The 59811-nt window shown below is 35.0% G+C and overlaps 2 protein-coding genes across 9 annotated transcripts in view; one reads left to right on the top strand and one right to left on the bottom strand.

Moving 5' to 3' along the window:
* Positions 1-6869, top strand: part of LOC128228809 (uncharacterized) — an 11918-nt gene extending 5049 nt beyond the window's left edge. Inside the window, exons 2-6 of the mRNA XM_052940310.1 lie at positions 64-153; positions 1238-1317; positions 2668-2750; positions 3743-3828; positions 4707-6869. Of these exons, the coding sequence (XP_052796270.1) occupies positions 98-153; positions 1238-1317; positions 2668-2750; positions 3743-3828; positions 4707-4863 (462 nt within the window). The 5' untranslated portion in view covers positions 64-97 and the 3' untranslated portion in view covers positions 4864-6869. The remainder of the gene's footprint in view (positions 1-63; positions 154-1237; positions 1318-2667; positions 2751-3742; positions 3829-4706) is intronic.
* A 6406-nt stretch (positions 6870-13275) lies between these two features.
* On the bottom strand, positions 13276-55500 carry LOC128225549 (sodium/potassium/calcium exchanger Nckx30C-like). Of its 8 annotated transcripts, none has more exons than XM_052935407.1 (9): positions 55395-55500; positions 34511-35537; positions 30796-30825; positions 25888-25941; positions 20718-20823; positions 19160-19545; positions 16817-16954; positions 16160-16416; positions 13276-15885 (listed from the first exon to the last, which is right to left on the bottom strand). In XM_052935407.1, exons 2-9 carry the CDS (start codon positions 35288-35290, stop codon positions 15642-15644), a joined length of 1995 nt encoding a protein of 664 aa, XP_052791367.1. In that variant the 5' UTR covers positions 35291-35537; positions 55395-55500; the 3' UTR covers positions 13276-15641. The 8 variants fall into 8 exon arrangements, with proteins under 8 accessions (XP_052791367.1, XP_052791366.1, XP_052791369.1 ...); XM_052935406.1 differs by lacking the exon at positions 55395-55500 and adding an exon at positions 46613-46699; XM_052935409.1 differs by lacking the exons at positions 30796-30825; positions 55395-55500 and adding exons at positions 31703-31720; positions 46087-46492.
* Between the last annotated feature and the right edge of the window lie 4311 nt (positions 55501-59811).

The following is a 59811-nucleotide window of genomic DNA, read 5'->3' as shown; positions in this document are numbered from 1 at the left end:
CAATGCTATTGTAAACTAGTATTCCATCAGAACCATGTGAACCACATTGTGTTTGTGTTTCAGATGTCCACCAACATAGAGGAGAACAATTATCAGTATGATTGAATTCTGCTCTAGGAAACGCATGGTTGTAGCCATTGTTGTGCTTCTGAGGTATGTATTTATGTTGTTTGAAAAAACAGCTTGTTTGAAGTATATATTACACTTGACCTCACAGAATAATTCCTACTTTACTGTATAATATATCAAAAGAGCTTGGTATTTAGCTCTCCTTTTTGAAGAATAAGGAGAGCTATTCTACTCATCATGACCATACCGTGGTGTGAAACCTGAGTAAGAGTTTTGCGTTCAAGTTACTATCAAGTCCATATCGCCTTAACCACAAGGTGTACCCTGGTATTCAAATTATTCTACTACAAGGCTTCCCAGTCATTGCACCTAGTTTTACAATCAAGTAATACAATTCTAGGTTGAATACAGTGCAATATTACCCTTGTTTGTCATAGAAATTCTGGTTATTTCTGCCTGCAAGTACAAAGCTTTCGAACCATCAAACCAACTAAAAAATCAATTTGACTGCTTTACCTTGCAAATAATGCAAATTATGGCCCTTGTTGAAATTCTATTTAAAGTTTTGCATATCTCCCCAACCATTCAATGTGTTTGACAGAAACTTAAAACATAGCTTCACAGTCAACAGACATACTAAATGAAGCAAGTTGTGTAGCTCTTGCATGATTTTATGCAAATTATTCCTCTTGTTCAACTTTTTCAATCTTGTTAAAAATTTAACAAAATTCAAGTCCAAAACTTGATCAAAAATAAATTAAGGAAGTTTTTTTTTTTAAGACATCACCTCTGAAACCAGTTGGCCAGTAGTCCTGAAACCTTACATGCAGGATCATGACATTCACTTTTTTGAATTTTGTTAAAAGTCATAAAACGTAGACCCAGATGAATATTTTATGGCCATCTTGGCCCTCTTGTTTACTTAGATCATCCTTTAAACTATGCTGTTTTGTTACGAAATATGATATGAACAGCTCTTTATTGTTTATAGGGAATTCAAGAGTAGATAGAGCTTTTTAAGTTGAAAAATAGTACACGGTTAGGAATACATGTATGTTTTCTTTGTTAAATATCATTTTAGAAAAATAATCATTATTTTATTATTTTAAAAGAATTGTTTCAAATCAGATTGAGTCATTGAAAGTAATGTGAGGTGGGTTTTTTTCAGTTTGACTGTTTTAACGTTATTTGTGGAAGGAAGATGGTCGACTGCCAAGCATAACCTTGTTGATGTGAACTCTGGGAGAGGCAAGTTATTTCTGTTGTTTATATTGCTGTTCAAAAGCAAATACTATTTACACTCTTGTTGCAAATTCTAAGATCAACATACAGTCTTTTAAATGTATTTATTTTCCAATGAATGCAAGCTTTGTTCATACTGCCAATGCTACTACATGTTATTTATAAAACTAAGCTTGTGATTGTGATTGATATTTGATGACCTTGAAGCCCTTGATAAAGAAAGTAACTGTACTATCATTGTCCAATAAAAATGGCATTTAAATGTATTTAAGGTCTATTTATTATACCCCTGACAAATTAAGTTTGAAGGAGGTATATAGAGTCACCCTGTTGTCTGTCAGTCTGATGCAATTTTCTATGTCCAGAGCAGAACTTCAGAACTACTGGATATAATTTAATCAAACTTCATACAATAGTAACTTTTAAACAAAACAACATGATAAGTGGAAATAAAGTGTACAAGAGCCTCAACTATCTAATTACATAGTTGCCTTTTGTTATTTTTCATTGTGTGCAGCATTATTTGAAAACTATTGGATGGAATTTGATGAAATTTCACACAATATGTAAAATTGCACTAGCTGCTTCTATTATGTAGCTACATCACATTTTTAAAAAAGACAATCCAAAAATGAAAAAAAATAGCATCCACCACAGCATTGTCATTTTTAGGTGGGATTTTTAAATAGTCCACTGCCATTTCCTATCAGGGTTGCGTTTGTGGGTATAAATCACATTCAGTGATAGCTCTAGTAGTCCCCTGATCAATTTTGCAAGTGTTTGACTATCATTGTTACCAATACCATCGAGTATGTCAGCAATGCTGTATGAAAACATTTCCTCCCTGCATGGTTACTCATGAAGTAATTCAGACTTCACAAACCATGAACTGACCAAATGTTTTCATAAACTGATGAACCACAAAACTCAAACATGCAGGCCTTAATTTAAATCAATGTAACTTTTTAAGATTCTTTTTGCTGTAGACAAATGCATTATTTTTGATTAAAGTTTATACTGTCAGGGTTCTCAATAACTTGGGGCTGAACCATCCGAAAAAGAAATGTTAATGACCAGTTTCGTTATGGTTTGATTTTTTTTTTAATGTTTAATTCTGACTGGCTATAAAAACAATTAAAACGTCTGTTTTGGCCGCCTGCCGGTTCTTATTCAGAATCCTGTACTGTGGTATAAGTTCATTGTTGTTTTTCTGAATTTGATGCAAGCAACAATACAGGAAAGTGGCTATCTGCTATCTAACTTGAATATCTCTTGTTTGTAAGTCTTCGTTGTACTAGTAGTTTTGTGCATATATAAGATATATGTTTATTTATATGTGTATATGCTGTGATGCAGACTCAGAGGAGAACAAGAGCCGTTGTGGTGCAGTGAAGGAAGTAATCATGGAAGAATGCAGGACCTGCAAACCCTGGGAGCAGGTACAGGGCCATCCCTTCACAAACTTTTCCTCAAAACTGAAAAAAGAACACAACATTTTCATGATACACTTGTGCAAATCTTATTTGCTGATAGCAAAGTCTACAAAAGATGTGTTCCTAGCCCTGAACATTATTTGTAGACCCAGAGCATTTTCCAGTCTGAGGGGACAGCTCTGTTGAAGGGAGTTTGACGTATCAAAATAATGCAAAAAAATACATACATGTGGCATAATATCTTGTGAATAATGGTAAAAGATGTCACATAAGATCAGGCAGCATGTGTGGTGACAATCATGATTTAAGTACAACTTAACCAAATATGAGAAAAAAACATTAATTTTGAAAAGGGGAATTTTTTGCTTAAATAAATATTTACGGCATAACCCTTCATAAGAACCTTGTGAAACACAGCAAACCTTTACATTATTGATGCAGCCATCTTAGATGTTACTAACAAATGAACAAACATGATGTGTCGGTAAAAAGCTATTCATAGCTTATGTTTCAAATATTACATATGGAATCCGACAATAAACAAATATTGACTTGATCAACATCATGCGTGGTGTCAAAGTCCACCATTTTTTAATGTCTTCAATTGTACTGTAATTTCTGTCACTAAAAAGAAGACAATGTAAAAGTTATAGACCTCTCAGTCAGTACCATAGAGGTCAGAAGAACTACAATTATATAAACACCTCTATCTACACCAGTCTGTACAATTACAGGGTGGTAGTTATCCTCACTTATGTTTACAAGAGGATCATGCTGTATGTACATGACTTGTAACCTACTAAGTTTGAAGCAATATAGTTATTAAACAGTTATGTCAGAATATTTCATATTAGCTATTAGAACTTTTGATCCTCTGACAACGATCCGTTTTGTATGACTGTGATTGTTCTATGAGTTAAGTACAAAAATCTTCTTGGTGGTAAATTTTTAAACAAAATCAGCATTTTGTGTAATGTGGAAATGACATGTATTTACAGGAGCAGGCCTTCTGCCAGAGGACAGGCTACCGAGAGAAGGTTGGTTGTGGCGAGAACAAGAGTGACTCCGATACATTCTTTAGAAGGTGATTAAACAAGGGCTTTTTTGCAGTACAATGATCTAAAGCTTCATGAGCTAAGAATGAGTCGTGTCATCCATCTGAGGACGCTATAGAATTAAAGTGTTAAAGATAAATATTATGGTCCATTCCACACAAATCCATGGTTCAATAAACTGATTTGTTGGTAAAATATTTGATAACAGTCTATTATCTGAAGTCGGAATATGACATTAAATATAGAACGTGCAGTTTCATTGACATTTTCTTGGTTCGGCCAATGTATGAGTATAAGTCATAAAATCTAAGATAAGAAGGTATTTTTCAGTATAGATATGAAGTTGAAAATTGTTAATGAAACTGCACGTTCTATATTTAATGTCATATTCCGACTTCAGATAATAGACTGTTTGATGAAGCTTGAGGAAGCATGGTTTGTCAGTCCATCAATGAATCTGTTTGTCAGTTTTTCTGCCCATCTCCATACCTGGTGGGGCCACATGTCAGGACCCTGGCTATTTCATACACACCATACCTGGTGGGGCCACATGTCAGGACCCGGGTATTTCATACACTTCATTTTAAGGGAAGTAAAAGTATTCTTTGTGTGTTCCTATCAAATTATTATTCTAAGGGTTATGGTCCTTCTGTTGTCCTATGTCTAGTGTACTAGAATGATGGATAAGGTTGGGGTACCATTCATGACTGTTGGTTTAGTTGCAAATGGAATTACATGTTTAGTCAGATGATATTTTACAGTCCCTTGATTTTATAGGTACTGTTTAGTTGAACACTGATTCTGTCTGTGTTATACCTTATCAGCCCTTGACATAAAAACTATAGATCACTTAACTAACCAGGTTTGGTCATTATTCCAGTATTTACAGCATTGTGTCACATTTCAGCTGCCATGTGGACCCCTGGGTTGAAGAACGGAAGTTCTGGCTAGTGGAGGCCCTCACCTGTCTGCTAGGGCTGGCATCATATGCCCTGGTCAAGTACCGACAGTCAATCCTTGACCAACAACTCCTAGACAAGGTCAACAGACAGATAGCTGCTTAGAACATTGTATCATCATTACAACAGCATCTCAGTTGATTCAGATAGCCACCGAAATTGGACATGGACACATCAATGTCCCGTGGATGACCACGTGTAACACTGTCTGTGCTGGTGTTGACAGTGGTCAGGCCTGCCAAATGGAACACACCCTCATACCATTTTGTGTTCACAAGCACTCTGTGATATGTTCATATGTTCTTTTTATGCCCCAAAGGGCGGTATATAGTAATCAGACCGTCTCTCCATGCATGCGTACATCAACTGTCAAGGTTGAGATGACCTTGAGCTGAAAATCCTTTTCCGATCAATTACTGAAGGTCGCTGGGACCCAGAGACATCAAGCTTGGTAGGAAGATTGGTCATGACTAGTATAGTACGCTCGATCAAACTATTTTCCTTTAAAGGTATCAAATGCTACTCAAGTTGCAAGGTATTTTTTTATACTATTTTTTCTGTTCTATCTTTTTCTTAAAAAAATAATATATAAGAAAAAGATATATATGTGGGCAAAAATTTCTCTAGCATTATGTAATACATGCATAATGTCCAACAATGTTATTTAAAAGATCACCAGACTCTAGTTGACAGGCACTCCTTGCAGTGCATCATCATGTTCATACTTTGCTCTTAAAAATATTAGAGATTAATACTTCCAATCTGCATGGGAAGGTCCGCATGAAAATATACATGACAACCCATACAACCATCACTTTAGCTCACATACAAAAACAATTCTTGGAAGGCTATCTGTCCATATAAGCCAAAATACTAATGGCAATCTTTTATGAGGCCTTGCGGGGGCACTTGTCACTTTGACAGTTATTGTTCTTACATGTGATGTTATCAAAGTAAGCCAAACCATTGGTCTGAAATCTCGAGGGCTTCGTTGATAACATGTACATGAATGTATATATAGATGTATATAATTTAGTATAATGTCACAACTTAAGTAAAACAGACTGTTGTGACTGTCTCTTCAGTTCCAACCATGCTTTGTTCAAGTGATTGATGAGCCTGTTTCACTAAATTTATTTGCAAACTTGACAGATGTGTGAGTGTGTGTCTGTCACATTGTATATGTGAACAATTTTTCTTCATGCCAGAATGCAAATAGACCTTATTGTGTTTTTTTTTCATTTATATTCAGCTTTAATAAATCTTCAGTCATTAATTTAGATATAGATGTATTATGAATAAAGTAGATGGCCTTATTTTAAGGCCGTAGATGGCCGTACTTTAAGGCCATGTCAGATAACCGGATTATCTACCTGTTCTGTAAGGCTTTTGTCAGCTACATTTTTAGAAGTGTTGGAAGGGCTTTGATGCTGAATACAAAGGTTGTAATTTCTATGACAAAGACTTTGTTTCTTTGTTCTTCAATGAATACCAGCAGATAGATTGATTTTATTGGCACCAAAGGCAAATAAAATTGGAACATCTCATTACCTAGATCAGATAGTTTTGAACATATAATCATGTGATTTTGACAGCGCTCCGTGCACATTCCCTGATAAGGATGCTAGAAAGGCGGCATTGTGACTGCCTCTAACTGGATGATAGTGGAACAAATTGCTACTAATGACTTATTGACCACCAAACCACTTGCAAATATCTGCAGGAAAACATGGCTTGGCATGATGAATGGTTACCTGGCCAATTAGTGTCAATTTGTTTTATGTGTACCGTACAAACAATCAAAGTAAACATGTTGGATAATTATCAGTTATTATTCACTAGATTTAATTTGTAATTGCGTTGTTGTTGATGTTTTTTGACAATATAGCGCACCAAACAAATCATAAAATGAGTTATTACATTGAATCAGAAAGGGAATAGTAAGTCTGCACAAGGACTAGATATGTAACCATTCATGCTTGAAAGTTTAACTGTAAATGCTTGGTGAAAGACTATGTTGCATTTTTTATAGCTTTTGAGAGGCAATTCTTTGATGTTAAATAATCGCTTTATCTTTGATTTGTACAGTAACGAATAAAAAGTTAAGAGCCGATTGTGTAAGTTTTCAACTGGAACCCTTCATATAAAACAGATTTATAGAATTGTTTTCATCACAAACTTTTCAAAGGGAGATTTTATTACCTTGATCCTTGCATGATACAAAAACTGAAGAGTTTATGAATAGTAGCTCTAAAAATTATAAAAAAAAAATCATTTGAATTGACTGTGCATGATGCATGCATTTGGAATATTTTTTTTGTGTTTTTTTCTTTATAAATTGCAGTGCTGTCCATGTGATGATATATTGCATGTTTCCAAGAGATGTGCTTGGAATTATAACATAGAAATGTGATATGAGAGAAAATTAAAGCATCCTTGAATATTTTTTTATTCACAATTCTATAATTGCGACATGAATACAAAATGCTACATTGTCTGTTTTATGATGCAGCATCATGCAATTGAAACAACAGAAATGATTACTTTTCAGATTTTTTCATTGTTTATGTCGCTGACAGCTTCAAGTTTTTAAGTAATCAAATATAACGCATTTCTGAAACTTAATCATTATAGGTGAAAATAAAAGAAATGGATTTATGAAATTAACTAAAACATTAAGAAAAAGAAAACAGTAGAAGAAATTCTCCGTCGACAAAAGGGTTCAAACTCACATCCTGTCTTAAGTCAAGAAAGAAATGGCTGCTCCACCAGCTGGTGTCCGTCCACATTTATTCTTAACTCTAAAACCATCTGATATACCGTTATCAACATTAAACTTTGTACTTTTGCTTACAGTAATAATACATTCATATATGTCAAGTAATAGAACTTGAGCTTTAATATTGTCAAATTTATGGCCCTTTGTAAACTTGTTCAAGTTCAGCAAATTAATTTATTAATTGTAGGAATTTAATAAACTTAAACCATCCATATATTGCGATGTGAAAATAAATGTAAATCAGATAATGGCAAATGTATGTACCCATTTGAAGAACCATACCTCTGTGATTCATAATTTCCAAACTTACCTCCCTTAATATTTGTTATCTTTTGAGAGCAGTACACTATGTTTGGGCATAATCAAAAAAATTCGACTGACATTACTTTCACTTGGAACAAAGATGGCAATAAGAACTTGTACACAGTGCAAGAACCATTATGGTACATAAATGTATGTTGATGATCATCACCATTTGGTTTATCACATCAAATTATGTTCATTTTATTGTATGTATAAGAACTTTGTGTATAAGTTGACTCAAAGTTAAAAGAAATCAGAGTTAGTGCATGGCCCATATTATACTATACCGGTAATACAGACAGACAGAAAATTTATTCAAGTCTCACTTTTATACATTCATGGGATAAATACAGATAAAACATGCAATAATAATGTATAAAACCACTCCTCATGGAGTTATGAGAGACTATTTGCTCAATAAAAAACAATAAAATATATCAACTTTAAAACATGCAATATACCGGTAACTTAAAATATTCAGTAATAAAGATAAGGTGAGAATAATCATTATTGTACAAAACATGCAATAAAACATACTAACACTAAATTACTTGTTATACAGATACTGACGTCGTCGGAGTTTTAGGATATCATGACAGGTTTTGGCACTGTGTTTAACGATAGTTTCATACTATACCGGTAATACAAGGCCCTTCTTACATCCTGTAGTCGCTGAAGTTCAACTTTTTCCGGAAAAAAAGTGCGAAACATGCTGTTTTTACTTGACAATAATAATAAAAATGTTAAAATAAAAAATCTGGCTTTAACATGGCCTTGCCACATTGGTGTCTTGTTGAGTAATGTCCATATTTAAACATTACTCTTGCAGGCAATAACCACTTGGAGGCTATCCCAATTTTCCAAGTAAGCTATAAAATGATTCCTTGTTAGTTATTACACAAGCAATAATGCGTGCAGAAGTACATTATTTCGTGATTTATTAGTCTCTAGAATATATATCAACTGGGTCCTGTTTCTGTTGCTAAGATATAATTCCAAGAAACATTGAATTACAGTTCCATTCCTATGATAGTAAATCAGCATATTCCTTCTTGAATACTGGTCAAGATATTGACATACCCTGGTGTGGCTGCACTTTGAATACAGGTCAAAATATTGACATACCCTGGTGAGGTTGCACTTTGAATACTGGTCAAGATATTGACATACCCTGCTGGGGTTGCACTTTGAATACTGATTAAGATATTGACATACCCTGGTGAGGTTGCACTTTGAATACTGGTAAAGATATTGACTGACACTGCTGAGGTTGCAGTCTGAATAGTGGTCAAGATATTGACTGAAACCGCTGAGGTTGCACTTTGAATAGTGGTCAAGATATTGACAGACACTGCTGAGGTTGCACTTTGAATACTGGTCAAGATATTGACTGACACTGCTGAGGTTGCACTTTGAATACTGGTCAAGATATTGACTGACACTGCTGAGGTTGCAGTCTGAATAGTGGTCAAGATATTGACTGAAACCACTGAGGTTGCACTTTGAATAGTGGTCAAGATATTGACTGACACTGCTGAGGTTGCATTTTGAATACTGGTCAAAATATTGACTGACACTGCTGAGGTTGCACTTTGAATACTGGTCAAGATATTGACTGACACTGCTGAGGTTGCCCTTTGAATATTGGTCAAGATATTGACTGACACTGCTGAGGTTGCAGTCTGAATAGTGGTCAAGATATTGACTGAAACCGCTGAGGTTGAACTTTGAATAGTGGTCAAGATATTTACTGACACTGCTGAGGTTTACTTTGAATAGTTTTTACTACTGTGGTTTTACTCTTAAAAAACTGGTCGAGATAAGACATTCACTGATGTTAGTGGACTTTGCCATTTGTCACTTTTGTAGAGCCAATTGCCCTTTTGTAACTGGATTCTGAGTTTGTTCTCTTGCCAACAGTCTCTCTGATATTTGCAGACTACTTGGAAAACCCCTGTTTTTAGTGGTTCAGTACTTGAGTGTCTTTGTGGGGCTCTTCCCATTTGATTAAGTGTTTGCCTTCATTGTTCAATCAGAAGAAGCCAATGTTTATTCGTGTAATTATCTCGTTTATTAACTGTACGGCAATATTTCAACCTTATGTACATTCAGAATCCTTGAATCAGAACAGTGGTCCCTGGAAATGCACAGGTCATACTGAAAAGATCATGATAGAAAATCTAGTTTTCTAAATCAAATTTATTTCAAAACATTTATTTACAAAATAAATAATTGTATTTCTCAAAGAAAACAATAACATAACAAGTACCAGGGTAAACAATTGACATAAAAATGTAACAAAATCAATGATATCACATGATTATTTATTTAAATACACATTATAACACAATCATGAATGTATGGAATATCAAATAGCATGGAATATTTCTAGAAATTACATACAGAAAAACACAACACAGCAAACGTCACAGTAACCAACCAGCAGGCCACCTGATACGAAAGAGTTGCATCAGGTCAGGAACTTTAAATCGTTATAGAAGTTTTGTTAATTTAACGTGTAATGTTGTAATTAAATATCAACATTGCATATACTAAAACTACAAATAGATGGAAATTTCACATTAAATTTGGAATACCGGTAAATATATATTATTAGAACAATATAATTCTTTTGCATAAATAAAGCCATCATAACCCATGTAGGGCATGTCTGCATCCATATAGCTGATTGTGATAGAACTCCAACCACTTTTTAAGAATAAAATTCAATAATCAACCAGCTATCAGTTCTAGCAAAGAACTACTTTTTCCGATTATCAGCAATTCTACTGATCATCATTTTCTTTACTGATCTTTCAAACAGTAATGATGACAATATATACGACAAATCCTGCCCTATAAACCATTCCAGTTTACGCCCTGAAATAACTGAATGACTTAATGCAAAAAATAAGCATTTAAAGACTTTTCAGGACTTGTAGGACATTACAGTTGCTATAACAGTCACTGTAACACTCAATCAGTGGTTTTAACTTGTCATCTCTGTATTGATGAAATCAAGTATCACTCTGCTCATCTGGCTTAGAATGCAGCAAGATAAAGGTTACATCATTATTTATCGGCAAAGCAATAAATCTTTACAAGGTTATGGTAGCTTCAGAATATAACAAGCCAATATTAATTGAAAGGTCATGGTAACGCATGTTTCTTCACCCTGTTTCATAGGAGTGTAGGATGATATCCCCCCCCGGATGATTGCCCCCCCAGACATTAGCCCCTAGGACCATATCCCCCCCCCCCCCCGGTTGATAGCCCTCCCAGACAATAGCCCCCCCAGACAATAGCCCCCCTGCATATATATAAATGACTTTACATATATACACTCTTTTAAATTTGCATATTCATAAAACTCATAAAACATAAAAAAAAATGCCATTTAGTGGTCCTTTTCTGGTTCTCTATACAGACTTGTGAATCAAGTGTTCAGCGAACAAAACCTATAGTTACAGTTCAAACAGTGCATACCCTGATAAGACAGATCATGTATGAGCCACCTGATCTTGGTCCACACTGTTTGCAAATGTCCCTATTACCATCAAACAGAATTGTAGTGTTGAAGGGTACAATGAAGAGTGGCCAATGTTGTGGGAATTAGTGTTACAAGTTCGATTTGACTTGTAAAAATAGTCCTCACAATTTCGAGTCATTGAGGTTTGAGAATATTATACAAATTTAGGAAACTAAGAAATAACAAGAGATGTTAGTGAAACATTTATGCCCCCTTGGGAGCCAAATTGTTAGTAGGATTTGGACACTTAAATAAAATATGGACAATCAGAAAACCTTTTTTCAGCTTACAGTCACACTGACCTTGACCTTTGACCCACTGACCTCAAAATCAATAGGGTTCATCTGCTGGTCATGACCAATAAGCCTACCTAGTATGAGGTCCCTGGGTCAAAGCGTTCTCAAGTTATTGATCGGAAACCGTTTTTCATGTTAAGGTCACACTGACCTTGACCTTTGACCCACTGACCTCAAAATCAATAGGGTTCATCTGCTGGTCATGACCAATACACCTACCAAGTATGAGGTTCCTGGGTCAAAGCGTTCTCAAGTTATTGATCGGAAACCGTTTTTCATGTAAAGGTCACACTGACCTTGACCTTTGACCCACTGACCTCAAAATCAATAGGGTTCATCTGCTGGTGATGACCAATACACATACCAAGTATGAGGTCCCTCGGTCAAAGCGTTCTCAAGTTATTGATCGGAAACCATTTGGTATTCCGACCGACCGACAGACAGACAGACCGACCGACATGTGCAAAACAATATACCCCACTTTTTTCAAAAGGGGGCATAAATATGGACAATCAGAAAACCTTTTTTCAGCTTACAGTCACACTGACCTTGACCTTTGACCCACTGACCTCAAAATCAATAGGGTTCATCTGCTGGTCATGACCAATAAGCCTACCTAGTATGAGGTCCCTGGGTCAAAGCGTTCTCAAGTTATTGATCGGAAACCGTTTTTCATGTTAAGGTCACACTGACCTTGACCTTTGACCCACTGACCTCAAAATCAATAGGGTTCATCTGCTGGTCATGACCAATACACCTACCAAGTATGAGGTTCCTGGGTCAAAGCGTTCTCAAGTTATTGATCGGAAACCGTTTTTCATGTAAAGGTCACACTGACCTTGACCTTTGACCCACTGACCTCAAAATCAATAGGGTTCATCTGCTGGTGATGACCAATACACATACCAAGTATGAGGTCCCTCGGTCAAAGCGTTCTCAAGTTATTGATCGGAAACCATTTGGTATTCCGACCGACCGACAGACAGACAGACCGACCGACCGACCGACCGACCGACCGACATGTGCAAAACAATATACCCCACTTTTTTCAAAAGGGGGCATAACAAATCAAACAGTAGTTGATTAACTTTTATATAAATACTGATATATATCTATCACGCAATGCAATGCTTGGAAGCATTAACCCTTTTCATTCAACAGCCTGTAGGGAAACCATATTATATTTATGTGATAAATATAACCCATATAGTCCATGATCACTTAGCACAATCATGCAAATGATAATTAAAGGTGAGAACTTACTGATCAAAAATTATTAAATAAGTGCTTAGTCAACAAATAACAATTAACTTTTAAAATAATAAATGTTTCATTGTAAGATCACTTGCTTTTTCCGTTTATTTTTCACTATTCATGATTTTTTTTTCATTGATTTATGCCTTTGGGTTGTTTCATTTTATAATAAAAATCATTGTTTTGCAAATTTGCTTAAATAAACTGGTTATAATATGCATTTTAATATTGAGGGGGATATCGTCCGTTTTTTCACTAAGATGTGGGGGCTATCTTCCGGGAGGGCTATGGTCCTAGGGGCTAATGTCTGGGGGGGGCAATCATCAATCATATCGGGGGGGGGGGGGGGGGGGGGGAATATTATCCGTACCTCGTTTCATAGCCAGCAGGCTCCATTTTCTAGTCCCTTACAGTATTAAGTTCATATATACATATCATGTATAATATGTGTAACCTTTACTTTGCAAACATTGAGACTTTAAATCCGAATTACTTTTATGGTATTAATTTTTTTATTTATTAATTATTCATTTATGAAAATCAAAGTCAGTATTGAAAAAAAGAAACTTAAGTTTAAAAACAGTTTTTTTTAAATAATGAGAGCTACACCACCTGTTCAAAAAGCAAGATGGCTCAACTTTTTCTTAAGGAAAACGCAGATATCACTTGTAAAAAGTGCCATCCAAAATATTTTCTTTTGCTACTGCAGGTTGTTACTGGAACATACTTCTCAGTGCACAAATAAGCCTGACATAGAATTTTACAGGTCATTAAATAGGAAATAGTTCTTTGAAAGTGACTGAAACATGATGAAATCTTTATTGGCATTTGGTTTAATCGATAGGTAGAAAGAGACTTTAATTGCATTCTGTTGTCAAATAATAAAGCAAAATGATGTCTGGTAGCCATAGGAACTGGGGGCAATATTTACTGACAGCCAGATGACAATCAAAGCTAATGAAATGATCAATGGAGGTCTGAGATTTACTGACCATATGAAAGACATTGCTTACCCTTTAAATGTATTTCCTTTACTCTGTAACACCTTGTACCTGTATACATGTAGTTCTGTTATTGAGTTGTTTGTGTAATAAAAGCTCTGCTTCAATAAAAGCAAGAGCTGTCACTGTAAGTGACAAATGTCCCTGATGTGCCAGACTGATCAATAGAACTTGTCTATATTCAGGAAGTGCTAACATAAACTATAAGCATATATGCAGGACCCCATTATTGTTGCCTTCAGTTGTTGGGAGCAATGAACTAAGAGGTAAGGACCTGGGACTTGCATCGTTGTCACCCAGAGATAAAATAAAAACCTAGGAGGTGCACCCGACATGTTGCCTTTATGTGCCAAACATCTGTGCCATGCTATTTTAAAATCCCCCATTTATGATAAATAAAAATCCTGGCCATGACCACATATACTCTACATGCATATATGCAGCATTCCATATTGATTAACCTTTAAGTGTGACAATGACCTTCAACGCAGGAAAGTGGGTCCTGCACAAGACACATCACCTTTGAGTGCCGATCATCTGTGCCTGGTTATTTCAAAATCGCAATGTACATGACAAAGTTACAGCCGAAGCACGATGAAAATGGACGGACCAACAGATCCGGGGACGGATGATGCAACTTTAACATGTCCACCTTCAGGGCCATAAAAAAGCCTGAAATTGACAGAATATTTGCTATTGCCAAAAAAGACTTTTTTACAAAATTTCAATAAATAATTATCAAAATTTCAATAAATAATTATTTGTATATATAAGTACACTGGATTATTTGGCTAAGTTCTATGTTGAAATCAATTGACTATTGAATAATTATTAACAAATCAGTAAGAATTTCTGTGGTCTACATACATATTTTACAGTTATTACACAAGGGGCAAATATACTCCGGTACTTGTTAATCCTGACAAATAAGAGATTATTTCCTCACAGACCACATAACATTGCCAATTATTGTTATAGTTAATATGTATGCCATTATCATAAGCAATGCCCTTAAGCACTGTAAAAATGTTGGTAATAATGAGGCTTATTATCCCATGATACCACATTTTGCAATGATCACAATTTCAGTCAATACCAATATGAAGTACATAATAGTTATTATAAACTATACCTGATTCTAACTCTTATTCATTATTACTGTTATTTAAGTATTATCGGTGTGTAATGTTTATACAAACAAAATGAGTATATGATACAAAGAGGTAGGAGCATACTTATCCATGTTTTAAGTAAATTAAATTACAGTCAAATGTTTTATTGCTTCAATATTTAAATACTGTTTGCCATATATCCAATATAAAGTGGGGAAGACCACTCAGGGGTGTTTTACAATACCAGTTATGGTGATAACTGTACAAACATATTTTTCCTTTTGGTAAGGGAACATTTCTGCTATATTTGCTAAACAAATATTTATGGTGGTTTAAACAGAACATAAACAAAAATATGTATAGTATGAATAATTAAACACTGCTTACTTGCATGTTGAATATAAAGAGAACATTACCAGGTCACAAACACACAGTTCTAAATTACAGTCACTCAACTGTATACAAAATATAACAATTAAAACGGATGTGATTTACTACAAGTGATAACTGCAGCATTCGACAGTTCACACATCCCAAATTCCAATCACTAACATGAAAAGAATAGAGCAGCACTATATTATGAGACAAGTATTCCCCGGTTGTCATGGGTTACAAGACACAATTGATAATGTCCAGTTCAAGCAGAACACTGAACACCAGAAACACTGCATAAAGAACCAACATGGCGCCTCCCATAATTTTGGTCATTCTCCACTTGGAGGCGGCTATCACTATGACAACAATAAGCAGCATGCCAAACAGGAGCAATATGGAGCATGCCAGCCCGTTGGAATTGACGTCCACTGTTTTGCCAACATACACTGCCGCGTACAGCAACCATGGAATTGGCAGTCTGGAAACAAAAAGTAAAACAGGAACTAAAATACCATGCCTATATAATATGTTTTTTTTTATATTTTTTAAAAGAAGCATGATTTTAGGTAAAGCTCATAAAACTAAAATTTTATAAAAAATTATTAAATGTGAACAATGCTTTAGTTTTGGTAAAAAGTTATGGTCTAAATTGTAAATGTCATTTCGAGGGAGATTATAAAGCATAGGGATGGAGTAAAAGAAATACACAGTTCATTAAACAATTACAGGTACAAACATAAGGCCACACTCACCCCACTGTGATATCAAATATATTACTGCCAACAGAGCTGGACACTGCCATATCTCCGAAACCCTTCTTAGCGACGATGACACTGGTAATAAGATCAGGAATACTGGTGCCTGCGGCCAGGATAGTGAGTCCCATGATCTCGTCCGGGATGCCGATTGTCTCACCCGTCTGGTTTGCCCACCATACCATCAAGTAGGAATAGATGAAGATGAACACAATACAGCCAAAGAACGAGACCAAATACCACTTCTTCTTCTCCTGAAATCAAATCAGAAATACAATTATGAACACACACACACAAGAATGTTCTTCAGAATGGTGTGTATTGCTTTTACCTGAATACAATTTGTACACATACAAGAATGTTACACAGAATGGTGTGTGTTACTTTTACCCTAAGCAATTACCAGGATGCAAAAGGGAGCCTCACTAAACCATGTCACTTTTTAGATGTTGTTTGTCAGAGGTCAAAGTAATTGATAGGATCTGGTCAATTCAATGGTTGAATAACAACAACACTGATTTATCAGTTACACAAATGTTTTTAAACATTTATTAAACAATTACATAACCTTAAATTGAAAGCTAATGCAACCATGATAATATCTGCCAAATAAGCATATTATTTGATCTGGTCGATAAAAATTGCTATACATACTGGTCTGCGTGTGTCGGGCAGTAAGATCCACATGGGAAAGATAAGGGGTGCAAGGAGGATGTAGGTGATGCGTTTTCGCCATGTTTTCGGCCAAGACATGTCCAGCGGCTCATCCCCATCATCAGGCATCTCATCTCCCTGGAATCACAAAGCGGGTAGGTTTTCAGATGTACAGAGAACAAACTAACATAGGAATACTGTCTCTCTGGAATCACCAGGCGGCTAGGTATACAGATGTACAGAGAACATACTAACATAGGAATACCGTCTCTCTGGAATCACAAGGCGGCTACGTATACAGATGTACAGAGAACATACTAACATAGGAATACCGTCTCCCTGGAATCACAAGGCAGCTAGGTATACAGATGTACAGAGAACATACTAACATAGGAATACCGTCTCCCTGGAATCACAAGGCGGCTAGGTATACAGATGTACAGAGAACATACTAACATAGGAATACCGACTCCCTGGAATCACAAGGCGGCTAGGTATACAGATGTACAGGGAACATACTAACATAGGAATACCGTCTCTCTGGAATCACAAGGAGGCTAGGTATACATGCAGATGTTCTAACATTATCTAAGGAATACTGTCTCCCTGGAATCACAAGGAGGCTAGGTATACAGATGTACAGAGAACATACTAACATAGGAATACCTGGAATCACAAGGCGGCTAGGTATACAGATGTACAGAGAACATACTAACATAGGAATACCGTCTCCCTGGAATCACAAGGCAGCTAGGTATACAGATGTACAGTCTCAGAACATACTAACATAGAAAAACCATCTCCCTGGAATCACAAGGCGGCTAAGGTATACAGATGTACAGAGAACATACTAACATAGGAATACCGTCTCCCTGGAATCACAAGGCGGCTAGGTTTACAGATGTACAGAGAACATACTAACATAGGAATAAAAAAAATCTCAGTAGTTATGTTTTCTTGTCTGATTTCCAAATTATTTTAAATGACGATTTGCCTCTCTAGATCACAGTTAAATGTCACTGGTATACTTATATGGAACACTGATTTGTATGCACACAAATATTATAGGGAAGGGCATAGGTTGAAGATTTAAGATATAAAGTGGCATTCAGCATGATATTAGATGTCTACTCAAAATCTTGCTGTCTCCAAGACCAATGCTCACATGCGCCATAGGACAAAAAACATGACCAATTATCTCTTATCTTCTTTTGAGTCTGTACTTGGAAATAACATTAGGCATAGAATGGTAAACAGGGCTTTATCTATTATCTGCATCCATATTGTGACCAGGCTCAGGAATAATGTCACCACAGAACTGATACATAGCAAACAGGCTTTATAGAAAAGTCGTCTAAGATATGAACAATCATTTCAATGATGGAACGATCAATATGGGAATATTCTCCCAATATGTGCATGTCAACAACATGTGATCCATCGAGTTTTTCTGTAAAATATAAATTATACCATACTGCAAGAAAATAAAATGTTAAATAAGGGTTGCCTTTGTGTAATAAAATTCTCTTAAGATAATAAAATGATGACTTGACATGATGGTATGCATTAAACATGTTACCAGGGAGATCCTTCTCATGTCAAGGTGCTCAATATTTGATTTCTACCTGGGCGCCATTCTCTTACCCACAATAACTGGACAACAGACACAATCTTAAAGTGTACCAACATATCGCTTTACTCTTTTAAATTAAACCCTCCTTCCTTCTGAAAGATTTTTAAAGATAAAATATTGAGTATCTGTGTTCATTAATGTACAGGAAGAACATGCATCGGGTTACATCTAATCCCAACGAAGAACAATGAAACAATTACACTCCAGTGCCCTTATGTAATGGGATCAAAACATAAAACAAATAACATGTGTGCTATGATGTCATACATTTGAACTGTATTAACATTATAACTATTTATTTGACTAGATCATAAAGGACATTGTCAATTTTGAAACCGGAGTGTTCCTGACCTACATAACAGACTGGTGAGTTGCATGACAGGCCACTGTTTGTTTTCCCCTTTTCTTTTTAAAAATGGCATGAGGAACACAAATGAAACAGAAAATATATCATTATGGAAAAATAGAAGCACAAATACCATAATAGGACCAAAATGTTATCTTAAATCTGTATTTAACTACAAAGGTTATTTAAAGAGGGAGATCACAGTATCACTTGTTGCAAAATGTCTTTTCCAAAAGAAGAAGAAAATGTTTTGAAAAAAAATAGGAAGATAATTATCTTTTTTTTTCTACAAGGTAAGAAGGAGGACCAGAACCAATTCTGGAACAGCATAATACTACAATGGTATAAGGGAAAAACAGGGTACCTCAGTATTGTTATTGCTATTTTCCGGGTCCTTGTGATGGTTATCCGGAGACATGATGGTGGTCTCCGTGTTATTGCTGTTCCGTGTCGATGAGCTCTGCATCTTGATTCCCTCATCCTCCAATGGAGAGCTGCTCGACTTGGCCGGGGAGAGCATTTGTGTCCCAGAATCCGGCGATTTAGAGTTATCAAATCCTGTATGTCCATTAGAGATTGCTTGCACTTGCATTCTTTTTTGGTTCTTATTTCTATCAGACACTGAACCATTTTGGGGGGTTCTGTCTGTACCATTATGAGAATGGATTAGAGAGTCATTTGAGCCTGTTCCATTTATCTGACTTAAACTTGCAACTGCATGTAACTGCATTGCCTTGTCCTGGACTTGCCCTGCAAACAGAAGTCATATGGTACAAGTAAAAACAGTTTTGACTCAGTAAAGCTAGTATATGTGTCCTAGATAAGGCAAAACACATTTCTAGAACATTGTTTCACATAGAACTATAAGTGGAGGCCAAAACTCTGTTTTCCTCAGTTGATCAAGTGGCAAAACTCAACCATTGTTATGGGCCTTCCTACACATACGTGTATTGACACAGGTAAGATGTGTTATAACCAAGGTAAAAAGTTTTGTGCAGAAATTACCATTTTTTAGGAACTTTTAAAAGGTTAAGATGGTGGTGTAATTACCAGCTTACTTCAATACATCTTACTGAAGTCAGCCTGGTCTTGAGAGAACACCTCAATCAATATGAAGCCCACAAAGACATCAGCTTCATTAGCAAGACCTTTATATTCACACAAATGGATTTACTTGAAAAACACTACATCAATTGATGCAGAACAGCTGTTATAATTATACTTATATTTAATTATCTTGTTCATACTGAATTTTTTCAATAAAAAAGCTACATCAATGTACACTGTATATTTCTTGTAAATCTGAGCCATATAGCAACATAATGAAGCAGGTTTCAAAGTGATTATCAGTTTCTGTTTTATTCAGTTAAGGCCGAAAAAACAATATCTGAGTTAAGGGCAACAGTACTAGGTAGGGTGGGGTGGGGACAAAGCTTTTGTTTTTTGTTTGTTTAAAGTCCAGTCAAAACAGAAAAGCAAGTCAAGAATGCTTGCCATGACATTTCTGTATATTATGTATAAGAAAATTAATACTTTATGTTTTTAATTATAATCAACACAAATGGTCAACAACAACTAAAAATCAGAAACTCAGATTTTTTAGGCCTAAATGAAAATAATCAAGAACCAAAAGTTTATTTATTACTATGTATTTATCAGAATAGAGCTCTGTACACAATCAGTGTAATAAAGTAATAACAAATTAAATTCTTTACTCTAGTGCAAAAACTCAGTTAGTGCATATAAACGGAAGCAGTTAATTATTGAGTTCTTCCAAATATGGTGGCATGCTGTGTTGACAATTGATTAAGGTAGGTGCTGTTCTGAGTGCTGTATAGGGTTGCATGTTGATGTTGACAATTGATTAAGGTAGGTGCTGTTCTGAGTGCTGTATAGGGTTGCATGTTGATGTTGTATGTTACCTTCTGAGATAGGGTCAATGGTGTGTATCATGAGCTGGAGCACGCCGTGCCGGAAGTGGCTCGTCCCTGAGTGTAGGATGGGGATACTGCAGCTCCTGTGGGCCTTCTGTAATACAACCATACACACGTGCTAAACACTTACATCTTATGAAAACATTCTAGTACTAGTATGTACTTTCAGCAAAAATCTTATATTAATATAAAAATATAATATAAATATATATTTGATTACTTATGTGTAATTATAGTAAACCATCTTTTCTCTTTTAAATTTATAGTCTGTTAAATGATGACAAAATTGCAATTGACATGATATTATTACAAAAAGAGCATTAACATAAGGAGGTAAAGTTTTCTGCTACTGACAAGTATGAGAATACAACATGACTTCTAACAGGTTTAATTTGATAAAGGTGGTTAGATTCACAACATAACTGCAATTTAAGATCCAAATATTAGTACAAAGAAAAGAACAAGTCTCTAAGTATTGCTAGCAAATTCAATAGTTCCCTTTCAGGTTTGTTGTCTTGAAAACAATTTTTTTAAATGATGTGAATAATTTCCATATTGGCCCCTAAAGTTTCACCATAATGTCAATAAAACCCATAAACCCTGGATGTTTGTGACAACAGACATACAGATAGAGCTTATTAACCTATTGCATCCTCCAGTCAAACCGATAGAGTTCTAAAAATCAACTGATATTATAAACAAATGGAATCATAACAAATGTTAACCTAATATGGTGGGAGCCCTGCAAGTCGATGACAATGCTCATTCAACAAGGGGCATAACTCAACAATTATTTTGGTGGGTCTTGCCAAACAGAAGCTTTTTTGGTTGTTTCATGTTATTATCTTTCAGCATTGTTTTCAATTATATTTAAGTGCTACTATTTTTACACAACATCACAGTTGTTGATGATAGCAACTGTGAAGCCTTAAGTCTTATGATGCCCAAATTGAATTTGTCCAATGAATCTCAGACCAATAACAAATTTAATCCTGCTCCCAGAATGAACTTAGTAAAGTAGATTATTATTTTGTAAATGTGCAAACAGCACTTATTTAAAAATAATTCTGTTTATGGTACTGCATTACAAGTTGACAATATTCAATACTTTAAAATCAGCTTTTCTTGAATTCTGAATGACGTTTGCCTTTAAATCAATACTTGCCAGCCAAATAGAGTGTTTTATAATCAAGCACAACTGGAGTTTCCTTGAAGACCAAATAACAACAGTAATTAATGTTGTATATCGGATCCAATTATGTTTTGTGTTCCAGTATGTTGATTTACAATGAAAAGATATCAGTGTGACAATGATTCCCTCCATAACAAATAAACTGTAAAAGGACAATGCCTTGGGATCCTATTTTACCATTTAATTTAAATAACTTCCTTAAAAGATTGATACATTAATTATGTTTTCAATTATTTAGTACAAAGGATAACCATTTTGATTTATTAATTTGTTGGGATCTACTGGATTTGAGGAACTGAGTCCAATGTAACTCCATTCTTTTTTTCTTGTTGTAAGGTTTTGAAGTAATGAACCGTCGGCATGCTTAAAATCCTAGAAAATTTATCAAAAGTGATCATCGCACATCAATAGACCTTGTGAAATAGGCATATAGATGTCACATGACATCAGTTGCTAAGACTGCGCTGAAACTAGCTTCCAAGATAATTGATTGCCCATTATAATGATTGTAATAACAATTGTAAATGCCAATACGGCCAGTGATTTCAAGGACATTACAAACCAATGGTATTTGTCACAAACCAATGGTATTTGTCAAAGAACATTTAATAAGGGGGCCCAAGTTACATAACAACGGTCACAAAATACTAACTCCTATACATCAGGACTACTTTTTTAAAACCCCCATCTCAACCAATATGCCATAGATTAAGTCTATTTGACACATGATATGTTATATTCTGTATTCATATTATTTTCATGGAAATAAGAGTAGACTGATGTAAGGAAGCCATACATTTACTGCTGTTATAATTATATACAACGGGTTAGCCACGTTTAATCATATGAACAAGCAAGTAATCTGAAAGTAAACCCAGAACATTCACATACTGATGCCGCTTAAAGGCCTTCAGGCAGATAAGGTGTAAGTAATGTATTGAACCTACTCCCACTGTCTTAGTAATGTATTGAACCTACTCCCACTGTCTTAGTAATGTATTGAACCTACTCCCACTGTCTTAGTAGTGTATTGAACCATGTGTTGAACCTACTCCTGCTGTCTTAGTAATGTATTGAACCTACTCCCACTGTCTTAGTAGTGTATTGAACCATGTATTGAACCTACTCCCACTGTCTTAGTAGTGTATTGAACCTACTCCCGCTGTAATAGTTATCAATGGAACCTACTCCCGCTGTCTTAGTTATCAATGGAACCTACTCCCGCTGTCTTAGTTATCAATGGAACCTACTCCCGCTGTCTTAGTTATCAATGGAACCTACTCACACTGTCTTAGTTATCAATGGAACCTACTCCCGCTGTCTTAGTTATCAATGGGACCTACTCCCGCTGTCTTAGTTATCAATGGAACCTACTCCTGCTGTCTAAGTCATCAATGGAACCTACTCACACTGTCTTAATCATCAATGGAACCTACTCAAACTGTCTTAGTTATCAATGGAACCTACTCCCACTGTCTTAGTCATCAATGGGACCTACTCCCGCTGTCTTAGTTATCAATGGGACCTACTCCCACTGTCTTAGTCATCAATGGAACCTACTCCCGCTGTCTTAGTTATAAATGGGACCTACTCCCGCTGTCTTAGTTATCAATGGAACCTACTCCCGCTGTCTTAGTTATCAATGGAACCTACTCCCGCTGTCTTAGATATCAATGGAACCTACTCCCGCTGTCTTAGTTATCAATGGAACCTACTCCCGCTGTCTTAGTTATCAATGGAACCTACTCCCGCTGTCTTAGTTATCAATGGAACCTACTCCCGCTGTCTTAGTTATCAATGGAACCTACTCCCGCTTTCTTAGTTATCAATGGAACCTACTCCCGCTGTCTTAGTTATCAATGGAACCTACTCCCGCTGTCTTAGTTATCAATGGAACCTACTCCCGTTGTCTTAGTTATCAATGGAACCTACTCCCGCTGTCTTAATCATCAATGGAACCTACTCAAACTGTCTTAGTTATCAATGGAACCTACTCAAACTGTCTTAGTTATCAATGGAACCTACTCCCGCTGTCTTAATCATCAATGGAACCTACTCACACTGTCTTAATCATCAATGGAACCTACTCAAACTGTCTTAGTTATCAATGGAACCTACTCAAACTGTCTTAGTTATCAATGGAACCTACTCCCGCTGTCTTAATCATCAATGGAACCTACTCAAACTGTCTTAGTTATCAATGGAACCTACTCCCGCTTTCTTAGTTATCAATGGAACCTACTTCCGCTGTCTAAGTCATCAATGGAACCTACTCCCGCTGTCTTAGTTATCAATGGAACCTACTCCCGCTGTCTTAGTTATCAATGGAACCTACTCCCGCTGTCTTAGTTATCAATGGAACCTATTCCCGCTGTCTTAGTTATCAATGGAACCTACTCCCGCTGTCTTAGTTATCAATGGAACCTACTCCCGCTGTCTTAGTTAACAATGGAACCTACTCCCGCTGTCTTAGTTATCAATGGAACCTACTCCCGCTGTCTTAGTTATCAATGGAACCTACTCACACTGTCTTAGTTATCAATGGAACCTACTCACACTGTCTTAGTTATCAATGGAACCTACTCCCGCTGCCTTAGTTATCAATGGAACCTACTCACACCGTCTTAGTTATCAATGGAACCTAATCCCGCTGTCTTAGTTATCAATGGAACCTACTCACACTGTCTTAGTTATCAATGGAACCTACTCCCGCTGTCTTAGTTATACATTCCTCATCGGTCTTCCCACAAAATAATAAACAAAAAAAATATGTGATATTATCAAGGAAATGAAATGGAGAATAATCAAAACAAAAATGTTTGAACTAGAATTTAAAGAGAATAAACATGGTAAATTACACTTTATACAACAATTATATAAAGCTGATCAAGGCATAACAATTATATAAAGCTGATCAAGGCATCAGTTGCAGTAACTCAAAATAAACTGATCTGATAGAGAATATTGATGAAATAAACCATTACTGCAGAGACCACATCCCATGAAGCCAAGTTTACCACTTCTGGGTAATTGGAAGGTATAATCATAAGTGAACAGTAAAAGCAATATTGAGCAAAGCTAAAATGTCATTTTTTTATACTGAACATGGTCAGCATCAAAATAACACCACCCACCCACATTTTTAACACCATTGCCATCTTGTTGTATTTCCATAGAATTAAGTATGTGTGTTGCCATTGGCAACTTCGTACACACAAATAAGGTGCACAGTATCTATCGCAAATCAAACCATATAATTTAGATGTGTTACCAAGACAACAAACAATTGTTACATGAAAATACAAACCAATCCTCTGTTCGTTACCATTAACAACTGTTAAACAACAGAGTCATTATGCTAGAAAAATCCATCCACCAAAATGTTTTTGGTAGGTTTCTATACATGGTGCAAAGTTTGGGTGTCATGCAGTGTTAAAAAGGACCTGAAACTGTAGTTTAGTTACACAAAAAGAAGATGAATAAAACATCCAGACGTTAATAAAAGAATTACAGATATTTAGTAAGTTAAGCAAAAGCCAAACAATTCAACATGACAAAATGACTTCCACATCATTATTTCATTGCTTTTTTTTTCACAATATATGACTGATTCTTTCTCATGATCGAGGGAGACAAAATAGGATGCCTTCCTTGATTTAATTAAGAAAATGTTAACAAAAATATGTATATTTTCAATTTGTGTTTTTTTTTTAAATCTATTAAAATAAGAACAGACAACTTCAAAATTAATATTTTTTTGGCCTGTATTCTTTTTCTTTTTTTTATGAAAATTGCAAAAAAGGCAAAAAAAATGCCAATTGATACTTGCCTGTGCTAATTATCTAATAATCTAATGATGCAAAGGACAAAATTACATTCTATATGTTTAAAGTGTCATGTTGCCATCTTAATATTTGTAAGTAATAAATATCATTTCTAGTAAAGAAGTCTTTAGCGTTTGCAAACCTCATGATACATGTTTGTGCAACATTTATTATGGAAGCGCACTATTTTTCCTTTCTGAAAAGTAAAAATAATGATACAAGGATAAATAAAAAGTGTATAACTTGGTTATATCAAGCAAATGTACGCCATGACAGTGAAGTGAAAAGATACGAAAGAACTAATGGTGCCAAAAAGTGACTGTGACATTAATTGACATTACCAAAATCAAACTGCATATAATAGTATAATAGTAAATAATTTTATAATGATTTAAACACTGTCAGTGGCTGTAATTGTGTTGATAGCATATAAGATGCTGGATCAGAGACTCTTTGGTTAAATCTCAACTTGGAGCTCTGTCAATGATTGGTACTGATCATTTTTCCCACGAACAATTATTGACTGAAATAAATTGAGTGATAGTGTTGCGCAAGCAAAGACAGTTGACGGCTTCAACTCAGCCGTATTCCATTTGGACTAACTCCTCTATCCCATTGCTTATATGCTGAAAGGCCCTGCAACGTACCATCCAGATCCAGACTGATGATAACCTCCCAGTAGTGGTTAGAGTTAAGTCAATGAATGGTACTGGTTATCACCCAAGAATAGTTGGACCAAGTCAATGATTTGGACTGATGCTAACCAGAGTGTAGTCTTTGATTGGTATTAGTTACCAACCAGGAATTGTTTGGGCTCAGTCAATATTTGGTACTAGTCACCACCTCTAAATGGTAGGAGTGCAGTCAATGATTGTGGTACTGATGATAACCACCCAGGAATGGTAAGAGTTAATTCAATGATTGGTACTGGTTATCACCCAGGAATGGTTGGACCAAGTCAATGATTGGTACTGGTCACCACCAAGGAATAGTTGGACCAAGTCGGTGATTTGTACTGGTCACCTACCAGGAATGGTTGGAGTGCAATCAGTGTTTGGTACTGGTTGCCAATCAAGAATTGTTTGGGCACAGTGAACGATTGGTACTAGTCATCACTCCAGAATGGTTGGAGTGCAATCAGTGATTGGTATTGGTCATCAACAAGATGGAGTTGGGGAACAGTAGTGAATGGTATTGGTCATCACCAAGAAAGAGTTGGGGAACAGTAATGAATGGTACTGGTCATCACGCGGGAGCAGTTGGGGAACAGTAATGAATGGTACTGGTCATCACCGGGAGCAGTTGGGGAAAAGTAATTAATAGTTCTGGTCATCACCCGGTAACAGATGGGGAATAGAAATTAATGGTACTGGTCATCACCGGGAGTAGTTGAGGAAAAGTAATTAATAGTTCTGGTCATCACCCGGGAACAGATGGGGAACAGTAATGAATGGTACTGGTCATCACCCGGGAACAGTTGGGGAACAGTAATGAATGGTATTGGTCATCACAAAGAAAGAGTTGGGGAACAGTAATGAATGTTACTGGTCATCACGCGGGAACAGTTGGGGAACAGTAATGAATGGTTCTGGTCATCACCAAGGAATAGTTGGGGAACAGTAATGAATGGTACTGGTCATCACCCGGGAACAGTTGGGGAACAGTAATGAATGGTACTGGTCATCACCCGGGAACAGTTGGGGAACAGTAATGAATGGTATTGGTCATCACCGGGAGCAGTTGGGGAAAAGTAATTAATAATTCTGGTCATCACCCGGGAACAGATGGGGAATAGAAATTAATGGTACTGGTCATCACCAATGAACAGTTAGGGAACAACAATGAATGGTGCTGCAGGTCATCACCATGGAATGGTTGGAGTGCATTTAGTGATTGATATTGGTTATCCTCTAGGAGTTTATAAGGTTTTAATCCCATGCACATGTATACAGCTGATTTTACCGATAATCATCTTCAATGCATTAGCTGCCATGAAAAGGTCTTCAGAGCTTATTATTATGTTTCTTGGTCTTTTAAAATGCAGCACCAACATAGTCTTACACTGAGCAGTTTCCAGAGCAATGTACGTAGGGAGTAATTCACTACTGATCGGACAACATACTTGACCAAGATGGCCCTACATCGCTAACCTGATTGGACAAAGGGTTCTAAAATTACTGATTGGACAACATACTTGATGCTTCCCGCCTGTACGCCGCAGGTGAAGCTATAATACGCCCCATTTTAAACGGGCTTATGAATTAATGAAACTTATATATTTGTTATTAAAGGGTCACATATGGAACATTTTTGTGAAACTATTTTGTAATTAGACCAACAATGGTGTCTGAAGAGAAGTTTTTCAAAGTTTTCCATATAGACATATAGGGGAAACTGCCACTGTCCCTGGAGGCCATGTTTTTTTTTAATCACAATTGGGAGAAACATTTTTGTGATTTTTTTTTAAATCAGGCAAATGATTTCTGAAGAGAAGATTTTCGAAGTTTTCCATACAGACATATAATGAAAAGTAACCTGGCCCCTCGCTGCAATGTTTTTTTTGTGAATCAACATGGGGTGAAGAAATTTAATTAAGGGTCACCTATGGAACACTTTTGTAAAATTATTTAAAAATCAGGCCAGCAGTTTATGAGAAGGTTTTCAAAGTTTTTCACTTTTGTGGAAGAATTTTGGAGTCCTGAGAAGTTTGGATAAAATTGTCTCACTGGTTTAGGAGAGGTTGTTTTCTGATAGACAGACGAACGACAGACAATCACTCCATCACAACAGCTCACGCTGAGCAAAAAGTGCTCAGGTGAGTGCTTAAAACTCAAATGTGTCATGCAGTTAATTGACAATAAACATAACATAACAGTTACAAAAAAGTCATGATTTTTTGCAGTTGGTATATTTGTGTCTGTGTATGTTATATTCATACAATGGTGACAAGGTAAGATTCAGCCATATACTGGTGACAGGTATGTTTAATTGATATATCGATATATGTACGTTTAATCATTATATTGCTGAAAGAGTATATTTATAAATATATTGGTGTAATTGTTTGTTTTATCGATATATTGAGGACATGTATGTTTTATCCATATATTAATGACAGTCTATGTTTTATCCATATATTAATGACAGTATATGCTTTATCCATATATTGGTGACAGTATATTTTTAATCCATATATTGGTGACAGTGTATGCTTTATCCATATATTGGTGACAGTGTATGTTTTATCCATATATTAATGATAGTGTATGTTTCATCCATATATTGGTGACAGTTTATTTTTTATCCATATATTGGTGACAGTATTATGTTTTATCCATATATTAATGACAGTATATGCTTTATCCATATATTGGTGACAGTGTATTTTTTATCCATATATTGGTGACAGTATATGCTTTATCCATATATTGGTGACAGTATATGTTTTATCCATATATTGGTGACAGTATCATGTTTAATCCATATATTAATGACAGTATACTGCTTTATCCATATATTGGTGATAGTGTATGTTTCATCCATATATTGGTGACAGTATTATGTTTTATCCATATATTAATGACAGTATATGCTTTATCCATATATTGGTGACAGTATATGTTTTATCCATATATTGGTGACAGTATCATGTTTTATCCATATATTAATGACAGTATATGCTTTATCCATATATTGGTGACAGTGTATTTTTATCCATATATTAATGACAGTATATGTTTTATCCATATATTGGTGACAGTATATGTTTTATCCATATATTGGTGACAGTGTATGTTTTATCCATATATTAATGACAGTATATGCTTTATCCATATCTTGGTGACAGTGTATTTTTTATCCATATATTAATGACAGTATATGTTTTATCCATATATTGGTGACAGTGTATGTTTTATCCATAAATTAATGACAGTATATGCTTTATCCATATATTGGTGACAGTGTATTTTTTATCCATATATTAATGACAGTATATGTTTTATCCATATATTGGTGAAAGTGTATGTTTTATCCATATATTGGTAACAGTGTATGTTTTATCCATATATTGGTGACAGTGTATGCTTTATCCATATATTGGTGACAGTGTATGTTTTATCAATATATTGGTGACAGTGTACGCTTTATCCATATATTGGTGACAGTGTATGAGTTATCCATTGGTGACAGTGTATGTGTTATCCATATATTGGTGACAGTGTACGCTTTATCCATATATTGGTGACAGTGTATGTTTTATCCATATATTGGTGACAGTGTACCCTTTATCCATATATTGGTGACAGTGTATGTTTTATCAATATATTCGTGACAGTGTACGCTTTATCCATATATTGGTGACAGTGTACGCTTTATCCATATATTGGTGACAGTGTATGTTTTATCAATATATTGGTGACAGTGTATGCTTTATCCATATATTGGTGACAGTGTATGTTTTATCCATATATTGGTGACAGTATATGTTTTATCCATATATTGGTGACAGTGTATGTTTTATCCATATATTTGTGACAGTGTATGCTTTATCCATATATTTGTGACAGTGTATGTTTTATCCATATATTGGTGACAGTGTATGTTTTATCCATATATTTGTGACAGTGTATGTTTTATTCATATATTGGTGACAGTGTATGTTTTATCCATATATTGGTGACAGTATATGTTTTATCCATATATTGGTGACAGTGTATGTTTTATCCATATATTGGTGACAGTGTATGTTTTATCCATATATTGGTGACAGTGTATGTTTTATCCATATATTTGTGACAGTGTATGTTTTATCCATATATTTATATATTTGTGACAGTGTATGCTTATCCATATATTGGTGACATTGTATTGTTTTATCTATACACTGGTGACATGTATATTTCATCCATATATTGGTGACATGTATATTTCATCCATATTTGTGACATGTATATTTCATCCATATATTGGTGACATGTATATTACATCCATATATTGGTGACATGTATATTTCATCCATATATTGGTGACACAGTGTACCCAAGCTTACCCATTCATTGTCTCGGCACCAGCACCAAAACTTGCGCAAAAGAAAACAGTTCTCGAATAATTATCTAGCACTAACAAGCTCATGTATAATTATTACAGCAACTTAAGCAAAACAAACATATTGTACATGTCATACATGAATATAAACTTGTGCACAGTATTTTAAAAAAAATTTTTTTAACAAATTGCTTTTCACAATCATATTTTTGGATAATTCATCCTGTTTTGAGATTTTATGTTAATTATTAATTTGAATTTTGTTTCGCTTCATTCAAAAAATGTTATCAACAACATTAACATTTCTTTGTTCAAAATATTGTTCACTAATTTATTTTTAATAAATCTACCATTATGTAACCAGTGTTTACATGTGAAATGATAACAAGAGTGCAGCGAGGGAAACATTGATGCTCGTCTGTTGTTTTTTCTCAGTCAAACAAGGGGCATAGCTAAACTACTATTAAAGGCAGAATTAAGGGCATTGTGTCTCATGGCGTGAGTTTTGTCTTTGGCAACATGTATACCAAGTTTCATTAACATATCTTGAACAGATTTTGGCATATGGCCATGGTTAAAGTTTTTGCACCATGACCAAGCAAACACCCATCCAATACCCACACCAAAGCTATCACAAAAACAAGCCAACAATGGTGGAAAAGGCTTTCCAAGTCACAATTTTACTTGATTTAAAAATCACACCTGTCCCTGAACTCCTGACATGTAAACAGTGGTAGGAACTAACTTTCGCTGAAAAATGCATCACTGACCATTATTAGTTGCAGCAATGGGCTTTTATTTAGACATTTTAGTTTGTTACAAAATGATGTAAATTAGTGATGCATTTTTCTGACTATATCATGCAACACGCCATACTGAAACTACAGATTCTACTCTAATTTTCTGCATACCCGTCTAGCTTCAATATTCTGCAAATAACATACATGTTTTATTAATTTATATTTTTCATATTATTTTCTGCTAAGGGCTGCTTTGATACAGGTAGATTCTAAATGTCCTTATCAAAATACAAAATATAAAATACAGATATATATATAATAATCAAATACACATGTTATGTCTTTCTAATTTCACACTCAACTTTCTGTTACCTTGCTCAATGGAAATAAATATTATTTCAGACTGTTACCGTAAGACTTTAAGAATTGTTGAGCACAAGATTGTTGTAACACCCTCCATTTCTATGCTGAGTTACAACTGGCTTGCACTAAGCCCGCATGACAGACTTGTCATCAATATTTTGTGGTTATAATTTCTTAAATTATCATAATTATTATTATTATTATTATTATTATTATTATTATTATTATTATTATTATTTTTATCATTATTTTTATTATTATTATTTTTATTATTATTATTATTATATTTCAGAATTTGTTTTTATACATTATAAAGCAAATAACACACTTATAAAGAATATTCATAATATATATATGATTTTTTTACTGGAAACCAAATGAACATTTAAAAACTGTATTGAAAACAGAGAAGACATTCTTGTTCTCAGGCTTTCCTTCAATGACCATACATTAAAACAACAGGTGTCAACAACTCCCAGCATTTATGTTTTTCTTAAGGTGGTGATATAGGCAAATTTTCTGTTTCAGAAATCGATTTCGAACAGCAATGCACCTTTTCAACTTGGTTAATCTCATTTGGATCGAAGCTAGGTTCAGTGCTAATTAAAAAAACCCATTGGATGTGGATGTCAGCTGATTGAATCCATGGGAGAGTGAAATCTTCATTAGAGGAGGTGTTGTGTGATGAAGAGTTTCAGTTGTAGAACACTTGTATGATACCTCAGTGTAAAACAGATCTAAATACAAGGACACATTTACAACACAAATGAGGCAAATATGAGTAGCTGTATAAATTACACCAGCTTTTCAATGTTAAAGACCTGGAGTTCTCTTAAAACTCAGACCTTGTCTGGCTCCCTACAATAAGAAACTTTAACCTGATTCAATATCATGGGAAAGTCAGATGAAGAGTTTCTTAATTGGAGAAGTGCGTCATTAAAAATGCTCAGCAGAGGTAGTTCAACATGTCATGTTCATTGACAACATAATGTCACCTGTACTTGACACAAGGAGATGGTAAATAAACACATTGAACGATGATGAATCAATCGACATAATCCATTATGTCTGTTTGAAAAGAATCTACAGAAATAAATAAGCGACCTTTGATTTTCTAATGGTAATATGATTATTTCAGATGTCATATAAGGTGTGGGTAGCAATATAAAAATGTCAAGTTTTGTGCAAGGTATTTGAATCCTAAATTCATATTGACTGTTACAGCAATCACACTGTAATGTTTGGTTGCTGAGGCGTGCATAACAGGACCTTGCAATCAATCTCGCCTCTCAACTATTAAAGCAACCTTGTTTCTATTTCCTAGCCTGCGCACATATATCAGTTTGATTTGTGGTCAAACCCAACAAGTGGGTTTCCTCCAGATACTCTGGTTGCCCCCCACAACAGAAGACCACACTCTCTGGTTAAGCAGCGTGCCAACCAGAGTGATTAATATAATGTTGCAATAACTTTATTCAATCATTGTAAAATAGATTAGTTTTAACTAAAACTTTAACTAAGTTTCTACATTCAAAAAGGGCCACAATTCACATTGAATTCAGACAAGAGCTATGCAACTTGATTGTCTGACACCCACGAGGACACTGATGGAAATTTTGAGTCTACCGTATTTCATGAGAGGTCATTGAGATAAGTGCATGCAAGCAAACATAATTCAAACTGCGATGGCCACGCTGGCACAATTGTGAATGTAATAGCAAGCTTAATTTTTCCAGTAATACAGCTACAAATATTGGAATTAATGACAAGTAAAATATTGGGGAAATCTTCTTAGGTTAAGTTCTATTATGTTCATCAAAGCTGCTAAAATAATTTTGTTCGAGCTATTATAACAAGAAAGATAATATTACAATAACATCTAATTTCTGATAACCAATAAAGGTTATATCATGATCCTAAGTTTTGTGCCCAATATTGGGGTCAGATCCAAGTGTAATTAATGTCAATAATCTGGTCAGTTCATATTAAACTTGAAATGTGTCTATAGTACACAAATGACCCTACACTTTCTGCCTTTGATACAAAAGCAAGGACCATTATTCCACTCATTGTCTATGACTGTACATCAAAATCACTAGATGCCCAACAAAAGAGTGGGGCATAAAAAGGCAATTACTAAACTAAATACCTGAAAATATACCTACATTATATGTTAAGGGCCATAACTGTGTTTTGCACAACCACACACAAAACCCCAGATGAACAACTTGACATGCTGGTTAACATTCCTCTCAATTTCATGAATCTAGTTCTCATACTTATGGAAATACTCACAGCACTATATTGCATGCTCTATAATGCCACATTTTCACAAAGTTCAAGTGCTATAATATAACTCTGCTGTTAGTGGGCGAAGCAACATTCCTGTAGTCTTGTGAATCTGGGAAATAATTGATCGTTCAGTAAATAATTGTCATAAAATCAAAACACATTTTTCACTCTCATAACCTCTTAAAAAATATTTGTCAAGCTTATAAAGACATCTTTTTAACACAAAAAGAATACAGGGCATCGGTATGGTCTAATTATGTCCTATAGAAAGGATTTTTTCCATTGAGCAAGGTATATTAAACAATATTAAAAGGAGATACGTACCTCATCTATTAGTACATCATCATTGTGAACTTGAGTATTCTGTTTCCTCCGTAGAACTTTTGTCTTAACAAATGTTTCAATGCTTGTATTGAATTTCATAAACAGGACATATGCTATGTATAACATGAAGAGAATAAGTGCCTCCCACCATATAATTTCCCCATCTCGGAACACCAAGATCAACACGAGAAGGTCGATGCTGTAGAAAGTCACATCACGGAATAATGGCCACCAAGTCAATTCTAACACAGTTTTACTGAAGAGGGCACACATTCCTATAACAAACAGAATGTTAAATACTGCTGAGCCGACTATGGTGCCTATGCCCACATTGTTTCTTGAGAAAAAGACACCAATGAGGCTGGTGAAAAGTTCCGGAGCACTGCCCCCGGCAGCCATGAATGTGGCACCCGCTACATCTTCAGATATTTCTAGTTTTTCAATTAACACACTTAGGGAAGGTACAAAAAATTCATCACAGACAATGGCCAATGCTACAAACATATAAATAAGGCCTATCACATGCAAAACTACAGCTCCATTTCTTCTGTCTTCCAGCGAAAATACATCTGGGGGAAAATCAAACCCTTCCGTTGCATTATCTTCAAGCAGGTGTCGTGAACGGAATATTGTCTCAAAATTTTGTTCCCTAAAGGAGTCAATGTTTATCACAGGAAAGAGCACAATAAGCGAGCCTATAACAAACACAGACATGATAATAAGAAGTTTCCATCCACGGTACTTCCTTCGAAGCACTGTCTTCACGTAAAGCGGCTTCATAGTTGAGTTTTTATATCACAGTTTTCAGTTGTCGTCCAAAGCCGTACACAGTGTTTCACCATGAAATTAGCCACACATTACCATGTCCTTGGTAACACAGTTGTATCAATGGCATAATGATCATAGTCAGTGTGGAAATATGTCTGTCAGTTTTCTGTCTCTTAAAAGCATGAGCTATAGTCGGGTGTATTTTGTACTTTCATCAGCTCTTCTCCTTGCAGATGCAGGAACCAACCGTAATATGGACCTGAAAATATATACATGTCTTAATTTAGTTATTACTGATATATTGATTATTTGCTATTTTCACTCACAGTTCAATGGTCAGCTCTTTATAATGACCCACAATCTAAATGAGTAGGCTGAGATTTATTGTTTGTTACTTGAACCTGGTGACTCGATGTTTTGTCTATATTTGAAAAGTAATTAAAACAAATCCAACTTGAAAACAAAACCGTCCTCGTGCTTGACAATGTTGTATCAGTCTGTTAACAGTATTTCAAATGTATTGTCCATACTGTTATTTAAAGCAAATTCAGTATATTTTTTATGATGATTAATTTAGCGAACTGACATTGATTTGTCAAATAGTAACAAAATAATGTTTTATTATTCTTCCATTGTTGTTAATAATTAAAAAAACATCAAAATCCTTCAATATGAACTTGTACAAATCAAAAAGCTAAAACAGCATGATTTGAAATTATTATTTTTAGTCTATTTAGAAGCAAAAAACACACTTGCCTTACGTTACTAGTAACTGCGTGGCTGTCTTTATTTTAAATAGCTGTTTGAACTACCTTTGGCATTAAGTTGGAATATTCCTTTATAATGTAAAATAACTTTTCTGTGACATACTAGTGTGCATTAAGAGAGGACAGGGAATTTGGTTCATTGATTCGCCTAAATGTAAATGTATGAATCTATTGTGGTATTAAGTTTAAGATGTTACCAACTGATTGTTCCATTCAAAATACACATTCCTGTACTTGGTGCAAGAATATACAATTATAACAGTAGTGTTTGAAATGACGTACATGCTTGACAGCTTGGATAAAATAACAAAGCCCAATATCTGGTGCCAATGTCGTCATAATAGTCTTCCTCCAAAGCATTAATTCCATTTCACTTCTACAATAGCCCTGTAGACTGAATTATTATCTTACAAGATCTCAATAACTTCTTTAAATTAAGCAGATCAAACTAAACATCATAATAATGTTACCTAGATCTTATTCCTTTTCCAATTTTTAATAATTATGAATTTTTACGCACATTTATTCACATTTATAGAAAAATGACCAGTCATGTGTGTGAAGTACAAGTATTGATATTTAGGCGTAAACAATTAATACGTTTGTTTCATGTTTCATGCCCCACCCAACCCAAAGAAATGGTAGGTAGATCAGTTTTTTTTATTAGGCAAATTGTTTATTAAGATTGTTCTGTCAAAACCTATTAGTTCAATATGTTTAAGAACACTAATACAATCAGATACATCACTGGTAACTTTAAAAGCCAAAAACACATCATGTTTAACTTTTAAAAGAAAAAAATCAAACAAATGATAAAAATAATTCTCAAGACAATAAAAAGCTCTAGAGGTGGGGCACCAAATAGGGTAGGTTGGGTAACAGGAAACAAACAATAAAATTGTATGCCTAAGTTAAACAGTACTGTTTAATACCGGTAGTTCAAGCATGACATGTGTATTGCACTGCTTTGTTTATGAAAAGTAATAATCAAGACCATATTATCTTAGTCTTTACCTTAGAAAGAGATTAGCAAAACTTTTGCTTTCTACTTATGGTATTAATGGCATGACACTAATAATCCATTGATAAAATATGAAATTTTAATATCTTTATTTTATACTAAGATGATCAACTTTTAAGTACATAAGTTAAAAAAGAATTGCAATGATACTTTTTTAATATGTTTAACACCTTCAATTGACAAAATGTTCTGACTTCTTTACCATTTAATTTAAATGCATATAGAAGAAGTACCTATGTCCACATACACTTATTTAATGGAAACCCTTCTCAAAAAAGCCATAAGTTTGACATTTAACTAATTACTTACACAACATCTTAATTTTTCAATACTAGTTTTAATGTGAATTTTTTTTTACTTGCACTTAACATTAAATAAGTCAGAGGCAATGTTTCCCAACAGATAAAGATTAAATCCTGAAAATGGCAGATTTTGGTCTTATCCCAGTCGCCGTCGCAAACAAGATGCCAACAAGAGCTGTTCTTTTAATGCAAAATGAAATCCATGCTATGGTATAAAATGGCTTACTTCTTGATAAATGCTTTCCAAACAGTGAACAACACCATTTTTTTCAACATCAGAATCTTGTGAACCAAAGGCTGTTATTTCCAGTTAAGTCCAGATACATCGGATCATATTCACAGACTGTCGAGAACTTCTGTGATATAACTATCTCTTGAAAAAAGTTTTAACTAATTAAAGTGTTCTTGTCATGGAAATCTTGTTTCATTAACCATCCTGGCCAAGCACATGACTTCATGGACAACCATCCCATATCATGTATTTGTTCCATACGTAACTTTCAGACTCATGCCTCTGCAGCCAATGGGATTGTAAGACAGATTTAGAAGAGCTCTGACAACCAAAATCCACCAAGCAGATCACAAAACTGGCCATTTTCCATTTACCGGTAGTAGCAAAAACAACACCAAAATTTCCATTTAGTCAATAATTGGTTTTAATATGCGAGTTTTCCAGAAGTTCACACATATGCACTGGCTCATAGAAAGACATTTGAGGTTGTTTTCTTCTTAAAATTTGGTAAAAAATAATAAAATATATATATGCTGATATATTATGTGCATCGAGGTTGAAGAATACTTTTATTGAGATTGGTACGAGACCAATGTTGGGTAATTTCTATAATTAAAAGGGGGATAACTCATCACTATGGCTGGTTAACAATTGGTTTGAGATATTAAGTCCATACACAATCAGACCATATTGGATGATGATTGGACAATGGTTTCTAAAGTTATTGATTGGACAAGACAGATTTTGGGTAATTTCTATAAATAAAGTGCTGGCGATAACTCTGGAGTGACTCAAGTGATATATCTGGTTATGGAATTTGTCTGAGGAATTATGCATACACTTTCTGACCAAAATTGGTGATGATTTCACAAATACTTCTAAAGTTATTGATTGGACAACATACTGGACACTACCTGCCTGTATTTTGCAGGTATTTCCCATTCAAAATATGGACAACTGTATAAAAAGCAGAAGCATGCCACAAAAGACACAGTATGTTTTAACATAAATATATGCTTAAAGCATACATGCTGTAATATATTGTTTGTCTTAAAATGTCCAACCAGCCCAAATGTAATCACTTAGTGCTCTAAAAATGCACAAAACATCTCCTTTACTGCTTTTCAGTCGTCAAATGCGTCATACTAGGTCTATTTGGTGTAGATCATTGCTGCATTAACAAACTTACGAAAGTGGGCGTGTGCCTAAGTGTAAATCCTTACAAACGATTAAATAAAAGCACACTTTTATTGGTAATGTACACCTTGTAACATTTAAGAATATTGTTTTAATTTTCTTGACTGGATCAAGGCAATTCAAATAACAAATTAAAACTGTGTTTCATTGTCAGACATTACTCGTATCATAGCTAAAATATAATTGAAAGTTGAATTAAAAATTGCTAGAATAAAATATAGGTAATGGACACTGCACTCTTGACACTACACTCTGGACACTAATCTACACCCTAGACACTACACTCTGGACACTACAATCTAGACACTATTCTACACTCTAGACACTACACTCTGGACACTACACTCTGGACACTACACTCTGGACACTACACTCTAGACACTACACTCTGGACACTACACTCTAGACACTACACTCTAGACACTATTCTACACTCTAGACACTACACTCTGGATACTACACTCTGGACACTACACTCTGGACACTATTCTACACTCTAGACACTACACTTTGGACACTACACTCTAGACACTACTCTTTGGACACTACACTCTGGACACTACACTCTGGACACTACACTTTACTCTGGACACACACTCTGGACACTACACTTTACTCTGGACACTACACTCTGGACACTACACTCAGAACACTACACTCTGGACACTACACTCTGGACACTACACTACACTCTGGACACTACACTACACTCTGGACACTACACTACACTCTGGACACTACACTCTGTAACTCGTTATCGAAAAAGCTTTCAAATGGCAGAAAATAATAATTGTCTTGTTTTATTGTTAACCTGCTATGATCATCATGATGGCCACTTTATGACTTTTAATTGCAGGGACAACATGGGGACAAAAGTGTGGATGGTATGATCAGTGAGACGCAGCTAATAATAAACAATGATTGTGTAGAAATCATAAATTTGTTAGTGATTTGTATTCCAAATAGCAAATTTACGTATCACTAATAGTTTTTGCCATTTATTTTGTCCTCCATTTATGCACGCATTAGGGATTTAAGAGAGCGACAGCCTTTCAATACAGCCACTACAATAATTTAATAATAACATTGCATCAACAAAATTTGCCTACTGAACCATTTTCTAGGTCTCTCTCCTGAAATCCGAGGCAGACTTACCAGCTTTCCCAAAGAAAGGAGGAAAGGCAGACTGCTTTGGAATTGATCAGGCAATATTTCACAATTAATGATGCAGACTGATTTTTTTATGAAATCTGTATGTTAAGAACACTTAGTAGATTAGACTAAGGCATAAACAGTTACAGAGGAGCAGTGTGTAATGTAAGCCAGACCAGTGGCAATCCAAACCTGAACCAAACTCACACTAAATAAATGTCAAGAGCATTTTTCCAGCATTTCACAAACCTAAACCATACGTTATATTTAAGGGATTGGGGAAATAAAAATAAAACCTCTGGTACGTGGTATTCAGGGGCCTTTTATGGACACACGAGACTGGTATGGGGTGCACAGACACTAATGTTTTTTGACTATATTTGGTACTCAGATTCTTAAATAGTTAAGTATTGTTTGTTTTGTTGGTAGAAAATAAATGGTACGTATGCAAAGGGCAGAGGGGTCACCCCTCATATGGTCAAAATGATCATCATCATGAGATGCATTTTATGTAGATACAAATGAAATGTGGGCATGGCTGTTCATAATATACACTTACTTCTTTATATCACTTTTTCATACATTCATACAACTGGAGCAGACACCATTAATGTATATATTATATTAATAAAAACATTTTTACATGTCAAAAATAGATTCAAGATGGCATCTCAAATAAATTTAAGATAAATACAGATTAGTCATAAATGTAATATGGGTGAGCCACAACACAAATCTTCCTTGAAACATAATATGACAGGCCTGTATACTTCCCTTTTGTACATACATTAAAAAACACAGTTGTGTACATCATCAACTACAATGCTTTGTTTGATCATGACGTGGACATACATGCCACGTAGCGATAGCCATCTCTAAGTGTCTGTTTCTTATAGTCATGAAAGGGCATAACTTGATGTTTGACACTTATAAAGCAATATATGAGCCACATCGCGCAAATTAGGGCCTTCAGACATAATTATTACAAATGAAATAATCATAAATAAAAAATGCCAAAAATAAATAAAAAAATCTATGTATATCAACTTCTTCCAAACTTCTTTCTTTTGAAGGTTTGTCATTGGTGCATCATTTATTGATGATCAATACCATTGGTTTACTCATGTTTCCATCGCAACCATGGATTTGGTCCAGACTTATTTTGACTGCATTATAATTGTCTGTGTTTGAAACGGCCAAATGAATTAAAAATACAACAAGAGCTGTCACAGAGACAGCGCGCTCGACTTTTCCGCCGCTTTTCAATGTAAGGATTGAAATGTTTTGGCGAAACATGCATGGATCACTGTTAGATTTCAATGCAATACATGGTGTGCTGAGATATTAACATAAATGTGGTTCCATGCAAAATTTTAACGAGAATTTCTAAGTCTAATAATAAAGGGCCATTATTTGCAAAATACAGTTATCTAACTTGGTTATTCAATTAAGTTGAGCGGTTGAATAACATTGTATAAAGTCTCAATGCAATACATCAAATAGTTGTTGAGATATTAACCTATGTGTGCTTACACGCAAAACCATAACCAGAATTTCTAAGTCGAATAATTAAGGGCAATTATTTGCATTAAATGCAAACTAGAGTTATCTAACTTGATTTATTTAGAAGGTTGGATGGTTGAGTACCATTTTATCAAGTATCAATGCAATACCTCAAGTAGTTGCTGAGATATTAACCTATGTGTGCTTACATGCAAAACATTAACCAGAATTTCTAAGTCAAATAATAAAGGCCGATTATTTGCATTATATTCAAATAATTGTTATCTAACTTCATTAATTTAGTATGTAAGATAGTTGGGAATACATATCCAAAGTTTCAATGCAATAACTGATGTATTTACTGAGATAATGACTAAAAGGTGCTTACATGCAAAACCTTAACCAAGGTGTGACGCCAACACCGTCGCCGCCGACGCCAACGCCAGTTTGAGTAGTATAGCTCTCCTTATTCTTCGAATAGTTGAGCTAAAAATGATTCATTATTTTTATCTTAATTTAAGTTCCTTAAAGATTATGTGTATAGAAAATAATTCAAATTATAAGTTAGTTATAATATTGATAAGTTAATTTTGCACGTCATTTGAATAATGTGCTTTCGTAACGACGTTATGTGATTGATGCCAAATTTATTATTTAAAATGCGCAAGACATGGTCTCACTTGTGAACACATATCTTAACGCAATTTAAGTAATATCATCATGAATTTTTCAGAATTTCTTCCTGAAATATCACTTAATTCAAATACATTAAAACATTATAATTGGATATATATTACCGAAGGCCAAAAACGTGCGATGCCGCTCATATGGCCTTGTAACTCGCTGGTAATATAAATACAACTTTTCATGAGAATGTCTTAAATATTTTATCAGTAAATGACTTTTACAAACTATCATGAAACATAACTTGATGATTATGAAAGGTTATGGGCCTTACTAGACCTGCACACTATGTCACTAGCATCATGAATTCAAAGTCTCATGTTTATGTCCAAGTTTAAAGGGGCACGCTTTAGGTTGATATAATATTATTATTTTTTAAATTTCAATGCATTAATTATAAAGTGTAAACTCATTTGACTTTAAATACAAAAGTTTGGATAAAAAATATAAGCAATATTTTTGTGTGTTTTTTTAACTTGGCAATTTGTGGCCATGTAGCTATAATATTTTTTTCTTAAAAAGGCTAATATTTTTTTATCTGTACGCAAATCAAATGCTTTTTTATCATTAAAATCACATGAGTTAAACATTGTTATGTATTAAAATAAAATTTGGATGACTTTTTCAACAACCATTGGTTACTGGACTCGCTGTACATGTACGCACCTTCTCTGGCAACATGTGTACCAAATTTCATTTGAATATCATTAAAGTTTTATCAATTATATCCAAGGTTTAAGCACGAAACGACACCAAGAATATGACAATATTCAACTTTTTTCCTTTAAACAAATATTAGACAATCTAAAATTGGCTAATAAAAACACATATTTGTTCTAATGGAATAATTCTTAATCACAATCAAAATGTCCCCCCAATCACCACAAATACTAGCACTTGCCCTGCTAGATCAAATACTTTTATGTAAGACTTTAAAATCTTGTCTTGAATTAGTTTAATTTTGAATCTTATCATGATCAGTCTTTAAATCTATAACATATATTTCAAATTGTAGACCTATTGGTGTATCAGCTAGATTCTGTCCTGCATCACAATCATTAGAAAGAAATAAGATGACTATAATGATTGGAAAAGTGGACATTAATCCCGTCCAATATTGGTTACAATCCCCTCGTAAATAAGGTATCATCACTTAAAGCACAGAAGTCTCTCAGACTAATTAATGTGTATTAATAATGAGGACAGCACATGAACACAATCATTTAATTATTCCAGAGGGGATAACAGACTGGTCAAATCCAGCTAACAATCTATTCCAAACTCTTGAAACAGACTGGTCAAATCCAGCTAACAATCTATACCACTCTTGAAACAGACTGTTTAAATCCAGCAAACAATCTATACCATACTCTTGAAACTGGCTGATCATATCCAGCAAACAATATATACCAAACTCTTAAAAAAGACTGTTCAAATCCAGCTAACAATCTATACCATACTCTTGGAACTGACTGGTCAAATCCAGCTGACAATATATACCAAACTCTTAAAACAGACTGTTCAGCTAACAATCTATACTTAACTCTTGAAACAAACTGGTCAAATCCGGCAAACAATCTATACAAAACTCTTGAAACAGACTGGTCAAATCCAGCTAACAATCTATATAAAACTCTTGAAACAGACTGGTCAAATCCAGTAAATAAACTAAACCAAACTATTGAAACAGACTGGTCATATCCGGCAAACAATCTATACAAAACTCTTGAAACAGACTGGTCAAATCCAGCTAACAATCAATACCAAACTCTTGAAACAGACTGGTCAAATCCGGCAAACAATCTCTACAAAACTCTTGAAATAGACTGGTTAAATCCAGCTAACAATCAATACCAAACTCTTGAAACAGACTGGTCATATCAGGCAAACAATATATACCAAACTCCTGAACGGATTGGTCAAATCTGGCAAACAATCTAAACAAAACTCTTGAAATAGACTGGTTAAATCCAGCTAACAATCAATACCAAACTCTTGAAACAGACTGGTCAAATCCAGGTAACAATCTATTATCCGAACTCTTAAAACAGACTGGTCAAATCCAGCTAACAATCTATACCATATTCTTGAAACAGACTGGTCAGATCCAGCTAAAAATCTATACAAAACTTTTGAAACAGACTGGTCAAACCCAGCAAACAATCTATACAAAACTCTTGAAACAGACTGGTCAAATCCGGCAAACAATCTCTACAAAACTCTTGAAACAGACTGGTGAGTCAAATCTGGCTAACAATCTACACCAAACTCCTGAAACTATTGCGCAGTAGACATTATATATATATTACAGTAGCCTGGCAGAAATCTCATATTTTACATTTGAAGAAGATCATCGAAAAATGTTTACTAAATTTTTTATTTTGGACAATACAGTCACAGTAATCAAATCTCATAGTGTTGGCAACAAGTGTAAAAGTATAGGACTGGAAACTATGGATGTATATTATATTCCTTATATACTATATAAGGAATGCCCTTTATAATATTTCACAGTTTCATGTCTCTTTGACTGTTTCATGGATCACTCTAAAGCCCATAAGAACCCAGAAGTTTCCTAACTTCTTATAGTTCATGTCGGACAAATTAAATGTTTTTTTGCAGCCTCTGATTATCCGCATAATGGAATAAATATATCATAAACTCATATCATGCATATTTTAATAACCAATATTCTTTTATTCAAAGGAATTCAACGTTTCCCATTTTAATAAAGATCGCATGATACAAAGTTTTTTAAAAGGATTAAAATGTTTCAATGTTGAGCAATTAAGTCCATTTCAAAATCTTCAGTAAGTCTTCAGTCAAAGCCAAATGAATATTTTGAAATGACACTATACTTATGAAAGATTTACAATTACATGGTCATTCTAAGGGTTAACGAAAGTTCAATAAAAACATAATTTAGTTCAACATGAATGTTTTAATACAGCAAAGACTACATTCACAATTGAGAATAGAGACGTAAAATTTACTTTTAAAGGATTAAAAAATTTCAATGTTGAGCAATTTAGTCTATTTCAAAATCTTCAGAAAGTCTTCAGTCAAAGCACAAGGACTATTTTAAAACTACACTGTGTATACTTATGAAAGAATAACAATAACATGGTCAGTAAGGGTAAATGAAATAAGAACATAATGTTTCCATACAGCAATGACTACATCCACAATGGAGGGCCGCAAATATTTATGAATATAATGGAGCAGGTACTATGTGATGTTCACAGGAAACGTGAAACTAAACGTTTCAATCAGTACTTTTTTGTTGCTGAGAATGGCGTTAGGTTCTAAAAGTCGTAAAAGGTTTCTTAATATTTTCAAATAAGGAGTAGCATTCCCAAAACGACAGTCATTTTTTTTTTTACTTTCAGGAGCTTCAGAAATATAACAATTTTGAAGTTTTAATATAAATGCGCATACATTGAACGGCATATTTGTTAAGATAATTAAAGACTACCTTTTAAAACTCACATATTTCTTCCCCATTTTGAATGCTACTACTCAATTTGATTTGTGAATACCATAACTGGATTCTCCCTCATGACATAGGTCTACATAAGGGAATTATATTCTAAACAAATACATGTACATAGTGCATAAATGAACATATCAATAATAAATTGAAAATCTGACACAAACCATAATGGGTTATCAGAAATATTGCAATCATTGTGATTTATCATCGATTTACAATCAGAACTCACAATTTAAAGGAAATGCATGCATGACATTAACAAATTCTGGTAGTGAAAAAGTTTTGTTTCCTATATTTTAGTAAAATGACCTTCAGTAAGTCACCATGAGCAATGTTCTTGATTTTTAAAATGAGATCGGGTTATTGCTGACGTGAGAGGCAAACAACCAATTTTAGAATAATAATTCAGATCCTCATTAAATCCTTAATAATCAGTAATATAAATGTCATAAGTTACCTGTAATAATTACTTCATTAAATTATAGTATTTACATCCATTTTCTTGTTATAAGTAACACATGAACAAGTGTTGTCAGAAGCTTACACCCTAATTCAGTATGTATATCTCCAAAACAATGTGTTTGAAACCATGTCACTCATATGTCTCCAACTATTCATGTTCAGTAAATGTCACAGTTGTTTATGTTCACCTTTGTCTGTGACGCAAACCAAGTAATACATTTAAAGAAACTTCTTTTCTGAAAGGAAAATCAATTTGCCGACAGCACTCTGTGATTCGATTCAATTCCATTTCTATTGAGAAAAATATCAAGAACTGCCCATAGTGGTCACAGTACAGCAGATTCAATATTCTCAATCCTTAATCTTCAAAAGTCAGAAGTCAAGCAAAATAAGTACCCTATAAATCCAAAAATGCAGTGATACCCTTTTTACACATGATATTTAACGCAAATAAAAATAATAATGATTAATCTGAAGGCATGACAACGGAGCATAAGCAAAGTAAAACAAACGAGTCCCACCATTAAATCTCCGACTTTAACCACCAGCAATCCATCCTCACAGCCATTAGATCATTTACATGGATTTTAAAAACAATAATTTCAAAGCAGATTATTTTCAATAATCAATTAAGCTCAGATATATTTCAATTAGCTCTCTATGGATTACTGCTAGGATTAAGTAATAAACATTTCTATACAAGATTTCAATGCGGCATCCTGCCACTAAGGCTGGTTATTAGCTCAATATATAAGTCCATGACAGCATAAATTCAATTAGTTCTTTTAATCCTAGATTACCTTTTTCTATAATAAGTTTAGTCCTAGTGACATCAAACATTACTAAAGAGTGTCTTCCACAGGAAAGAAAACTTTATAGAAAAGCCATATAGCTTTGTTAAAGCCAATAAACTCTGTTTGATTTACACAAAGCAGACAATCTACATATTTTAATCAAAATTAGAGTTTAATCATACATTACATACTGCTAATGGAAGAGCAAATAAACGAAAGTTTTTTTGAATAGGGTCTTTAATAAATTTTGTTCAAAAGTTTGTTTCGGATTACATGGCCAAACTTGCAACTGTCGTCAAGATATATTTTTATTTAAATAATTTTACTTAGATCAACATAATATTTTACTTGACCGCTGTCATTTGGTTAAGGCTCTGAATACAGAGGTCATTGCAGTTTTACATTTTAAGGATCATAACATTCAAATACAATGTTCTATAAAATATCTTACTATTATAATATACCTTATAAAAGGTTATTTTTCATAATCATGAATTTAATTGTTCAAGTTAAAATTCTAGTTGTTGCCTACTTCTTGACCGGAATGAATTGAGCTTACCAAATGAGTTTTTGTAGGCCTATTCTTATTTTGTGCATTGTATAACAATTCCAGAAAAAAGATATTTCAGGTATCAGCATTTCTATCATTTAACAGCAGACAAATGGCAATTTAACTTTGCAAAAGATTCCCAATTATTTGCAAAAAGCAGAGGGTTTGCTTTTAATATTTTGTTGACATAAGGTTCACACAGCATATTCTTATGTATATCTGCACAAAACAAGGCTATCTTTGGAAAAGATGTATGCTCCGGGACAGAGTCCTAATTCAGTTGGAAATTGCAAACTGGAAAATATTACTTTCATTTGATTTTTTACTAATTGTTAAAATTGTATAAGGCAAATGAGTGGTTGGTGAACAGAAGCAACAACATTTTAGTCCAATGCCAAAGGGATTTGTGTCAAGTGATTTTGAAATCACTATCATTGGCATAGTACACACTAGCAATTTGGAATGTAAGTGCAGAGTCAGAGACTGCCATATCCCCTGTGTATAAAAATTGAACAAAGGGCAACAACTTGAAAAATACCAAAGAAAAAGTTATGCTTTCTGTGCACTGCACTCCTCCTCAATAATCTTTATGAATAGAAGTTTGAAGTCAATTCCTTCAAGGTTTTTGGAGGTATTATTGAATCACATTGTGCTGGTAATATGTGAAGATTCTTATTTTTTTTAAATAAAAATTCCCCATAAGTTTCATTGAATTCATGCCAGTAATTGCATTGGGATATACTAGTCCAATTTCAAACTATGTGGAAATTTACAGAGCCGCTACTCTGTGAACAATTATTGCACAGTAATGTCCTGATAATTTATGTGCATCACCTCTTGTAAGTGAAAGTTAGCTTCCCATTAAGTTTCATTGAATATAAGATATTGGTTGCTGAATAATGGCCCAGACACAAATAGTGGGATAGAACAACGCACAGACAAAAATGGACCAACAGACGGACAAAACAGATACCTTTCAGGGGACATAAAAATGTGACCATTAACACATTCCAGTCTGCTAGAAAATATGTATGAAGGATTGGATTCTTAGCTCAAAGAAATCATATGCAAACTGTTGTATGTTTGTATTTTCATGGCCAGGCAGCACAGAGCAATGCAGGGCAGGGCAGGATATACTGACATGACTCATTCATATGTACAATGGGTAGTACAATGCAGAAAGGTGTACAACAGGACAATTCAGAAAGGCAGGGGACAAATCAGCACAGTGGGCCAAAGAAGAGGACAAATGTGAACAACAGGACAAAGTAAAAGAAATGTTGGAATAGCAGGACAAAGAGGACAAGTGGGCACAGCAGGGGAGGAAAACAAAGAGGATAAGTGGGCACAGCAGGACAACAAAGGGGATAAGTGAGTACAGCAGGACAACAAAGGGGATAAGTGGGTACAGCAGGACAACAAAGGGGATAAGTGGGTACAGCAGGACAACAAAGGGGATAAGTGGGTACAGCAGGACAACAAAGGGGATAAGTGGGTACAGCAGGACAACAAAGGGGATAAGTGGGTACAGCAGGACAACAAAGGGGATAAGTGAGTACAGCAGGACAACAAAGGGGATAAGTGGGTACAGCAGGACAACAAAGGGGATAAGTGGGTACAGCAGGACAACAAAGGGGATAAGTGAGTACAGCAGGACAACAAAGGGGATAAGTGAGTACAGCAGGACAACAAAGGGGATAAGTGAGTACAGCAGGACAACAAAGGGGATAAGTGGGTACAGCAGGACAACAAAGGGGATAAGTGAGTACAGCAGGACAACAAAGGGGATAAGTGGGTACAGCAGGACAACAAAGGGGATAAGTGGGTACAGCAGGACAACAAAGGGGATAAGTGGGTACAGCAGGACAACAAAGGGGATAAGTGGGTACAGCAGGACAACAAAGGGGATAAGTGAGTACAGCAGGACAACAAAGGGGATAAGTGGGTACAGCAGGACAACAAAGGGGATAAGTGGGTACAGCAGGACAACAAAGGGGATAAGTGAGTACAGCAGGACAACAAAGGGGATAAGTGAGTACAGCAGGACAACAAAGGGGATAAGTGAGTACAGCAGGACAACAAAGGGGATAAGTGAGTACAGCAGGACAACAAAGGGGATAAGTGAGTACAGCAGGACAACAAAGGGGATAAGTGGGTACAGCAGGACAATGAATAGCAATGAAGAGAATAAGAGAGCACAGCAGGACAACAAAGGGGATAGGTGGGTACAGCAGGACAATGAATAGCAATGAAGAGAATAAGAGAGCACAGCAGGACAACAAAGGGGATAGGTGGGTACAGCAGGACAATGAATAGCAATGAAGAGAATAAGAGAGCACAGCAGGACAACAAAGGGGATAGGTGGGCACAGCAGGACAATGAATAGCAATGAAGAGAATAAGAGAGCACAGCAGGACAACAAAGGGGATAAGTGGGTACAGCAGGACAATGAATAGCAATGAAGAGAATAAGAGAGCACAGCAGGACAACAAAGGGGATAGGTGGGCACAGCAGGACAAAGAAGAGGATACATGGGTACAGCAGGACAATGAAGAGGATAAGTGGGCACAACAGGACAAAGAAGACATTAAGTATACACAGCAGGACAAAGAAGAGGATAATTTGGCACAGCAGGACAAAGCAGAGTTTAAAAATTATGTTGGCACAGCAAGACAAAACAGGGCATAAGTAGGCACATATGGACATAGCAGATGACAGAGGATGAGTGGGCACAACAGGAAAAAACAGAGGACAAGGGCAGAAGACATATGGGTCTGGGCAGAAAAACTGAGCAGAGTAGGCAAAGATGTACAGGGCAGTAAAAATAGAAGGCCTCTGAAAAGAGAGGGGCTGGATGGGACAAAGGATAGCAGACCAGGCATGTAGCAGGACTGCACAGCAAGGCATAGCAGAAAGTTAAGGTAACTGACTTAGTAACACTTTAGAAGGGTGTCATAATGTCACTATAAAAAACATTCTAAGGAAAAAGAGGCTATTTTACTGTGAACAATTGTTGAATATGCAGTGTTTTTTCTGAAATAAAAGATAGGTGACGATTTTTTTATGTCTTATAAGATATGAAGAAAATAATTAAACCACAATATTGCTGGTCTTTCTTCCAATCTGTATCATTATTTGTTTTATATTTGCAATGAACCACTTTTCTGTCTGTTCTGCATGATTTGAGGGGTGTCTGTCCTCATAAACAACAACAGAAATTATACAAACTATTTCAGCATTCAGTATTCATTGAAAGTTAATTGTCATATTTTCCGATTGAACAGTAGCTGCTAGCAAAAAAAAATGTTCCATTATGTATTGATATATATTGTTTACAAATTAAAACAAAACATTTGTAAATATTGTATAACATGCATGCCCATTTTCTTCAGGCCATCTTTTTCATGTTAACAAAAGAATAATAATAATTTACATTTCAAAATACATCAATGAATCTGGTTGTCAAAATAAATAAACATTACTGATGGTATAAAATATACAAGAAAACTATTTATATTCCATCGATGCATATCAATTCTGATTTGTTTCATGATAGATCAACTTATCAATAATATCCCACATCAAAAATAACAAATTATAACCACTTAAATAAGCTCATTGTTTGTTACAGCCCAAAGCACTTGCCAATTTGCAAAACTGAAATTGTTTGAATGCTGAGCAGTTCTGGAATATGACATAGTTACATTTCATGGATTTCATAGTTTAATGGCCATGCAATAAAGGAAGATAATGTGATCTTTTAGTGTAATTAAAGCAATTAAAAGATTTGTGTTGATGAGATAAACATAGGTTACCATCAAAGAGTCAGAAGAACCAAGTCTGAAATGTGTCTCATTCATTTTGAAAGAATTTGTCAGAACCAGTCATGTTAATCCCATTACTTTGCAGAATATACAGTGGAAAAACGGCTTGCTCAACTTTGTAATGCATGAATATTCATCTGTAACTTCTCAGCCATTTCTGTATTGCCTGAGGTGTGTCTCAAGTGTCCAATCAAATACCTGGATTTCACCTCATTAATTATCCATGAGTATGAGGTTTTTGAGTTATATGTTATGAATAGACTGGGAACCAAGAATGCTATAAGGAAGCCTTGTCAATGACATGGGATCTTGTCTATATAAATTTGCCTTTCATTACTATGAAATATTAACTTTCAAATAATAATCTTAATAATCATATACCAGGTACTTTTCCTGATCATGATCCAGTATTCTGATTTCTTAGTAATGCTGGATTTTTTTTATATTATTCTTACTTCTAAAAATAATGTTCACTTTACGTTTTAAAGCTGCACTCTCACAGATTGAACATTTTGACAACTTTTTATTTTTTTAGTCTTGGAACCAGCAAATTTATGCTAAAATGCATGGTAACCACTTGTTATTCAGAATGGTGACAAAATTCAGATCACAGATTTTCACATTTAAGTTCAAAAATTGATGTTTTATGCATTTTCTTAAACCGTTAGTAACGCCTTTGCCATAAAACATTAATTTTCGAACGGAAATATGAAAATTTGCTATCAGATCTTTTGTCAGCAGTCTTATATCACTGGTTTGCAGATATATAGGCAAAAATTGGCTCATTTAAAGACAAAAAATAAAAAAGTTGTCAAAACGATAAATTTGGGAGAGTGCAGCTTTAAATGAGTTCATGTTTACTAAATTCAACATTGTTCTTTGTTGTGCTTTAAGAAAATAGTTTGTATACAGGTTTATTGAATCGAAACACATATTTGTTTAAAACAATTCTTTAATATCTCTTGTTTTTAAACTGAAAAAGGGCATAACTCAACAAAGCCAGTGATACATGTACCATACATGTTCATCTTTTCTTTGGCAATATGTGGGCCAAGTTCCATTTATTGAACTTTTTTTGAGTAATTGCCAAGGTTAGTTTATGCACGCCACCCAAGCCAACAATGACGCCACCCAAGCCAACAATGACGTCAAGCTATGACAATTCCTTGACTCTTCTTTTTTTTAAACAGACAAGCTAAAAACTATTGTCATGTGTTTAACCACTCAGTTGTATAAACATACTAACTGGGAAGATGTTAATCAGGTTTAATACAGTTTACAAAAACATGTGAAAATCAATACATGTGGTATAACCTCAATAGTACATGCTATACATTTATAATTGATAGTTACATCTTTATGTTTTGGGCACTTAAATGACATTAATTATTCAATGTAGATGTGTCATTAATTTCATAAATGTAGTATGTTTAAACGTATTTATAAATATTAAAGTGACTTCTTTTAAAGCAATAAGAACAACTTTATTAAAACAAGAGGGCCAAAATGAATTATTAAAATGACCAACAAATCAGTGGTTATAAAGGATGTTGCTGCTTACGTCGGAAGTAAATGGTTGCCTAATAATTTGTTGGTTGAATAAGAGGTTGGTCCTTGTAAATGGAAATCAATGGTATTTCTAGGGAAATCAAGACATTGTCAGCTGGTTGTTTACAAAGAAAATGGATGTGATAGCAATGGAAGCTGACTGTTGCTATGGAAGTCAATGGTTGCTAAGGAAGTCATAGGTTGACATGGATGTAGGTAGTTGCTAAGGAACAAAGTGGTTGCTAAGGAAGTCATTGGTTGCTAAGGAAGTCATTGTCCCCTATCACAGCAGCTCATAGAAAAAATGTGGACAGACAGATGGACCAAAGGACATTTAAGGGTAATGACTGAGGATATCTGCAAATCTTTGGCAGGCCCTTCTACAACAAATGTTTGCTTCTGTGTCATATTGAAAAATATTTTACCTCTGAGGAACACTGACACTGAAAGAAACAATTATCCTGTATTTCACAATTAGGCCAAGATACCTTACCAGCCACAAAGCTGTATGAACTAATTATGAAATAAAACTGACTCACTTACAAATTATATGTTGGCAATATTTTAAACTTTAATAAAATATATCTTTTTTACTTACCTTTATGAACAAACACCAAACAGCAACTGGTAACTACTCTTTTGAACACAATTTTGGAAAAACTAAAATAGTACAATTCTCAATATTGCGTTACTAATGTTTTTCAGACTAAAGTGGGTCTTTCTGTCACATTCAAATTATTAAAGATAGAGCTCTAATAGAACTTTTAATGGCTTTATACAGAACTCTAGATAAGCAGAGTATTTTGTTTAATTATGAATTCAAATCACAAAAAAAAAAAGCATTTAAAATTGCATACAAAATGTTTGTTTACACAACTGTTGAAAGAATGTAGTGTCTCTTGTTTTCAAACATTTTACATTGTTTTTCAATCAAATCCACTAATCATTTCGTCACCAGTTAATTATGTTTTGGAAGGGAAAGTGCAGAATGAAATGAAAACAAAATCAGGGATCTGCTGATATAAATCATATAAGAGCTTAATACGTATAATACTAATATTAAACTGATCATGCATGAATCAAGTGGCCAGAAATTAATCAATCAAAAGGTTTTTCCAAGAGAAGCAGATTTTTCTTAATACATATTCGAAGCAACTGTATTATACTGTGTATATACCACTAGCATAGAAAGGACGCAGGCAAAAAATATACATGAAAAATCGGGTAAAAAGCCCATCGATAGGATACAGTGAAAAAAAATGTCAAAATTAGCAGCCACCATCATTTGTTGTGAGGAATTTTATTGAATCATGAAAATGGCAAAGGATATATAAAATTAAAAATAACATCCAGATGTCGCTCTCCGTCGTTACAATTTGCAAAAGCAAGTGATGTATCTTGTACGTAAATGTTGTATCAAGATGTCAACACCTTTAGCTAAGTATTTAAAACATGTGGTATAATATAACGAACGAACTACCATCGCAACAGTTTGTATTGTTGTTAATAATACGATAATTACATTTATTCATACTATAAACCTGAAACACTTCATTGACATTTATCAAAAAATTTCCCTTATGACATGACTTCTCCAGTTGGAAACATGTAAGGTTAGAATTTAATGTTTTTTTTATATACTTTTCTGTACGAAATATGCAAGTTTTATATTTAAGCTTTATAGATTGGCTTTCAATTCACTGAGTTAAAAATAATACCCCAAAGTTGGCCAAAACAGAAACCTGAATACTCAAATGCAAAAAAATCCAATCTGAAGCTCAATGGAGTTATATCGTTGAAACAATCATTTTGTTCACATTACCCTCAAAATATGTTTTTCCATTTCTCAGTGAGATTCTATAAAACATGATCAAGTCTCTTTGAAACATAAACCTTACTCCTTTACATATGAATTACTTTAGAACCCACAAGGCAACGAGTAATCCTTATAGAATAGATGAATACAATTTATTGATGACTGACTCAAAATGAAATCTAAAAAAAATGGCCCCAATTTTTACACCTGAAAAATGAATTTTTTTTTTTTTTTTTTGGGGGGGGGGGGGGGGTTGAGATAACTCAGTATTAGATAAAACAGAGATTCAATCAACTGGAATGTGCTCATATCACGTGCATGTCCTCTAATATTAAAAGCTAAAATTCAACACAGTAGTTTATAAACAGCTTGGACACGAATACTAAAACAGCCTGTCCTAAATCATACCTTATAGAAATTAACAGGGCCATAACTATGGGGAATATTATTGAGCCGGCGACTATATGCCCCCCACCCCCCCAAAAATAATTGGAGAGAACATATCATATATTTTTAAGCTAAAGATTTATAGTATTCTCCTGTGTGTATGACAGTGATATTAGAGAAACAATATCAGATGATGCATAAAAACAGGTGTGGTGGAAACAACAGTAATATGCCATATACATGTGTGTATTAGGCTAGCAAAATCACTGCATAAACATGAAACGTTATAATAAATATATTTTTTTTGTATTTCCTTCCAAAAAATAGATATAAGAATTAGAAGAAAATGGTTCGTTAATACTGAGCCAAACACATGACCCCTACCTGACTTAATCCACAGAACCAGAGTCCATTCACAACTGGTCAACACAACGACAGAACCACAATATTTCCACAGGTAGCACACTACTAAGATCAAATCAATCTGAAATAATTAGCAATGTTTAAATATTACAACTCTTTATGTTTGTCACAGGGGAGCTAAATATTTCTCCCAAAGGTCTTTTCATAAAAGCTGTGAATAGAAAAAACGGGCTTGTATGACATGGTTGCTATTGGCTGTCAATATTCTCTGTTTTGACCAATATTGACCCGGTGCCAAGAACAGCATCGCAGATCAATAGCAGAGTACATCAGTAGCGGACGCCCAGCAGCCAGGTGAGAGGGAAGCTGGTAATATGAAACCAATGAGCGAGGACACACTCCACAGCATACCTGTCTCCCTGCATTATGCTCAGCAATCTAGGTTGCCTATAAATGAGAGTCAGATTAATGATCTTAAGCTTAGTATAGCAGCAGAATTTACAAAGAAAATGGGAATTATTAAAGTGCATAATATTGATTGCATCTTTTTGATAATTCTTCATGAATTTTAATATTAAGGTATTTGACCTACAAATGAGCTAGTACATGTGTGAAAGTCTGAGTCCCATTGACCAAAATGTTAATTTTAGATGCCAGTTGACCTCATATACTATTGGTATCATTTGGAAGAGTATTGTTGAAGCCAGGTGACCTCATAAAAATATTTGTATCATTTGGAAGAGTACTGTTGATGCCTGAGTTGACCTCATATAATATTTGTATCATTTGGAAGGGTATTGTTGATGCTAGTTGACCACATATAATATTGGTATCTCATTTGGAAGGGTATTGTTGAGGCCAGATGACATCATATAATATTGGTATCATTTGGAAGGGTATTGTTGCGGCCAGATGATCTCATATAATATTGGTATCATTTGGAAGGGTATTGTTGATGCCAGATGACCTCATATAATTTTGGTATCATTTGGAAGGGTATTGTTGATGACAGTTCACCTCATATAATATTGGTATCTCATTTGGATGGGTATTGTTGCGGCCAGATGACCTCATATAATTTGGTATCATTTGGAAGAATATTGTTGCAGCCAGATGACCACATATATATAATATTGGTATCATTTGGAAGGATATTGTTGATGCCAGATTACCTAATATAATATTGGTATCATTTGGATGGGTATTGTTGATGCCAGATGACCACATATAATATTGGTATCATTTGGAACGGTATTGTTGATGCCAGATTACCTCATATAATATTGGTATCATTTGGATGGGTATTGTTGATGACAGTTCACCTCATATAATATTGGTATCATTTGGATGGGTATTGTTGATGACAGTTCACCTCATATAATATTGGTATCATTTGGAAGGGTATTGTTGATGACAGTTCACCTCATATAATATTGGTATCATTTGGATGGGTATTGTTGATGACAGTTCACCTCATATGATATTGGTATCATTTGGAAGGGTATTGTTGATGACAGTTCACCTCATATAATATTGGTATCTCATTTGGATGGGTATTATTGCGGCCAGATGACCTCATATAATTTGGTATCATTTGGAAGAATATTGTTGCGGCCAGATGACCACATATATATAATATTGGTATCATTTGGAAGGATATTGTTGATGCCAGATTACCTAATATAATATTGGTATCATTTGGATGGGTATTGTTGATGCCAGATGACCACAGATAATATTGGTATCATTTGGATGGGTATTGTTGATGCCAGATTACCTCATATAATATTGGTATCATTTGGATGGGTATTGTTGATGACAGTTCACCTCATATAATATTGGTATCATTTGGATGGGTATTGTTGATGACAGTTCACCTCATATAATATTGGTATCATTTGGATGGGTATTGTTGATGACAGTTCACCTCATATAATATTGGTATCATTTGGATGGGTATTGTTGATGCCAGATGACCACATATAATATTGGTATCATTTGGATGGGTATTGTTGATGACAGTTAACCTCATATAATATTGGTATCATTTGGATGGGTATTGTTGATGACAGTTCACCTCATATAATATTGGTATCATTTGGAAGGGTATTGTTGATGACAGTTCACCTCATATAATATTGGTATCATTTGGATGGGTATTGTTGATGACAGTTCACCTCATATGATATTGGTATCATTCGGAAGGGTATTGTTGATGACAGATGATCTCATTTAAAGTAGTAAGGGCGTTGTTTGCTGCTTAAGAATATTTTCAGGAATCAAGAATTCCTTGCATATTGACATATTTGCGTCCATAGCTTTTCTTTTGAAACAGTTTGTAAATGCATGTAGCCTTTTTTTTAATATTCACATGCATCAAAAAAAGTTTCAACTCATTTTGGTCAATGTCATATAATCATTTTTTAATTTTTCAAACCGTTTGCATGTGGACTGGCTGTAAATGCCGGGGAAAACTAGTTGATGTTATAATTGTATACAGTGCTATTATCCATCTTGCTTTTTGTAATTGTCTGCATGAATATGATTAGACTATACTGTATGCTTTTATATTCAGGGGTGGTATTTAAAACTATTTATAAAACTTCTTAATTAAGTCATTTCCTAACTAAGTTAATTTCTTAAAATTTTCAAAGTCAAACAAAAAGAAATATATGAGCGTTTTTAAAGCTGCACTCTCACAGACTGAACGTTTTGACAACTATTTTAACATCTATATCAATGTCTATACCTGTTAAGAATATTTAAGCATTTATTGAATGACCTGCATATACAGATACACACACTGAACCTTCAGTGGTGCATGACCTACTGTTGTGTATGTGATCCCTTTCTCCCTCGGTCGGTTCTCAATCAGTGCTGTCCATAAGACTCCCTTCAAAGGCATACCAGACTGTAGAGTATATATGAGTTTTTCTCCCATGGTCAGTTCTCAATCAGTGCTGTCCATCCAGCGCCCTCACATGCATACCTGACTGTAGAGTAATTATGTAAGCCTTCCCCTTTCTATCCCTCAGTCGAAGCTGTCCATCCAGCGCCCTCACATGCATACCTGACTATAGAGTATATGTAAGCCTTCCCCCTTTCTAGTCCTCAGTCGAAGCTGTCCATCCAGCGCCCTCACATGCATACCTAACTATAGAGTATATGTAAGCCTTCCCCCTTCCTAGTCCTCAGTCGGTGCTGTTCATCCAGCGCCCTCACATGCATACCTGACTATAGAGTAAATGTAAGCCTTCCCCCTTTCTATCCCTCAGTTGAAGCTGTCCATCCAGCGCCCTCACATGCATACCTGACTATAGAGTAAATGTAAGCCTTCCCCCTTTCTAGTCCTCAGTCGAAGCTGTCCATCCAGCGCCCTCACATGCATACCTGACTGTAGAGTATATGTAAGCCTTCCTCCTTTCTAGTCCTCAGTCGGTGCTGTTCATCCAGCGCCCTCACATGCATACCTGACTGAAGAGTATATGTAAGCCTTCCCCCTTTCTAGTCCTCAGTCGGTGCTGTTCATCAAGCGCCCACACATGCATACCTGACTGTAGAGTATATGTAAGCCTTCCCCTTTCCTAGCCCTCAGTCTGTGCTGTCCATCCAGTGCCCACACATGCATACCCTATTGTAGAGTGTATTTAAGTATTTCCCCTTCCTAGCCCTTAGTGTGTGCTGTCAATCCAGTGCCCACACATGCATACCCTATTGCAGAGTGTATTTAAGTATTTCCCCTTCCTAGCCCTTAGTGTGTGCTGTCCATCCAATGCCCACACATGCATACCCTATTGTAGAGTGTATTTAAGTATTCCCCTTCCTAGCCCTTAGTGTGTGCTGTCCATCCAGTGCCCACACATGCATACCCTATTGTAGAGTGTATTTAAGTATTTCCCCTTCCTAGCCCTTCGTGTGTGCTGTCCATCCAGTGCCCTCACATGCATACCCTATTGTAGAGTGTATGTGAGTACTTTCCCTTCCTAGCCCTTAGTGTGTGCTGTCCATCCAGTGCCCACACATGCATACCCTATTGTAGAGTGTATGTGAGTATTTCCCTTTCCTAGCCCTTAGTGTGTGCTGTCCATCCAGTGCCCACACATGCATACCCTATTGTAGAGTGTATGTGAGTACTTTCCCCTTCCTAGCCCTTAGTGTGTGCTGTCCATCCAGCGCCCTCACATGCATACCCTATTGTAGAGTGTATGTGAGTACTTTCCCCTTCCTAGCCCTTAGTGTGTGCTGTCCATCCAGTGCCCACACATGCATACCCTATTGTAGAGTGTATGTGAGTACTTTTTCTTCCTAGCCCTTAGTGTGTGCTGTCCATCCAGTGCCCACACATGCATACCCTATTGTAGAGTGTATGTGAGTACTTTTTCTTCCTAGCCCTTAGTGTGTGCTGTCCATCCAGTGCCCTCACATGCATACCCTATTG

The sequence above is a fragment of the Mya arenaria genome, chromosome 3 (assembly GCF_026914265.1).
Source record: "Mya arenaria isolate MELC-2E11 chromosome 3, ASM2691426v1".
Lineage (NCBI taxonomy): Eukaryota > Metazoa > Mollusca > Bivalvia > Myida > Myidae > Mya > Mya arenaria.
Note: the sequence above shows the minus strand (reverse complement) of the source record. Positions and strands in the feature narration are given on the sequence as shown.

Bases quoted from the DNA above. Each gene is read 5' to 3' on its own strand.
- LOC128225549 (XM_052935407.1), bottom strand. From the start codon at position 35,290: ATGAAGCCGCTTTACGTGAAGACAGTGCTTCGAAGGAAGTACCGTGGA. The intron at 30,826-34,510 runs GTACGTATCTCC...CTTTTGCGCAAG, and splicing joins ATGATGTACTAATAGATGAG to TTTTGGTGCTGGTGCCGAGA. The intron at 19,546-20,717 runs GTAACATACAAC...TTCTGTTTGCAG, and splicing joins CATTGACCCTATCTCAGAAG to GGCAAGTCCAGGACAAGGCA.